Source organism: Quercus lobata, chromosome 2 (genome assembly GCF_001633185.2).
Source record: "Quercus lobata isolate SW786 chromosome 2, ValleyOak3.0 Primary Assembly, whole genome shotgun sequence".
NCBI lineage: Eukaryota > Viridiplantae > Streptophyta > Magnoliopsida > Fagales > Fagaceae > Quercus > Quercus lobata.
Window position 1 is genome coordinate 56,944,442 of NC_044905.1, and position 72,089 is coordinate 57,016,530.

Here is a 72,089-nt window from a genome sequence, read left to right on the forward strand (position 1 = left end):
AGATCATGGGAGTTCTTCTGCCTCAACTTCTAGCTCGACTCCTCACCATCAATTGAGCTTTGATGAAGCTCAACTCCTAGCTAGACACTTCTCGACCAATTGAGCTGCAGGATTTCTGAGCTAAATTTATTTTTTCAGCCTATGATGAGTTGGCCCACTTAGGATTTGTGCACTAGGGTTTCCAAAGGTATAAAATCATATTTTTAGAGTCGTCATCACATGGAGAATACATGCATACTAGGAGACTTTACAACCTTGTACACCTTGGGTTTTAGTATTGAGCTAATTCTGATTCACTGTTGGAGCGTGCTTTCTCCAAAGACATCTACATAAACATCTTCTACAATTAAAAAAATTGATTGTGAAGTCAATCACTAATTGGATGGACATCAAAGAAGTTCACTTGGAAAAGTAGTCCAAATGCTAGATTTGAGACAAATGAGATAGAAATCTAGATCCAAAGATGGCAATGGCAACTAGAAGTGGTCAAGATTAAGTTTAGATCAGTAGAACAAAGATCAGTCTGGATCAAGATATTCAATTGTGGAGGTGTTTGATCACATACAAGACTCTAGGGAATTGATGATGGGCTTTGTTGCCGATGGATTTCCCCCGTTTTTGATTTCTTGTGATTTAGAATGTAAAAATAAAATGGAGTTATCGACCAAGTCTTGTAGGACTATTTTTATCGGTTTTGTCATAGACAGAGATGGCAATCATGGCAAGGTTTCCCATGGAATGATTTGACAATGGTGGCACCGTACACCTTCTCATGTCCATTGCATGGTTTGTTAGAGCACTAGCATTAGGGGTTTTAAAAACTACCCAGTTGCTATTTTAGAAACTAGACCCTTAAAGGCAAGCTCCATTCGAGTATGTAAACCCAAACAATTATCCATCCTGGCTATAGTAAGGTTGCAAATATGCAACCTTACTATTCATGAGGTTGTAAAGAAAAAACTACTTTTTTAATCTCTCACACACTCTTTCTTCCTCTCTCTCTCTCTCTCTCTCTCTCTCTCTCTCTCTCTCTCTCTCTACTTACTTTTTATTTTTTTTATTAGGTGGTTTATATTATTTTATTGGGTTGTATGTAAAAATAAAAACTAGGATATTGGGTGTATTGTCGAATGAGTTGGTAAAATAGATAAAGTAGTGTTTGAGGATGTAAAATAGGTGTTTTTTTACATCCCCCATTGCTAGTGCTCTTATATAGAGGGTTTTTTGGAAGCCATCAGTATCTCCCTTATGGAAGCAATCAGGCATTTCCAAAAACGTGCAATTAATGCTTCATAGCCTGTAGGGCTAGGCACACTTTTGCCCCTTGCTTTGTCCTTATGGGTGGCTATTATATTGGCATCAAACATAAATGATGCGAACCTCAATCGACACGCTTTAAGACCCAACAAATAATATTAGAATAATTGCCCAAGAAAGCTAAAATTTAGATTTTAATAGAACCCTGACCCAACGTTTATAAATGAAACGCGAACCAAAAGTATAAGTAACAGACCTTGACCCAATGATTATAATTGAATCACAAACTGAAGGTATAAAGTTTGAACGCCATAAGGAAGAATCCTTGATAAGTTCACAGTTCTTGAAGAACCAAAAGAAGAGCAAAGCCTCACCCTTTTTTTGATTTTTATTCAATAATCCTCTATTACAATGAGTGTATGCTATTTATAAGACATGACTGAAAATAGAAAATATAAAAAACGTACTAAATAATAAAACCCTTTATAAAAGTTGATTTAGTTTGAAATTAGCAGATCCAAAATAGGAAAATAGCTAAAAAAACGTTCTAAATAATAAAAGCCTAAAATTGAGGTAGATTTGGTCTGAAATTAGAAGCTCCAGAATAGGAAAAATGTCTATTAACTGATATGGAGCTAGAAAGCCAATCAGCCATTAATCCATGCCATAAATCATGCCTAGTTAAGCCAAATCAGTCCTCAATAACTTGGATTAAATTTATTACGCCTTCATCTTCCTTTGGGCCAAGCTTGGAATGTCCTGCGTTAGAATCAGCCCAAATCTCTTGAATCAGCCCACTAAGCGCTTCTTTGATCTTCTTGGATCTTGCTCTAGTAATAGGTCCAACTGGAACACACAATGGATCCTTGAATGCTTGTTGATTCTCATCAACAAATCACCTTGGGTGGAATATGGACTTTTTCAATAGAAACATTGCTCATAATGGATTTGAAAGATTCCATGAGTCTAATTCTCTTGTAGGAAAGAGCATAAATGTAGTGGTTAAGTTAGAGCAAAACAATTGTTCATTAACCCCAAGTGCAATGGCGACCCAAGTGTTAAGGAACACGCTTATTGTGATTGGATCAACGAGGGTGTGAATGGTGCTAACTTGTTGATACCCCATTTTGCAATCCACATTTAACTTCACATGGAGAATAAAAGAGTAATTTCACCTTGGAAATAGGAATCTTAATTTTGGCCACTAGATCCTTAATTTCATTTCATCAAAATGGTCTTGATGTTGTAATGATCAAATTGACTGGTTATAAGCCTTAATCGAACCATCAAATTGAAAGTTATCATCAAATTAAGTTTTAATGGCCGAGATGCACTATCATAAATTGAGTCTGACTATATATGATTATGAACAATTAATTCCAATTGGTTATAATTATAATCAATTTGAAATTATTGACCTGTCATAATTTGATTGGCTAGGACTGCATCTTATGATAAGGTTGCACAAACATTAATTATTCAATGAGTAATTTGTGTAATTATCTTTCTAGTTGGTGCAAATTTGGAATTAATTAATTCTGAAATGGAAGTAATTGGAGCCTATTCATGTTAATTAGGAACTAATTTAGGGCATATTAATGTTAATTATGCTGAAACTATCCTCCAACAAATGACCTTTGCTCACCATCTGGGGCTTCAATTTGAGCAAAGGAATGAGGCAATTCCAATTAAAATTGAGAAAGATATGATTTTTCAAAGTTAGCTCTGAAAACTGTTACAGGAGCTAAGGGAAAAACCATGGTTTTAGATATTTTGCTTGCTCATCACTCCTACCAACCTCCAAATTTAATGCACCAGCTTTCTCTAAATACTGAAATAGGGTCTAGGTTCATGATTCTTTTTGTTCATTTGTCAGCCCTCATTAAATGTCATTTCATTCATATTTTCTCCACCACTACTATATAAACCCCCCCCCCCCCTTCTCCATTTCAAGGACACATAAACATCATCACTTCTCCTTTCTTGAGTTTTAGGGAAGTAGAGTAGTCTTGTCATATCTTGGTCTTCTGAGACTTAAGATATTGATTGAGACTCACTCTCCCCCTCCTAGTTCTTCTTCTTTACTCCACTCTTAGGACCTCCACCAAGAGCCTTCTCATCTAATGTGTGGATCTTGCATGCAGGTATAATCCCTTTCCCTAACTTGTTTTTATTTTTTATTTTTTATGTTGCTATGATGAGAATTTAAGATTAAAGCATGCTAGTAATTATTTAATTTCCTTAAATATGTTTGAATGTTCTTGACATTTTTAAATGTTCATATGCGTTATTCACATGTTCTTGGTTGTTCATCACATTTTCATGCAAGACACTAGCTTTGATCTTAAATCCACATCCTATATATATATATAAACATGTTAGTTTCATAATTCTCTCAAATCCTTGAATCTAGGATATCACCATTCACATACATTGACTAGAATTTATTTTTCAATCAAAATGCCATGATAAATAAATGGAATTAATGTTTATCACATGCACACACATTAAATTCAAACATGCAAATTGATCGATAACATATTGGATGATATGATATAAATATTGTCCACCATAGTCTAGAAAACCAGTTTCACCAAGTAAAGTGGGTGCCTAACACCTTCCCATTTTGTAACATAGCCTCCGAGCTTAGATCAAGGGTTAGTAGATCAAGTACTTATTCATGTAATTTTCAATCTCAAGATTGTAACAAGGAAATAAAACCATGTACTTTATCTTAAGGCATCCACATTGGCGGTGCTAAATAGCTATATTGCTATTTTTAGCACCACCAAATACCAAAAATGTGCACTACTTTTGATTATTTTACTCAATTTTTATTCTTTTTTTAATTCTCATTTCTCTTCTTCTTTGTTTCAATCAGCCATCGCCGTCAACCCACACTCCACCGTCAACCACGTTCATCACATTTTATTTTTCTTTCTTCCTCCACTCCTCACCGGCCCAACTCCCCTACCCCATGCCGCCAACCCATGCTGACCCATCTAGCCCTTGCCGTTGACCCAAGCCCAAAGCCCTAAGTCCCAAGTCTCAAGCTTACCCATGCTAACCCATCTTGGCCTCTCTTCTCTGTTTGGGTAACCAAAAATTTTTAAAGCTTTCTTTCTAATTTATAGGTGAGTTATCTCTGTCTTCTTCATCATGTAATGCTTAGGTTTTTTATTTGAGGTTTTTGCTTCCAGTCTACTAGAATTGGAAAGATAAATTTTTGGTTCTGTTTGTTTATGATAAATGTAATGTTGGAAATTGTTTTAGGAATTTTCTGATTTCAGGGAAGTTTATGTTTTTGTTTCTAATGTATTGGTGTAAATGTTAGTTTGGGAATTTTCTGTGTGCAGGGAATGCTACATTTTTTTTGGTTTCTATTTTATTGTAGTATAAATTTGCAGGGAATTGGAATGATAAATTTTCTATTTTTGCTTCTTGCTAATTTTCTGTATGTTGGTGATGGTGGTGGCGGCGGCGGTAGCGGTTGCGGTGGTTGTGATTGTTGTTTATTGTAGTAGATATATTATTTTATTGTAGTAGATATATTATTTTATTGTGATGTTTATATTTTTTTATTGTGTTGAAAGCTAAAATAGATCCACTGATACTGGATGTTTTGTAAAGTAAGTAGGTAAAATAGATAAAATAACTTTTTGTAGTGCCAAATAGTTAAAAAATTAGTTCCACCAATGTGGATGCTCTTAGATTGTATCTAGAACCAAAGGTGTGTAATTTCCTATGATCAATGTACATTTATTTGCAAATCAATAAAATAAAGAATTTTTTAATTTTGGTTTTCTTATTTATTCTAATAATTAAGTGGCAACTCCATTGTAAAACCTTTAATCTAAAGTGAATAATATAATTAGTCGAACCATCATTTTGAGAGGCAATAACACAACTCCATCCATTCATGTGAGTTTGGCCCAATTCCAAAACAGGCCAGGGGGTAGTCTCTCACACAACTCAAATGGCAATTCCACCGCAACTGAAAATGCTAACTTGGATAGATAGCAAAACCGTTGAAGCATTGTCTTTGCAACACAACGAAGGTTTGAAAGGAAGTAGTTGGTCTTGTAAATCTATTTTGGATGGGTCAAGAAACTCAAACATATCATAGTTCACATGGGCTTCTGAATATGATGCTACCTTGTTGTTACAATCAATTGAAAATTGATCCTTTTCCTTTCCTGCCCAAGGGTAAAAAATACTTAAGATTTCAGGAGTGATTTCTTTAACAAAGTTGAGATTTGAGCATGCTTGAGATGGCCATCTTTATTATTGTAGAACAAGATGATTGGAACATATTTATTTATTTATTTTTCTCTTAGATAGAATTCACCTCTAACCTAATCTAAGCGTATATATGTGAAGCTCCCTCTTGGAGATTTAAACCTCGGCCTTTGCCCCCCACCTTACAAGCGCTTATACTTGTGGAGTGACCATCTAGCCAAGGGTGTGCGGTGATGATTGGTACTTGGATAAACATCTACCAATCAAAGAGGCTGAATTTGTGGGTTTTAGGTGAGATTGTGTTGGTAAATATGGCTTGATGGTTTCTTTTGAAACGATACGAATTTCCATGTTTATTTTTGTGGAAAAAGAAAGATATGTATTGTTTTCTTATGGCTTTATTTTTCTAATTTCTAAAGATAACTAGATTTTATAGGAATTTGAATGTAGTGATATTTGTGGAAGAAGGGACGGAGCCAAAAAATACTTCTTGCAAGGGGCCAACCCTTAGGACTTGGATGAAATTGTATAAAACCCAATTTACACATGCTTGTATACATAGTTATGTATGTATTTGCTTAAAAATGTATGTAATTTTTTCATATTTTGGAGAGAGAACTAAACTAAAATTAGAGAAAAATTCATAATCTAATTCCCTTTCTTAGATTTTTTAAATATCATTGTAGACACTCAATTTTTCACCCATGATTTAATCAAGGAGAATGACCACCTATGTACTCCAAAAATCATAATTTCATCACATGCATCATTTTGTCTTTGCATTACATGCATTAATTCATTCATTGCATATCATAAAAATTATCTTGAGATTCTAATGATCACAACGATGTTTTCGGTTTTCAAATCAGACCATCGAATTAAAAGATATCACATGATCAAGTTTGTATGGTCAACATGCATTGTGTCTAGGTAGGATCAACCACACATGATCAATTTAAATTAATTCTGATTGGTTAAACAATTAAAATTAATTAAATAATTCTGTGATTGGTTGATAATTAGTGTTTAAAATAGGGAAGCATGCATAGGAATAAAAGGGATGATTGGATAACATTAAAATTGTGGATAATCTGAACTTTATCAAGATTTATTTTAGGGTATTTATCTACAAGATAATTGTTCTTAAAAATCTTGAATTATCTAGAAAAGAGACAAAAAAATCATAAAAGGAGGTTGAAAACACGTCAAGGTACAAGGACCGGCTAAAAAACCTTAGAAGAGGAGTCCAAACAGCACTTGAACACGAAAGTGCATTCGGAGCCATAGGGCCAATTCGGCACATTTGGAGTGTCGAATTCCCATGTTTTGGGTTTTGGCCCAATGGCCTTTGGGTGACGAATATGCATACCCTTTTCAATATTTTCGCAAAAGGATGCGTCTGGATTCAAACCCTAATCATTCGTACCTATTTTTTAGGATCCTCAGGCCTCTATAAATAGAGACTGAACTTCATAATTCAGCACTTTTTTTGCACGCTCTGAGAGACATACGTTTTGGAGACTCACAAATTGTTGAGATTAATTGATCTTCTCTGAGCTTTTCTACAAGAATTAGGGGTTTTAGGTTTCAAAGATAGTTGAAAAAGTTTCTTTGAACCCTAAAATATCCTCTAAAGATAAATGATTGCTCCATACAAGAGGTTGTTTTCTGATTACCCTTTTTCTTTTCCTTATGCTTCTCTTATTGTGATGATATGTGTTTGTCTATATTTTTAGTTTAGTTGTTTTTCATATCATGAGTTGTTGATTTATTATGTCAAAACATGTTCTTGATTTCTCTCCTTATTGTTATGATCTCTTTCTTAGTTCCAATAATTTGCATATGATCAATGCTTTTTCTTGAAATTAAAAATAAAAAAAGAAAAAAAAAAAAGAAAAAAGATCTACATCTTTCTTAGATGTAGATCTGAATTTTTTTTAACCAAAAATTGGATCTACATCTCATTTAGATGCAGATTTGAAGTTTTCTTAAAAATGGATTTGCATCTCATTTAAATGCAGATCTGAATTTTTCTTGAAACAAAAACAGATCTACATCTTTCTTAGATGTAAGATCTAAATTTTTTTAATCAAAAATGGATCTACATCTTCATTAGATGCAGATCTGAATTTTTCTTAAGTAAAAAACTGATTTGTATCTTTCATTGATATAAATCTGATTTTTTTTAGCATATGCAAACTTTTGAAATAAAGAAAGAGATTATGTATTGTTGTCTTGTTGTTTGTTTTGTTTGAGTCATATAGCATGAAATTATTTTGTGAATGAGATCCTCTTCATAAAAAAATCTTTTTCAAATATAAAAACAGATCTAATTTTTTTTAAACCAATCAAAAGACTTTGTTTTATTAAATAAAAACAGATATGATTTTTCTCTTCAAAAAACCTTTCTTTTTACACATTCAAAAATATATTTGATTTTTTATGTCAAAATCAATTTTTTTTAATCATTAAAACAGATTTTATTTTTTTTAACGAGAAGAGGATACATTCATAAATGGTTTTATGAAAATAGTTTATTTCACATGTTCAACATATCATTCATGACATGCATAAAATGGTACATTGGTCACAAGAGTCTAGAAGACTAGACTCTGTCTAGGAGGAATGGGTGCCTAACACCTTCCCATTCCATAACCTAGCCTCCAGATTTAGGTCTTTGGTTAAGTAGATCTAGTCTTATCTTTGTTTATTTTGGGTAGATTGTAACTAGGACTCAAAACCATGTAATTTTCAACTTTTTTTCAAATATGTATTATTTTCATTCAATCAATGAAAAAGGAACAATTCAATCATGTATTTTTAATATTTAGTTTTTCTTATTTTTTTGGATAAAAAATAAGTGGCGACTCCATACCACTTACCCAAAAAGAGAGGTTCCCTGAAAGGTACCCAAATCTCTTTTTTTGAGCGATGTGTCTCCCACAGTCATAAGTTTTATGTAGATACACTCTTTCATATAAAATTGAATAAGTAATATTATATAGTACTTGAAATATTTATAAATTTTAGATAAAAAAAATTGAATTTAAATCAAGTTTTTATATGGTATATGTAATGTATTTTACTATTTTTAACTTGTTATGATATCTTTTTTTTTTTTTTTGGTTTAAAATTTTATTTCAAAAAAATAATTTTATTGACCACTCGTAATACTAACAAATTTGTGGAATACTCTAAACACTTAACATATAAAAAAAATTACTTGACCCACAAGTAACAAAGCAATACACCAAATGAAGAATTATTTGGGAAAAATATCATTATAACCAAAAATTAAAAAAAAAAAACCTTGATTTTCTTTTTGACTAAAATCTTATGTGACTTTGTACTCTTTCCAATCCCAAGAATCAACAAAATACTATAAGATAAGAAAAATAACAATAAATAGAAGAAAACAATATTTGAGTACTCAAGAAATTAAAAAAAAAAATACAAAAAAACTAAGCATAAACACATTTCAAAGTATATTGTTGGAACTACACTGATAAAACCTAAAACTCTTTAGACAATAATTCATTAGTATATAATTACATATTTTTATTATTTGATAGTTACAATGGAGAGGAAGGATTTGAACCCTAAATACTTCAATAGAAACACCAGGAAATGTTAACCAGTTGAGTTATAAGGTTCTTGGTTATATTTATCATATTAATGACATTATAAAATTGAATAAACTTATTTTACAATAAATAAATATAATTTTAAGAACCCCAAGATAATATTGCCTTAACTTTTCATAGTCTCACACACACAGTTAAAATATCGAGTTCTTATACTTTAAATTCTACATAAAACATATATTTATGGATATTCTAGTGAATGGTATCTTTTTTATTTTTTATTAGAATGGAATAGTATCATATCAATATAAAAGTTAGCATTTTTTTTTATAGAATCTTAATTTATGGCATTCACTTTTGATGATTGTGCTCATTATCATTAGACCAAAAAACCAATTGGTTTTTTTGTGTAGGTGAAGATTCAACACCAGATCTCTTATTCAACCATAAAAAAATTTACCAATTGAGTGAACTAAAACTCAAAAAAAAAAAAAAAAGGCAGCACTCTTGTTAGGAATAAAAAGTATTTTGTAATCTGATAAGATTTTCAGAATAGAGATTAAATTCGATAAAGATGTGGTGTAAAACCTAAGTTTTACCCCTCCAATTCCAACATGCCACATCATCATTTACATATTAAAGAATAGGGACAACCACACTCAATTTTAATACCCATTTGAAAATCTAATTTAATCGTGAGTTTATTAAGATGTTATTATATGTGGTCAGATTTATTAAGTTTTAAGTAAAAAGTTAATATGACATTTTTTAATTGGATAATGTAAAATATGGGTTTGCAGCCTGTCCTTATTGAATTCATACTCTTCAGAATATTAGTTCATTATATTATATTATATATTTTTTTGATGAAATTATATTCTATTATATTATAATGAAAGTGATCGAAAATATCTAAATGGAAATAAATCTTAGGACCAAGTTTAGTTACAAAATTGGTTGTAGCTTAAGGCTACAAACTCACTCAATAAAATAAATACTACAATATATTTTGAAAATCTAACCGTTGAATTGCATGTTCTTTACGCTTTTAATACACATGTTAAATTTTGTGTCAATCGAATATCATTTACTAGATGATCTATAAGTTTATATTTTGTGCATAATTTTAAATTACAAAAACTTTCAATTTAAAAAATTTATTGATGACATAGCTATTGATCTTTAATTTTCTTAAAATTTTGCAAGCATAGAGGATATAAGAAGAAGATGTAATCCAATGGTGGATTTGTCAAAATTCACATCTAATAAAAAGATATTGAGTAAGTTTGTAGCCTAAGGCTATAACTAATTTTGTAGCTAAACTTTGTCCTAAATCTTATGTATCAATCTATTTTCTTAATTATATTCTGATTTACTATTTTTATATTCCATATGATATTATAATTTTAGAAGGAAAGTGTATGATTGGCGATTTACCATTGTCCATCATTGGAGCATATCCATTAGAATCTAATCTTCATTTCAAATTAATTGTTAAAGTTCCAATTGTATCCATATCCACCCTATGGTTTTAACTCATTAGAGCATTAGCATCCAGGGATGTAAAATAATGTCTTTTTACATCGTCAAAACTTAATTTATCTATTTTACCATTTCATTTTACAACTCATCCCATATCCCAGTTTTTATTTTTTTCATACAACTCATTAAAATAATATAAAAGGTAAACTACATATTTAGTCTCTATCCCTTATAACATATTTCAATTTGGTCCTTAATCTTTTAATTGTGTCAATTTGGTCCTTAACCTTTTAGTGTCGTGTCAATTTAGTTCTTGTTGTTATATCTTGGATGAAAATTGATGACATGTCAAATGGCCAAAATAAAATTTTATTGTATTGTCACATCAATGGAAGCTGATTTTTTATTTTGGCCATTAGACGTGTCATCAATTTTCATCCAAAAATTAATAGTAAGGACTAAATTGACACGATACTAAAAGGTTATGGACCAAATTGACACAATTAAAGGGTTAGGGACCAAATACGTAATTTACTCTAATATAAACTATACCAACAACTAATATAAAAAATTCAGTTTCTATCTCTACTCTTTCATATCTCTTTCCTCTCTATCTTTCTGTCTTTCTCTCTAGCAAACCCACACAACACCTTCCACCAAAACTCAGCCACACTCAACAACCCAAACGCCACCAAATCTGATCCAAACCACCCAAATCCAACCCAAATGCCCACAAACCCCAAATCTGACCCAAACCATAGCCACATCCACCACAGTGAACCCATCCCACAATAAACCCACAATGAACCCATCCCCACCACCACCATCAAACCCACAACAAAAAATCAGCTACAAATCAAAAGCAACCACCATCAGCCACAATACTCATAACAAAAATCAAAGAAAAATCCATCAAACCCACACATCCCACAACCCACGCCCATCAAACCCATCAAACTCATTAAACCCATTAAAATCACACCACCATCAACACCACCATCACCGAAACACTACTTCACAACAAACCCACCCATCATTGCAACACCACAATCGACACCACCATCACCAACACAATCCTACCTAGTAAAACCAGCCACAAATCTAGCAACCACTGTGACCCACTACCTCCACGGTTCCCCACAAATGCCGATGTCCACTACTCCACTGTATTCCCTTCACCACCAGGCTAAAATAGAGAAAGGAGAGAACAAAACAAAGTGGAGAGAGAGGATGAGATGAGAGAAGAGAGAGAAAGGGAGGCTAAAATAGAGAAAAGAATATAGGAAAGAGAGAGTGGGCTCGAAGAAGAATAAAATATAATAAAATGATTTTGCAACCAGTTACAGTGAGGTTGGGAATGTACCAACCCACTGTATCTGGGTTGCAAATTTTTTTACATATGGCAACTCAGTTGTAGCATCTTTTTATGTGTTTGGTGGCCAAAATAGCAACTGGGGAGTTTTTACACCCCCAATGCTAGTGCTTTTACAATAGAAATCCTCATCTACTATTTATTAACTGAAAATAACAAAAGCAACCACTTAAGACCATATCTAAGCACTAAGAAATCTGACATGTGAAAGGCAGGTGCAGTTTACATAGGTCCCTGTTACTCCAAGTTAAAAAATACTTACCAGAGATATAGATTGAAATGATTGGTGGAAAATGGAAATTGATATGATCAAAATTTAATGCTTCAATTTGAAATTAAAAACAATATATGGCTCTGGCCTATTATGTAATTATTAAGGCCAAAAAGGGGTGGGGGTGGGGAGGTGGGGGGGGGGGGGGAAGGCATTGTAGATGATAAGGGTAATTCTGTGGTTTTGATGAAGTTGTCTATATTAGGCAAAAGTGACGGTCCTAATGAAATCGTCAGCCTCGCTTGCACGTTCACGGCCTAACAATGGTAGAATAAAAGTCGATAGTTCCACCTCAAAGCTGACGACTGCACCTTGAAGACAACAAACACCTAAACAAGATGACTATAATGTATTAACGGGATATGAAGTTAACAAAGGGAAGTTGAAGAGGATAAGTGAACCTTTGGCGAAGTTGACATGGCTTGGCCTCCACACATAAGTATATAAGGAAATATCTTGTGCTCCATGCTTAACTCTAATTAAGAGAGTCCTATAAGGAAAAGATCCCATAAGATACGCGAATTAAAGAATACCTCTCCCATAAGGAAGCATCTTCTAAGCCAAGGAATGAATATCAAGCCTATGCTACTATAAAAGCCCCAAGACCCTCAAAACCAAGGTACGCATAATTCCCCTTGCTCTAACACTCTAGAGTTGTGAAATTTCTTTAACCTAACCTTTGGAGGGTTTTTGGCCTGTACCACGCCAGTACTCTCCTAGGGTCTTCTTTGTTTTTGTTTCGCAGGTGTTGTCTCGAGCACGTGAGGACTGTATAACTTACTAACGATTTTCGACATCATCAGTTAGCACCATCTATGGGAAATTGCAACTTGTAAGCCATACTATCGCTTCCCGGACAAAGAGTTGCATGGTACTTACTCACTTAATGGTGACCACCAACAATGTTTAAGGAGACGAACCATGCACAACCACCCCCAAGAGACAAGTTCAAACTCTCACCACTGCCATGGAGTGCCTCACCAAGCAAAACCATGATTTGGAAGAGCAGCTGTGCCAAAAGAACGTAGGGCTTAACGCATAGGAGGGAGACCAAGAAGGCACCAATGCTAAAAGAAGAGACCAAGAAGGGCCGAAAGGTAGTAATACCCTAAGCTGACAAGAATGACAAGACATGAGTCGTCCATACGTCATAGATATGACCCCACCTCACAGTCACAAAATGCAGATGATGAAGGAATGGATGGACTTTATGATGAACACCCTCAAAGGACGGGTGTCTAGTGACCTCGATGACTTGTTCCATCGAATTGATTCGCCATTCACCGTGTTCGTCACTTCATTCCCCTTTCCACTGAAGTTTCGTATGCCACAAGTGGAAAGTTATGATGGATCTAAGGACCCCCTAGGTCACTTGGAGTCTTTCAAGACCCTGATGCACCTTCATAGGGTGGCGGACGAGATCATGTGCAGGGCCTTCCCTACTATGCTGAAGGGTCTTGCAAGGATTTGATTCAGTAGGTTGACGCCCAACTCCATTGGTACCTTTAAGGAGTTAAGCACCCAGTTTGCTTCACACTTTATCAAAGGGCACAGGTATAAGAAGTCCATTGTGTGCCTGATGAGCATTAAGCAACAGGAATGAGACGCTAAGGTCTTACATAGCCCTCTTTAACAAAGAGACACTCTCAATCGATGAAACTGACGACAAGATACTTGTGGCTGCATTCATGAATGGGCTATGGAAGGGTAAGTTCCTATTTTCTCTATATAAGAATGACCCAAAGACTAGAGAACGACGGGAGGACAGGCAATCCAAGCCCCCCTCAAGGAAGTTCATGAGCTTCTCCTCGTTGGCTACCCTAATTGACCAAGTCTTGATGCAAATCAAGGACGAAGGAGCCCTGACCTTTCCTGACAAGCTGAAGGGAGATCCTAATAAGAGGTTTAGAGACAAGTACTGCCGTTTCGACCATGGCCACGGTCATGACACAGCCAACTACTATGACTTGAAGCAACAAATCGAAGCTCTCATCAGGCAAGGAAAGTTACAAAGGTTCGTCAGTCGGGAGAAAGCAGAACCACCTCAAGAGCAGGTTCCCCGATGGGACAACAAGCGTCCAAGGCCACCTCTAGGAGATATAAGAATGATTGTAGGAGGCACGACAGCCTCCGGTTCGTCCAAAAAGGCTCGAAAAACTTACCCAAAGATGGTGCGGATCGATAACCCTATCATCAAGTTCTCAGAAGAAGATACCCAACGTCTCCACCACCCGCATGATGATGTACATGTTGTTAGCATACGGATAAGAGACTACAACACACATCGGGTCCTAGTCGACAATGGAAGCTCTACTGATATCCTCTATTGCCCGGCATTCTAGCAAATGAGGATTGACAGAGAACAGCTGGTCCCGACCAATGCCCCATTCTTTAGGTTCAGAGGGACTAAAGTATACCCCCTCGGTGTGGTCCTGCTGCCCATTATGGTTGTTGATTATCCTCAACAAATCCCTAAAGATGTTACAATCCTTGTTGATGACCGACCCTCAACTCATGAAAGGCCATGACTTCGACCTACCATTTGATGATCAAATTCCCTACCGAATACGGAATAGGAGAAATACATGGAGATCAAGTGGCTACACGCGAGTGTTACATATCAATGTTGGAGATGGATGATCACCTACAGACAATGAATATAGAAGAGCAGTGGATAGTGGTAGAATCCATTGAAAGGCTTGAAGAGGTACTTCTTAATGACTCCAAGCCAGATCGAATAACTAGGATTGGCACCCTCGCCAGCCTGATGGTCCACCAAGCAATCATAACTTTTCTTAAAAATAACCAAGATGTATTTGCCTAAAGCCATGAAGACATGCTAGGAATCGACCCTTCGGTCATGGTACACAGGTTGAATGTGTCGCCCTCATTTTCGCCCATCTGTCAAAAGAAGCGGGTGTTCGCACAAGAACGAGACCAGGCTATAGCAGAAGAAGTCCATAAGTTACAAGAGGTAGGTTTCATTAGGGAAGTTTACTACCTCAACTGGCTAGCAAACGTCATGATGGTCAAGAAAGCCAATGGGAAATGGAGAATGTGCGTGGACTTCACAGACCTGAACAAAGCATGCCCTAAAGATAGCTACCCCCTCTTGCAGGTCGATGTCCTAGTTGACTCTACAGCTCAACACTAGTTGCTGAGCTTCGTGGATGCTTTTTCAAGTTATAACCAGATCAAAATGGACGAAGCAAATCAGGAGAAGACTTGGTTTGTAACCAGCCAGGGCCTCTTTTGCTACAAAGTAATGCCATTCGGCCTAAAAAACGTGGGTGCAACATATCAAAGGCTCGTGAACAAGATGATCGCATAGCAGATTAGGAGAAATGTTCAAGTCTACATTGACTACTTGCTAGTAAAAAGCCGAAGAGAGGGTGATCATTTAGAGGATCTTAGGGAAACCTTCAACACCCTTCGCTCTTATAACATGAAGCTCAATCCAGGTAAATGTACATTCGAGGTAACGGCAGGAAAGTTCCTAGGATTCATGGTGTCGCAGAGAGGTATCGAGGCCAATTTAGATAAGATCCAGGCCATAATAGAAATGGCACCTCCTAAGAATGTGAAAGAAGTACAAAGCCTTAACGACAAGGTAGCCGCCCTAAACAAGTTTGTGTCCAAAGCAATGGATAAGTGTCTACCTTTCTTCCGCACATTGAAGAAATCTTTTGAGTGGACAGACGAATGTCAACAAGCGTTCGAGGACTTGAAGGCCTACCTCTCTTCCCCACCATTACTAAGTCCCTTAAAACCAGGGGAAGAATTGTTCCTCTACTTGGTTGTATCCCCGGCCGCCATCAGCATGGCTATGATCAATGAATAAGACAAGGGCCAAAAACCCATGTACTATGCCAAAAACCCATGTACAGCGTGGCCATGATCAATGAATAAGACAAGGGCCAAAAACCCATGTACTATGCCAAAAACCCATGTACTACGCCAGCCGAGCACTTCGTGGTGCAGAGGAGAGGTACCCACCAATGGAGAAGCTCACCTTCGCTTTGGTTATAGTAGCTCGCAAGCTCAAATCGTACTTCCAAGCCCACACAATGATCGTCCTCACTGATAAGCCCTTACGATCGGCAATGAGCAATCCTAAAGCCGTTGAACGAATGGCACTATAGGCAATAGAGTTAAGTGAGTTTGACATGATACAGTATCAACCGCATAGTGCCATTAAGGGTTAGGTAGTCACTGACTTCATTGTGGAGTTCACTAATGAAGAGAGCCAGGAGGCTAAATAGTATCCTCAGTAGAGTGTACATATTGATGGATTGTCCAACCAACAAGCGGGAGGAGCGGGTATTGTGCTTCATTCTCCGAAAGGGGACAAGATTGAATGCATGGTTCATCTCGACTTCCTTACTACCAACAATGAAGCAGAGTACGAAGCTCTGGTGGCAGGACTAGATATCGCTAAAGTGGCAGGGGCTGCGAGCATGGTTATTCATTGCGACTCCTAAGTTGTCACCAACTAAGTAAACGGGGATTACGAATGTAAGAGTGAAAGGATGAAGAAGTACTTGGAGTAAGTAAAGAGAAGGGTATGTTAGGAAATATGTGATTCATTTGTTAGGAACATATGTCACTATTTTATGTAATTGGCTAATCTTTTGACAAAACGCACTTTACTTGTATTTGGGTAGATCTAGGATGTGTTTAATACTTCAAGAAACTGTGTTTCAAGATCAAGTGTTAAAGACATGCAAATCTGTCCAAGATTCAAGTTGAAGAAGTGTTGTTCATTAAAGCTCGACAGCTAGCTATCCATCGAGCTTAAGAAGCTGTTCCAGCCCCGTGGCTCGATAGCATCTCGACAGACAGGTATCTGTCAAGCTTTATGAAAAACAGATTTCCAGTTCTGTTTTGACTCTAATCCATGATTATGTGTTCGGGCTTTCTTTTCTTCTAACCCTAGACATATAAAAGGATTATTTTAAGGGCCGTTAAAGTGTACACAAGTTGCACAAGTGTTAAGCAAAGTTTGTTCAAGCGATTTGTAACCAAAGACAAAGTTTTGCCCTAGTTCATCATTCTTGTGAAGAAGTTGCTGTGTATGTGCACCGTAGGGTTTTGTGACTAAGCATTTTCTTGGTCTTCATCGTGTGGATGAACTAAAGAACTTTGTAACCAATAACCTTCTTTAGTTGGTGATTGAAGTCACGTACTGGGATCCGCGCATTGGTTAGTCACGTACTTGGGAGCCGTGCATCAAAAGGGGAAATTGTCACTATAGAATAAGTCCAATTGGGTATTGGGGTAAGGGTTCAACTGTAGGTTGGTATAAGGTACTGGGATTCCTTTACTTATAACCGCTTGTTATGATAATAATGGAATTTTGGGAATAGTGACCTGAAAATCACCCGGTGGGGTTTTTGCCATTAGGTTTTCCCCATTCGTAAACAAATCACCATGTCAAATTTATTTTTCACTGCATAATTAGTTTATTGGTGATTTGTTTATGCTACCATGTGTTTGCATGTTAATTTGATTAATTAATAAACTTGACTAATTAATCAATTAATTTATCACAAGGGATCAATTCGTTTTTGGCCTATCACAGTAGACGACTTACAGGCCAAGATTGTTCAAATCCCCAAAGGAGAGAATGAGTGAGCTGACCGTCTTGCCAAGGCTACATCAGCAAAACACATGATCATTTCCGACAAGATACTTTCTTTTGTTCATTTTTCACCATTAATAGATCTCGTCAATGTACAGGAGCTTAGCTCTAAAAGCAATTGGACCATGTCATTAGTTTCCTACTTGAAAAGCGGTGCATTACTAGATGGTAAGAAAGCCACAAGGAAGCTAAAGGTCTAAACATCATGATTCGTTTTGATAAGAGACGTCTTGTACAAGAGAGGCTTCTCCCGCCTATACCTAAGGTGTTTAAGCCCCGAAGAAGCAGATTATGTCATGAGAGAAGTACACGAAAGGATCTGCGGGAACCACTCAGGGTTGCGGTCATTGGTACATAAACTGATTCGAGCTAGATATTATTGGCCTATTATGCAGAGGGACGCCTAGACTTATGTCAAAGCCTGTGACAAATGTCAAAGGTTTAGCAATGTCATCAGACAGCCAACGGAAGAACTAACCCCGATGACAACCCCGTGGCCATTCGCTCAATGGGGACTTGACATTATGGGTCCACTCCTAATAGCAATGTGATAGCTGAAGTTCCTTATAGTCGGCATAGACTATTTTACTAAATGGGTAGAAGCAGAAGCCTTGGCTACCATTACAAAGAAGAATGTGAGAAGCTTCATCTGGAAAAATATCGTCTGCAGGTATAGGATTGCCAGAGTCTTGGTCTCAGATAACGAGAAACAGTTCGACAACGACTTCTTTAGGGATTTTTGCTCACAATTGTGAATTAAGAATCACTACTCCTCCCTCGCCACCCTCAAGCCAACGGGCAAGTTGAGGTCACAAACTGATCCTTGCTTAAAATCATCAAGACTCGGCTTGAAGGGGGCAAAGGGTGTATGGCCAGAAGAGCTGCCAAGTGTACTATGGGCGTATAGAACAATAGCCAAAACACCTATAGGAGAGACACCGTTTCGACTAGTATATGGAAGCGAGGCAGTCATCCAAGCAGTGGTCGGACTCACCAGCTACAGGGTAGGTAATCATGATGAAAGAAAGAACGATGAGGCTATATGTCTACAGCACGATCTACAAGACGAAGTCAGGGCGACAGCTGAACAAAGACTCACACATTACCAAGACCTCATGGCCAAGCACTACAACTCCCAAGTCAGACACAGAGACTTCAAGGTTGGAGACCTTGTCTTGAGGAAGGTATGGGTGCCACTAGAGACCCTGCCCAAGGAAAGCTCGGCCCTAATTAGGAGGGACCCTACAGAATCACGTCATGGTAGAGAAAAGGCACCTATCACCTAGAGACGCTATTCGGACAGAAGTTGTACCATCCATGGAACACCGAGCATCTCCGAAAGTACTACCAGTAGATAGCATGAAGAGAGACATTCCTTATTTTCCAATTTATTTTAGTTAATTTTTACTACAATACTTTTTAAGCCCCAAGGGCAAGTCTTTTTCTTTAAAGAACAATTTTTCTACGTATACATGCATTTACCATAATAAGAGGAGTTTATTTAGATACGACTGGAATATTTATCTGTTTCTAAGTGTTTATTCATGATTAAGTCCATAAGTGGATGAGTTCATCCCACGAGGATGAGTTAATATTAGTAAGTCCACAAGTGGACGGATTCATGATTAAGTCTATAAGTGGATGAGTTCATCCCATGAGGATGAGTTAATATTATCAAGTCCACAAGTGGACAAATTCATTATTAAGTCCATAAGTGGACGAGTTCATCCCACGAGGACTAGTTAATATTATTGAGTCCACAAGTGGACGGATTCATGATCAAGTCCATAAGTGGACGAGTTCATCCCATGAGGATGAGTTAATATTAAAGTCCACTAGTTGACGAATTCATTATCAAGTCCACAAGTGTAGTTCACCCCATGAGGATGAGTTGATATTATAAAGCCCACAAGTGGACGAGTTCACCCCATAAGGATGAGTTGATATTATAAAGTCCACAAGTGGACGAATTCATGATTAAGTCCACAAGTGGACGAGTTCATCCCATGAGGATGAGTTAATATTATTAACTCCACAAGTGGCCGGATTCATGATTAAGTCCATAAGTGAACGAGTTCATCCCATGAGGATGAGTTAATATTATCAAGTCCACAAGTGGAAAAATTCATTATTAAGTCCACAAATGGACGAGTTCCTCCAATGAGGATGAATTAATATTACCAAGGCCATAAGGTGGATGCATTAAAACTACGCAGTCCATAGGTTGACAAGTTCGTGATTAAGTCCACAAGTGGACGAGTTCAAGATACCTTAAGGGTTTGTTAAAACTATTAGGCCTCCAAGTGGACGAGTTCAAGATCCCTTAAGGGTTTGTTAAAATTATTAGGCCTCCAAGTGGATGGGTTTATTGCAAGAACCCACTAATAGACGAGTTCATTGTTAAGACTATTAAGTTTGATGCCTCAATTTATTAAAGACAAGTAGACAAGTTTCTTATTTTGTCCTCAAACAGGACGAGGTCTTTGTCATGGCTAATGGATTCATCCTAAGTCCTCTTGCATACAGGCACAAAGAATGAGCAAACATATATCAATACATAAAGATCAACATATGCTAAAAAGCGACGGATGTAAAAAGTATACCATACATAAAATAAGGTCTTTACAAAAAGGGCCCAAAAAACAAAGGGGCATTTAACATTTTCTAAAAGTTAGACTAAATATACAATAAGATTATCATTCAAAAAAAAAAAAAAAAAACTAAGTCAAAGAGGTCGAGGCATCCTGAGGGTTCTCGTCATTTTTGTCTTGAACGTCTTGAGTAGGAGGGTTCTCAACATTCAGAGGCTTAGTGGACGGGACGGAAGGGGTAACAGGAGGATCCACGGCAGGCTGAGTGAGGACGACACTATCATCTTTTGGATCAGGCTCCGATTCTATGGAGTCATCGGTTTCATCAAGGATAGTGTCGCCGACAGGAGTTGACGGCAAGGGATCGTCCATGGTGACCTTGGATAAATCCAAGTAAGGGTAGATGGACTTGACCTGTTTAAGGCAATCCTTAAACCCGACACCATAGTAGACAGTGCAGGAATCAATGAATGGCTATGAAGCCTTGAATTCCTTTACGGCATCAGCCATGGCTATCTCCACCTACCCTAGAAAGGCCGTAAGCTCTTTCTCTACCGTTGCCTTAGCTTCTTGCTCCTTCTTCTTCTGACGACCCTCCTCCTCTAGCTTCTCCCTTAGCTCCTTCACCTCTTTCATCTCCTTATTAAGAGTACGAAGGGCCTCCTTGTATTGCTTCTGCTCCTCAGTCAAAGTCCCGTTGCACTAGTGCAAACGGGCAATCACCCCTTCTTAGGTGACGCTTCTATCCTATAGCGCCTTCATGCAGACCAACGCCTACAAACAGAATAACTATCAGCTATTGAGTAGTGAATAAATAAAAAAAGAAAGGAAAAAGGAAGAGACATATCCGAGCAAGGTAAAAAAGGCTTGATAACCCCAGCTCCTCCGTCATTTGCTCAGCACAAGAGTCCACATCCTTATCCTTGATGATTGACTCAATCACCTCAACGACATAGTCCTTGTGAAAAGGCTTGATAACCCCAGCTCCTCCGTCATTTGCTCACACAAGAGTCCACATCCTTATCCTTGATGATTGACTCAATCACCTCAACGACATAGGTGAGTAAGGAGACAATGATCGGGTCCTTGAGTGATGAGGCTTAATGTTGTCATCAATCCCTTGACTGCCCTATGGCTCGGCTTGGGAGAAGATAGCTTCTTAGGGAGCTTATCCGCAGGGGGGACAAACACTTTCTTAGGAGGACGGTCGTCCTTCCTGCCAGCCTTCCTCTTGGGCGCCCCCTTTCCGACGACCTTAGGGGCTGACGATGACACCCCCTCCTTCCCCTTCGCCTTCTTTTCCTTTTCTTTCCTGTGCGCAGTAGCTGCCCTCACCTACACCCTCTACCTAGCTGCCTCCATTTCTACAAAGGACAAGTGACGAGCGTTAGACTAAGTGACGACAAAAAGAAAAATGATGGGAGAAAATTAAATAATACTTACGCTGATGGGAATAGGTATTTAATCTACAAGCTGCAAGCGTCGGCTCCAGACCACCATAGTATGCGTGCAACATATCGAGGGTGATCAAATCCCTACACTTCTACTGCCCAACTGGAATTTCAAGGACCCGGCGAATGAAGGTCTCCTGCTCGTTAGTTATGTTCAGACGAACACTGGGTGAAAAAGGAAAATGACGACATTAAAACACTTAACAAGTGAATGGAAAAGTTAAAGCAAAAACTGATGGTTCTAAACCTGAATCCTTGACAAAAACCCAAGTATTGTCAAAACCATGGGGCATTGTAGCCCACTCTTCTGGATGGCATACCCAATCTGTCCCCTAAACGAAGAAGTATCTACCCTTCCAATTCTTGTTAGGGTCGGGTATGTCTAACACAAGCCTTAACACTTTCTTCCATGTAGTGAAGTGGTATTTTCCTTGGAACGAGATGATGTGCTGAGGTCTATAGCAATAAAAGAACTCGTCCAACGAAAGCTGACGGTGCCCACCACTCAGACAACCCCACAAAATCTTAGCTTTTATAAAGATCCTCCAAGCATTTGGAGCAATTTAGTTGATGGATAAACCAAGAAAAATTAGCCAACTGATGGTGCAATGCCGTCAGTGGCAACCTTAGTCCCATTGAAACATAGCGTCGTACATGCCGACGTCCGCAGTCTTCCCTGAGTATCACTTCTCGAATTTCCCAGGGAGATGAATTGGGATATAGTTAGGGATTTGGTAATGATCCCTCAGATTCTTAAAAATGTTAGCCATCATCGTCAGCAAGAAGTCATTGACGGTCCACATTTTAGGAAGGATAAACGGACAGGTATGCCTATCCTTAGGGATTCTTGAACTTCCAACTTCGAGGGTTCTCCCATCAGCATCACCCTCATCCCCGTCATTCTCTTCTCCCTCATCACCTTCATCCTCACCCTCATCTATATCTTCCACACCTCCCTCTCCAACACAACTTTCCACTTCCTCGTCAGGAGAATAGGTTGATGTTTCCCTCTCTGACGACTAGGAAAGGCCCTCCTCGGGCTCATGACTTGTCTGGAAGACCTCGTCGTAGCTCGCTCCCTCACAGACTGACGACTACCCACTAGTCGCTTCTTTAGACATCTATTTACCTATAAGCGACGGAGGTATTCTAAGAACCTAAGTTGACGACCTCTCTAAAAGAGGTAAACGATCAACTAGAAAAACGAAGATGAAAGATAGGATGAAATAAAGGAAAAGGTGACTTACCAAGTAAAGTAGACGGTTTCTTGAAAGGTGATAGTCTTAGCAAAAGAACAAAAGGCAACAAAGTCAACAAGATGACATGAGTGAAGTTCTTGGAAAAATGAGCTCTCTCTTTGAAGATCGATGATGATGAAATAGGAGAAAATGAGTAAGAAAGTGAGATATATATAGGATGAAAAGTGCATGGAAGACGAAGTGACACCCTCGTCGAGAAATGGGGCCAATTCACTTAAGCCACATGTCCAAGCAATTAATAAAGGCTGCTCGAGGAATCACCCATAAATGCCCTCTCTCTTTTTGATAAATAAAATAATAAATAGTAAAAAGAGAGAGAGCTACGAATTGAACTCCATAACCCGTTGGCTAAAGCCGACAGGGCTATGAAGTAGGGGGCAGATTATAAGGGTAATTCTATGGTTTTAATGAAGTTGTCCATATTAGGCAAAAGCGATGGTTCTAATGAACTCGTTAGCCTCGCTTGCACTTTCACAGCCTAACAACAATAGAATAAAGGGGAAATTGCACTTTACCCACCTGTGGTTTGGCCCATTTTAACAGTGCCCACCCATGGTTTAAAAGTTATCACTTAACCCACCTGAGGTGACCTCCGTTAGACCACAGTTACCCACCACTCCCTTTTCACCGTTAAAAATAGGGGTAAATGTATCTTTTCATTATATTTTATGTCTCTCTCCTCTTTTCTCTCCTTCTTCTTCTTCTTCACATAAAACATAAAAGAAAACCAATACACCTACAATCATAAACAAAGCCACAAATCCATGTGAAGATACACCCATAGATTCGCTAGCCTTCCACTGCTAAATCCAAAAATTGACTACTTAATTTTTCATAGAACAATCACAAAATAAAACTCTAACCCTCTTTCTTTTGTTGGGTTCTCTAAAAAGAACCCGAATTTACAAGTAAAAAAAAAAAAAAAAAAAAAAAAAAACCCCAGAAATCTGTTCAAATTTGACTACTTAATTCTTCATAGAACAATCACAAAATAAAACTCTAACCCTCTTTCTTTTGTTGGGTTCTCTAAACAAAACCCAAATTTGCAAGTAAAAAAAAATCTGCAAAAAAAAACCCAAAAATCTGTTCAAATTAACTACTTAATTCTTCATAGAACAATCACAAAATAAAACTCTAACCCTTTTTCTTTTGCTGGGTTCTCTAAAAAAACTCAGATTTGCAAGTAAAATATATATATGCAAAAAAAAAAAAAAAAAAAAAAAAAAAAAAAAAAAAAATCTGTTCAAATTGCTAGGTTCAAATTTTTAGGGTTTAATGGATTTGTGGGTTAATCAGTCAATACTACTACAGCCACAGATCCAGCAGCGAACCCAACTCTATTCAAAATGGTGCCACTCTGAGTCGATCTAAGAGCTTCAATAGGTGGAGTACTAATCGAAGATGGAGGACTCACCGAAGCCTCAAAATAAGCTGGAGGAGAAGATGGTGGAGAGTTCACCACTACTGGAGACGAAGCAGGCACTAGAGTCTTTCTAACTGTAGGCAACGACGCTAAAGCTTTAGGAGCAAGTGCTTGTGTTGGCGACTTTGATGGAGAGTGTGAAGGAGACTGGGCTAAAGTTGATATAGACGAAAACCCAAGCTTCAATACACCTTCTTGCTTGCAAGTGTTAGATTTCACTTTGGCAATCTAAGTGAAGAGAGAAAGGGATTATGGGTTTGGGGATTTTTAGGGATTCTAAGGTAGAGAGAGGGAGAGAGCTTGTTCTTCCTTTTACGGTTCTATTTGGGTTCTAATTTTGGCTTATATAGTAAAGGGGATTTTCTAACGGGAAGGGCAGAGATGGGTAACGAGGGTCTAACGGAGGCCACCTCAGGTGGGTTAAATGATAACTTTTAAACCATAGGTGGGTACTATTAAAATGGGCTAAACCACAGGTGGATAAAGTGCAATTTCTCCTAGAATAAAATTCGTTAATTCCACCAAAAAGCTAACGACTGCACCTTGAAGACAACAAACACCTGAACAAGATGACTATAATATATTGATGGGATATGAAGTTGATGGAGGGAAGTTGAAGGGGATAAGCAAACCTTTAACGAAGTTGATATGGCTTGGCCTCCATGCATAAGTATATAAGGAAATATCTTATACCCCACGCTTAACCCTAATCAAGAGAGTCCTATAAGGAAAAGATCCCATAAGATACGCGAATTAAAGAAGACCTCTCCCACAAGGAAAGATCTTCTAAGCCAAGGAACGAATATCAATCCCATGCTACTATAAAAACCCCAAGACCCTCACAAACCAAGGTACATATAATTCCCCTAGCTTTGGCACTCTAGAGCTGTGAAAATTTTCTAACTTAACCTTCGAAGGGTCTTTGGCCAGTACCACACTGGTACTCTCCTCGGGTCTTCATTGTTTTTGTTTCACAGGTGTTTTCTTGAGCACATGAGGACTGTGTAACTTACTGATGATTTTTAGCATCATCAGTAGAGAAGTAGGTGAAGCATAGAGTTTAATATTGTTGGGATAAAGAAAAATAATAGAATATTGCCATTATTTAATCAAAATTAATCTTTGGAGGTTGCTTTGATGAGCACATTTAACATTTCTTTTCTCTAGTTTATTGTTTTCATTTTCCCATTTTCTAATATGCATCAATTGAGCTCCTTTTTTAATTTTAACAATATATATATATATATATATATATATATATATATATTTGAGTGAGTTCATTATCACCTCAATCAAAAGGACTGAGATAATTATAAAATGACAATTTGAAGATAATGATGAAAGCAAACTCATTTGGGTTCAATATGAATTTCTAGCAAACTCTTATATATATATATATATATATATATATATATATATATATATAGACACACAGATACATACAAGTGCTCATACATAGTACATTTTTTCTATTTGCCTAAAAATGTGAGTAATTTTTTCATACTTTGTGAGAGATAACTAAACTAAAATTATAGAAAAATTCATAAGCTAATTTCAATTTTTTTTTTTTTTTTAAATATCATAAGTTTTATGTAGATACTTCTTTCAAATAAAATGGAATGATCAAGTCATATACTATTATTTAGTAATTGAAATATTTATGAGTTTTATATACAAAAATGAATTTAAATAAAGTATTTATATGGTATCTATAATATATTTTTAACTTATTATGAGATAATTTTTTGTTTTGTTTAAACTTTTGAAATTTTATTTAAAAAAATAATAATTTTATTCACCCCTTATAATTCTAACAAACTTGTGGAATAAACTTAATGGTTAACATATAAAATAAATAAATAAATAAATAAAAACTTGATCTACAAGTAACAAAACAATAAACCAAATGAAGAATTATTTGGGAAATTATCATTCTAATTTGTTAGGTTCTAAAGACTTAGGTATTTATGTATTTAGAACTCTAATGTGTATTGTTGGCAAACCATGACCAAAACAATGTGTTTAGAAGTGTTTTAGTCTTGCTCAAAGTTGTATATTTTATGTAAAGTTGGAATCGAGCTAATGCAAAAGTTATTGTGCATTTCGGCCTGGCTCGATCGATCGAAGCTTAGGCTCGATCGATCAAATCTCGGGCAGAATGCGTTTTTCTGCAGATTTCCAACTCAGCCCTAGTTGTTTAAAATGTTTAGGGTTTTCTAATTTGTCCTAAGTATAAAAGGCAAACTTTAGCCACGTTTTAATGTTGCTCATATTGCTGTTTGTATAAATCTCTTGTGAGATCTAGAGGATCTTTCCTTTACACAAACTTAGGGTTTTCAAGGAGGAGATTTTAACTACACCTTGATGATCAACTCGGTTACTGCCATTGAAGCTTAAAGAAAACACAAGCGGGTGTGCTTGTGTCTGGTGGTGAATCCAAGAAAGAAGGAGTCCGTGGATTCGGAACTTGTACGTGGTCATGTCAGTAAGTTCTACTGGTGGGTAGTAATAAGAAGTCGAGTGTGGGGGCTTGTAAGTCTTATTGTATGAACTTCGATCCTTTCAAGATAGTGGATTCAAGTTTACCTTGAGGATAGCTAGGTCAAATCCTCTCTAGGTTTTTACTGGTTTGGTTTCCTAGGTGATCATATCTGTGTGTTATTTATCTTTCCACTGCTTTGCATGATATGATTGTTTTGATTGTGATAACCTAGTTTTGTTAAATTGGACTAAGTAACAACTTGGCTAATTACCTAAGTTAATTCAATTGTGTTTTAAGGGGTCTAAAATCTACCATAATCAATCTCTCAAAAAAAACTCTATTTTATTTTCAATTGATATCTCATGTGACTTTTCACTCTTTCCAATCCCAAGAATCAACAAAAAATTATAAGATAAGAAAAATAACAATAAATAGAAGAAACAATATTTGAGTACTCAAGAAATATATAAATATATATATATATATATATATATATATATATATATATATATATATAACACACTAAGCATATTAAAAACATATTTTGAAGTGTATTGTTGGAACTGGGCTGACAAAACCTAAAATTGTTTAGACAATACTTAGGCTTGTAATAACTTAGATTTTGTAACTTAGGCATTGTAATTGTAGGCCTTGTAATCTTGTTAGTTGTTACTATTATAAATAAAGTATCCTTAATTTTCTTATTCTCATTATTAACTTGTACATTTCACAAAAAAATTATGTTAAGTTAGATTGTATCAAACTCATTCCTCTTTGTGAAAAATGAATTTTTTGTCTCGAGTAGTGTTTAATTACTTCGAGCAACATAAAATTGGTGTGAACTCAAACAATACATCCTCAAGCTGTGTCCCAGATCTGGAACTAGTTGATTATATTGGACATTCCAAGCTTATCTTCCTCTGGAAGAGTTTACAGACCTGATAGATAGTATGCTCTTGGCAATACTGGATCCTACCCCTCTCTCCAAAGGATAGTCGGTAGAAAGCTGTACTTTTTTGTTTTTGCATGAATGCATGTCTAGGTTTTCTTCACACCCACTTCTGCCTACCAGATGGCAACATATGATTGTCAAATTGACCTTATCAAAGGTAATCACAATGACCGTAGACGGTTTATGTACACGGTTTGAGGGGCCATGCCCATGCATAGTCCCCAAAATTTTGAAATTTTCCTTTATATATATATATATATATATATATATATATATAATTATTTTAATATTTTTAAAATTTAGCCTACAAAAATAAAAGTTGTCCCCCCCAAATATTTTAATTATTTGAATTAGTCCAATGATACTCTTAAAAAAATTAATTGGTCTAATAGTTATAGAAACATAACTTTATTTTTTTCAATTTTTTTTTTATTGTAAAATATATTCTTATATCTGTTAAATATTTGATAAAGTTTGGCACCAAACATATTTGGATTTATTTTTTTCAACCTGTTATGTGGCTATTGACAAGTCATTCACTCCTTAAAAAAATCTTGATACTGTCGATACCCATTTTCACGACACATTTTTTTTACAAGCCCAATTCATGTATTATGTTTTATTTTATTCTTTTAAGCATGGCCCAAGTCCATGCAACTTATGGGGGAAATTGAGGAAGTGTAGTTTGGAGGGTATGGGTCGGTTCCTTTCGGAACTTTTGCATGAGCCCAACCCATGCGTGCCACCAAGTGGGTAAGGGACATTGGTAGCACCTTAGGCTCATGGAGGAGGTCTTATATCCAGAATTGCCACCTTAAAAGAGCTTTCATGCTCTAGTTGACTATGCCCCTAATTTTCAGCCCAGCTCCATATTCCACACCAAAACACAGCTAACTCTAAGAAAAAGCCTGAATAGCCTAGCCCACTCAGCCACCCAAATGCATTTTTTCAAGACCTGCAAAGACTAGAGAAGGCAAAATCAAATTCACAACATATCCAATCAAGCATAAGTCATTCTCAAGAGACTAAGTGTGTACAATCTATCAAAGCTATGCTACTCAACTACAAGGTATGCAAGGTTTTTTCAAGCAAGTTTTCCTCAACACATCAAAGCATTCATAACCGCATAAGGGCTATTTTTGCAACCTGTCAAAAAAAGGTACAAATTCATATGCATCCTTGAGGTACAAATCATTTTTTCATTCCAAAATACAAAATTTACATCCAAATGTCATACATGTTTGTTTTGTACAAAATGCAAATTGTGTCTACTAACCATAACAATACAAACTCAAAGTGGCACCAATACAACTAGATGGGAGCTGCTCTATACATAAGTGGGTTGTCCACAAGGGTGAAATGCAAGAGAAATTGCCTCCAAGGCAGCAACCCATATTACACAATTCAACTAGTACGAAATTTCAAAGCTTGGGGCTCAATACAAGACAATCGGATAAAAAAATAAATAAAAATAAATAAATAAAGAAAGCAAGAAAGGAGGTGAAGGAAAAAGTTGAAGCAATTTCGTAGTCCCCATCCAACGTCACCATCTTTGGGATCTTGACCTGTAGTCACTCTCTTCTTTACTTCGAAGTCGCAAGTGAGAGATGAACTAAAATGGTTCAAAGTTACTAACGTCTGCCATGGTACCATCTATTATAGCTCTACGTTGCTATCCGCAATAGCTTAAATCTTAGAAAATGATACAATGGCAATGGGATTGGCCTCGAGAATGAAAGTGCCAACAACGGCATCATGATTGTCTATGCCAAAGTCATCTTACAAGAAATTATGCTATAACACACTTAACAATCCCTATTGGCATGAAAAGGGGTTGGCAGTGAGTTTTGACTTGCCACAACAAATTTTAACTTGCTAGAGAAATTGCGGCTTCATTCTCAAACAAATGGGAAAGCATCTAGACTGTTGACAATTACATTGAAGGAATAGTGGCTGCAACATGGAATCAACAACTTCGACTCCACCAATTCATGCTAATAATCAAGCTATGCAACACATGGCTTACTCTTAATGGCATCAACTCTTAGTATTTCACAATGATTAAGCGGTTATGCAAACAACCCAATAATTCATTCATTAGCATTGCTGGGGGCTAAAGGCTTACTCAACCGCTATGCACCCCTGCACTAGAAATTCAAGTTTCATTCCTACACTTTCATTTCAAGCTTGTTGAATCAAGAAGCGACTACCACTCGGTGACTATCACTCTTACTTGTGTTCATCGCAAGAATACGATACAGGGGGCTGCCAACCAATGTAGTAGCTATGTCACACCCCTATACTACATCGCCAAGTGATATCTTCGCTCCATTCTATCTTAAATAAGCTGTCCCAAGACAGCCAGTAGTATCGCTCATGGCTATGACTTCATCGAAATTAATCTTGGCAAACACGATCTCACCAACTTGCCCAACAATAAAGCTACTGAAAAATTGAATCATCCTCAATGTGCAGTTTCATCATCATCTCATCATATGGACCCAATTCGCTCATTCAAATTTACAACAAACAATGGGGACAATTTACCTCCAACATGAAGTCAAGCATAGCTGCATCACAAACTAATTTCCATGACTATCGAAATCAATGGGAATCGGCTTCAACATGAGCTTCGGCTTCAATGAGAACAATGGCTCAACCTCATGAATCGATGCAATGAGGCTATCATTTTTCCAAGGAAAAGCCACCCAAAATTGAACAACACATTCAACATATCAACAAGCACAACCAAGGCATAGCCAAAAAAAGAAAAAATCCAGCTCACCAAGGTGGGCATCATGCATTTGCATTTATTATGTTTGTTCAAAGAATGATGGTGCTCAGCTCTTCAAATTTATGCTCTACACCCACACAAAAAAAAAAAAAAAAAAAAAAAAAAAAAAAACTCCATTTCACTACCATCATCTCACTGCCAAATGGGGGTTAAGACAAATATTCACAGCTCTTAAAGAAAATAACAAAGAATAGATGAAAATATGAAAGTTGTATTGCTAGGGAAGCAAAGTGGCGTGAATCAAGGAAAAACAAAGGCCTATTGAAGCAAAGTGGCGTGAAGGCCACTAAAAATGAGAAGAAAAGAGAAAAGGAAGAAGCAAATGATGTGTTAGCTAAATCCTAAATGAAAGAAAAGTTACCTGATGCAAAACTAAAGCAATTAAGAGCAATTACATCAGCTGGTGGATAGTTTTGCAAAATAGAAAAAGGTAGTATTTTTACACATTTTGGCCCAAAAAACACCCACATCAGTGGGTGTGGAATTGTGCATTTATACACAATTGCTACATTAATCGTGCATATATGCACAGTTACTGTAGTGCTTCCATTTATTTTTTTATTAGTTTTTTCTCTCTTCTTCTCTCTGTGTCTCTGGTTGCTCTCGCTCTTAGTCTCACCTCACTCTCACTGCCGCCGATCAACAGAGAACGCCACACATTCATCAACAAAGAACACCACATCAAAAAATTTCTTCCAAAATCAAGTAAAACAAGAAATTAGTATTACACAAGATTTGTTTGGTTGCCGAGAAAAACACAAAGAAAACAAGAAATAAAGAAAATTAACCAAACACAGAGAAAATCAACAGACCTTTGGTTGCTGGTCGTCTTTCCTTCTATTTCTACTCTTTTCCACCACTTTCTCATCAACCAAACAAGAAATAAAGAAAATTAACAACAAAAAAGGCTGGGTCTAAGTCGACAAACCAAACAAGAAGACCAATCTTTGCGTGTTGGGTCTAGGTTTGTGAGGGAGTGTTGGGTTTGGGTCTGTGAGGGAGTGTTGGTCTGTGAGAGAGAGGGACGATGATGGAGAGTAATAAAAAATTGTAAAAAAATGAATATTTTATTGAATAAATGTGTAGAATAGATAAATTGATGTGGGTGTTTGGTAAAAATTGGTGTGTAAAATAGGAAAAGTAGGTTTTAAGTCTAAAATAGACGGAATCTTATGCACATGCTGATGTAATTGCTCTAAGTGGCATGAAAGTCCAAGGTTTTAATAGAAGAAATGCTAAACCCACCTATGTAGTATGAAAGTCAAAGAATACAAAGGAGGAAAGCCAAAGTCACCAAGATGTCAAGGAAGTGAAAGTTCCTAAGGTAAATGCTAAAGTTACCATTGCAAGTATGAAAAGAAAGACTAATTAAAAAAAAAAAATTCTAAAGCTACATGTGGACATAAAAATCAAGGAGCATTTCATGTTGGACCTACCTAATATCATTAGGTTACAACTCGACTTTCTTGGACTCGTGATCAAGACATCTCTACAAATGGGCTTCATCGACAAGTATCATCTCCAAAAAAAAAAAAAAAAAAAAAAAAAAAAAAGAAGAAAAAAAAGAAAGAAGGAGTAGTTGGGAAAAATTAATTCCCAAATCCATGACATCTACAAGCAATGGAAAACATCAACTACTCACACACATGCCTCAAGCGCCACGTGTGCTCGGGGGGTTAATGTTGATACCCATTTTCGTGATACATTTTTTTTACAAGCCCAATTCATGTATTATGTTTTATTTTATTCTTTTAAGCATGGCCCAAGCCCATGTGACTTATGGGGGAAATTGAGGAAGTGTGGTTTGGAGGGTATGAGTCGGTTCCTTTCGAAACTTTTGCATGAGCCCAACCCATGTGTGCCACCAAGTGGGCAAGGGACACTAGTAACACCTCAGACTCATGGAGGAGGTCTTGTACCCAGAATTTCCACCTCAAAAGAGCTTTCATGCTCTAGATGACTGTGCCCCTAATTTTTAGCCTAGCTCCATTTTCCACACCAAAACACAACTTACTCTACGAAAAAGGCTGAATAGCCTATCCCACTCAGTCACCCAAATGTAGTTTTCCAAAACCTGCAAAGACTAGAGACAGTAGCCATGAAGAGGAAACAACTTTGTTTCCAAACTCATGCTAAAGCATGTCAAACTCTTCCCTAAACAAGAGCAACCCAAGCCAGAAGACCAAATTAGTATCATGGGGAATAAAAGCTTCTTCCACTACTCAAAAATCAGTTATTAGCAACACCCTAAACTCTATATAAACCTCTCTTATCAATTCAAAACAAAATCAACCACGTTCTACCCACATACCTGAAACTTCAAAGTAAAAGCCCATTCAGCCAGTCAACAATCTCACAATTCCGAAGTTTGGGGGTGGAAATATGGGTATAGGAGAACCTTCCCTCTCTTCCTCTTTTCGGTGACTGTGGGTTGAAGTTTCAGACTTATTGAACCACGTTTTCCCCATAGAGCTGAAACTTGAGAGAAAAAACCCACTGAGTCAGGAAACATCTCACAATTCTAAACCTTAGGGGTGGAAATATGAGTATAGGGGAACCTTCGCTCTCTTTCTCACAACCTCTCTCAAATTCCTCTTATCGATGACTGTGGGTCAAAATTTCAGACCTGTTATGTTTTTATACTTTTTCTGTACTTTTGTTATTAGCATTTTGATTCTCTCTTGTCAAAGAACCATTAGCCTTTTGTTCATTATAAATTTGGAAATTTTGCCTTGATTCTCCACAATAAACACTTCTAAGGAACCCAAAGGGAGATTTGGGCTAATATCACATTTTTGGCCCTTGTCAGAAAAACGTCCCCGACAGATACTAAAACTACATATGAAATGTCTTTTTAGTTACCACATAATGGATTAGAACAAAATAACTTCAAATATGTTTGGAGTCTAACTTATTCCTCCAAGTTTTGGATCATTCATGTTATGTTTTTAAAAATTTCATTAGTTTAATTGAAATATTTTTAATCACTTTAGTATAAAATTTGATAATTTGTATTGAAAATGAAACTTTTTAAGACTTTCACTATGAAAATGGTAAAAATGAATTTTATTTTATGAAAGATCATCATCAAACATAATTTTGATTGAAAATACTTTTTATTTTTTTGGGTGTATGTATATATATAACTTATCAAACAAAAAAGTGTGTATATATATGTGTGGAGGGGAGTTGTCTTGATAAATATATCAGTATCACAACTTAGCCCCTAAACAAAAATTTTTGACTTCGCCCCTAATTGGCAATGAAAATAAGCCATGAGTATGAGTTTGAACTGGGGAAAAGAAACTGATTCAAGCCAAAACAAATCATGATTGTATATGTGCAATTATTTAATAAAAATGATTTGTCACGTTAGTAAAATTGTCACCTCATTTTTCTCCGTCAGACAATAAAACTAATGAAAAAAGATAGAGGGAAACAATGTATTTTAACCATTTTTATCCTTATAAGATTGGAAGGGATGTTAATGCGACTTTGTTTTTTAAATACTATCATAGATTTGGCTATGAAATGCCACGTATAAACTCAAAATGATGGTGTAAATTCAATAAAACTTTTGGAGCATTCCTCAGGGTAGAAAAATTGTGTGGAGCAATGTAAGCAAAGGTTCTATGCAAAAGTTTATATGTAGAAGTTGGTCCATATTCTCATCTCAACAGCTATGGTCATTCCCATAGACGACAATAAATAACAAGAGTAGAGTGTAGAAAAATTATAATCACAAACGAATTCAGTACAGGAACTGTCTGTACATTGGAAACTTAAAGATAGGAGCAAACATTCAGTCAGACTGTGCCGTAAAACCAGTGTTTTATGCCAGCCAATAAAAAGCTGCCACGTCATCACAGGTCTCTCTTGTCTTTTCCGTATCACAGGTCTCTCTCTTCTCTCTCTTTTTTTTTTTTTTTTTTTCTCACTTCCACACACACCCCACAGCAACCACCAAAAAAAAAAAAAAAAAACCCAAAAACCCACAGTCCCCACCATCGATACACACACCACCACCTCTAACACCCACCCACCACCCCACGACCACACACACCCCCCAACAACCACCAAAAAAAAAAACCAGCAACCCCAATCCCCACCACCGATACACACACACCACCACCACCACCTCTAACACACAAAAACCCATGGTTACCGATCTACCCAAAGCATACTCAGCCACCGATCAACACAAAGCAAGGTTAGACCACCACGCCGATTTACCATGCCCTCCACTACACTGATCTAGAAACTCAGGCCTCCACCACGCCGATCCACAAACCCAGACTTCCACCACGCCAATCCACAAACCCACACCCTCCACCTCACCCCCACAACCACGGTAAAAACCCAACTCACCACCACAGCAACACCCCACCACCATGGTAACACCATAGGCACAGAAACCCACAAAAAAAAAAAAAAAAAATCAAAGAAAATCCACACAAAACCCACAAGCACCGAGCAAGCGAAGAGTTAAAAGAGGCGAGTTTTAGAGAGAAGAGAGTTTCAGAGAGTTGAGAAGGGGACGGGCTGATGGCCTTGAAGCTTTTAATTGGATTTGATTTTAGATGGAGAAGAAAGGTATGGGTGAGAGGGCTAGAGAGAGGAAGAGAACAAGTGAGAAAGAAAGAAAAAAGAGAGAAGAGAGAGACCTGTGAAATGGAGAAGACAAGAGAGAGAGTAAGAGAGAAAGAGAAAAGATATTTTAATTGATGACGTGGCAGCCTCTTATTGGCTGGCGTTTTACGCCCAGCCTAACCGAACGCTTACTCTAAAGATAGACTTTAAACTATCATAAACACCACCTCTAGTCCTTTTATTTCATATATCTCCCCACATCCAATTAATTTGGACAATAATAACAAGGAAAAACACTGGATCAATAATAATAAGAAAAACTATATAAAGACTATTATACTAGGGGCGGTGTTTGTTTTACACAGTACTATGTTTTATACACACGTAACAAGGAAAAACACCGGATCAATAATAATAAGAAAAACTATATAAAGACTATTTTACTAGATGTTTGTTTTACACAGTAGTATGTTTTATACACACGTACATTGTAAAACGAGTGTTTTTTTTTTTTTTTTTTTTTTGCCTTATACGATTATTCCTATTCTGCATTGAGAAACTCCCAAAGGTCCATATCAAGAGATGAGTCACCCCAATAATTCAGGACATCCTCCTCTAGAGTGTCTCCCACAACTTTTGCCTCTGGTACTATTTCCTCCGCCCAAAAGGTTTCTTTGGGCGCTTCATTCAACCTGCCACATTGCGTACATGTGGCTCTCTCATCAAGTTCCCCGCAATTTGACAAGCTTTTCCACCAGTTAATCCTACTCTCCGATTGCATTGGTGTTTGCGATATGTCTCTGACATCTTCCTTTTTTTGAAAGCTTCCTACAATTGCAGATTTCCCACTTAACCTAGTTAAGTTTTTGGAGAAAGTCCTAGGTTTTGGTTTTATTACGTTCACTTTCACCATATCTTGGGGCTTTTCTTTCAGCTTGGTGATGTGTGAACTTCCCTTTCTGAGGAGGTGTGTATTCCAATAGTTTTTCACATCATTAGCTGTTCTTCCCGGAAGTCTACCTGCAATAAGTGACCATCTATACAAAAAAAGAAAAAAAGAAAAAAAAAAGTTCAAATAATTATTGATTAACTTGTAATCTGTTTATTAAAGAAGACCATGTTATCATGCATAAACAATAAGGGAAAAAAATTAGTGGCAAATGACTTTTGGTTTTTAGCGAGGGAGGTGCTGTATTTAAACTAGAATCTCTATACCATTTTTTTTTTTTTTTTTTTTTTTTTGAGAATCATATTCTTCAGTATTCTTAGACAATTTTAATGAATTTCTACTAATAATTACCACAATTATCAAATTTTATATTTAAACTAAAAATAAAAGAGAGTGAAAAAATCATATTTTATTAAACAGGACTCCTAATGGGTTGGCTGTGAAGTGCGGCATCAAAAAACGACTAACCACCTTGTGGGGTGAAACAAGTGTTGGACTTTATTGGAGTGTTAGCAATTTTGCTGTTAGTGAGTCTAGTACGAGATAGAAGATACAATGCATATTTGATGTTTTTTAGATAGTAGCAAGCTAAAGAAAAAGAGATCTCAACTCCAAGAAAATAACTAAGCATACCAAGATCCTGTCTTAAAATTGCAGACTAAGAAATTGCCTGAGTTTCAAGATACTGTCCAACTGTCTAAGAGCATCCACACCAGCTTGTGTATACTCATCTAAAATACAAAAAGGGCTCCAATTTACACATTTTACCCCAAAATTCTTCCACATCAGTTCATGTAAAAATGTCTATATATACACGACGTCTTGCAAAATGAACAGTAACCATGCATATATACACGGTTACTGTTCACCGTGTAAACAATTTTTTAACATTATTTTCTCTCCCCTGTCAAACGTCTTCTCTTCCCCAACCATTACAACAATCGAGCGCGCCAGAATAACCACCCAACCACCAAACCCAGCGCCACCACCAAACACCGAAATCTAACACAGAGTATTAACCAAACTCAACTGAAAATTAACCCAAAATCAACTGAAAATTAACCCAAACACATCCACAGACAAATCAACATAGAGATACACTTGCTCAAAAGTGAAAAAAAAAAAAAAAAAAAAAAAAAAAAAAACACAGAGATACACTTGACTGGAACGATCGGAGCTCGTGGGTATGGGCCTTGCCTGATCGGAGCTAAGAAGATACAATAACTGATCGGTGCTTGTGGATCGGAGCTAGGGAGATCGGTGCTTGCCTGATCGGAGCTGTGGATCGAAGCTAGGGAGATCGGTGCTTGCCTGATCGGAGCTATGGATCGGAGCTAGGGAGATCGGGAGCTGTGGAACGGAGCTGTTGATCGGTATAGACCGAGAGGGAGAGTTGATTCCGATTTGGGTAAGAGATGGGTTATGGGTGTAGAGAGCTGTATCAGAGAGAGAGAGAGAGAGAGAGAGAGCTTCATCAGAAAAAATGAGAACCAAAAATGGGTTTCGGTTCTCCCAGAGAGAGAGAGAGAGCTTCATCAAAAAAGAAAAAATGAGAACCGAAATTGGGTTCCCAGAGAGAGAGAGAGCTTTATCAGAGAGAGAGAAAGTGAGAACGAAAATGGGTTCCCAGAGAGAGAAAGTGAGAGCTTTATCAGAGAGAGAGAAAGTGAGAACGAAAATGGGTTCCCACAAAAATGGGTTCCCAGAGAGCGAAAGTGAGAGCTTTATCAGAGAGAGAGAAGGTGAGAACGAAAATGGGTTCCCAGAGAGAGAAAGTGAGAGCTTTATCAGAAAAGAAAGAGAGCTGTATAAAAAATGAGAACGCGCGTATAATAATGTGATCGGTTGAGGAAATAATAAAAAAATTGAAAAAATTGATTATTTAAATAAAGGGGGTGATAAAATAGATGAACTGATGTGGGTGTTTTGTAAAAGTGAATGTGTAAAATAGAAAAAGTAAGTTTTTAGTGTAAAAATGGATGTGTAAAATACATGGACTGATGTGGTTGCTCTAAGGCATCTTCAATAATAATCATGTCGTCAACATAGTGTCATGGTTAGTGCAAAGAATGAAAAGAAAAAAATAATAGGAACTCGTAGAATACCAAGGCAAGAATTTGTGGAGTTGAACTTAGCAAACCAAGTCCAAGAAGTCTACTTGAGGCCGTATAAGCTCAACAAAGATGATAGATCTCATGGTGTAGATGTAAAAGTTTAGGAAGAGGCTATTTGTATGTTAAGACATATGTGTTTCACTTGTTAGGAACATATGTCACTACTTTATGTAATTGGCTTATCATTTGACAAAATGCACTTTACTTGTATTTGAATAGATTTAGGATGTGTTTAAATACTTCAAGAAACCATGTTTCAAGATCAAGTATTGAAGCCTTCAAGTCTATCCAAGAAAACAAGTTGATAGTGCAAATTCATTAAAGCTCGACAGCTGGCTCGACAGCTGCATCTATCGAGTTTAAGAAAGCTGTTCAAAGACTGGTGTGCTCGACAGCTGCTCGACACCTCCTATCTGTCGAGGTCTAAGAATTTTAGAATTCAAATATGATTTTCTTGGGATCCATAAATATGTCTTTGGGCTTTCTTTTCTTCTAACCCTAGATATATAAAATGATTGTTTTAAGGGTCGTCAAACAGTTCACAAGTTGCACAAGTATTGAGCAAACTCTGTTCAAGTAAATTGTGACCGAAGATGAAGTTCTTACCCTAGTTCATCTCTTTCTCTTGAAGAAATTGCTATGTATGTGCACCGTAGGGTTTGTGACCAAGCATCTTCTTGATCTGCATCGTGTGCATAAACTAAAGAACTTTACAACCAACAATCTTCTTAGTTGGTGATTAAATTCACGTACTGGGATCCGCGCAATTGGTTAGTCACGTACTTGGGAGTCGTGCATTAGAAAGGGGAATTGTCACTATAGAATAAGTCCAATTGGGTATTGGGATAAGGGTTCAACTGTAGGTTGGTAAGATATTTGAGATTCTTTTACTTGTAACTGCTTATTGTGATAATGGTGGAGTTTCGGGAGTGGTGACCTGAAAATCACCTTGTGGGATTTTTGTCATTAGGTTTTCCCCATTCGTAAACAAATCACTGTGTTATTTATTATCCGCCACATAATTAGTTTATTGGTAATTTGTTTGTCCTACCACACGTTTGCATGATAAATTGATTAATTAATAACTTGACTAATTAATTAATTAAATTCTATCACTAGGGGTCATTCAGTTTGTGGCCTATCAAGTGGTATCAAAGTAGGCACATTCTGATTAGGGTTTAATTTTTGCTGTGTTGATTTGTTGACCCTTGTTGTCATGGTTGTAACCGGCTTGAAGTGATCTTTGTTTTCAAATACATCTTATTTTTCTAATCTCTTTTTGGCTGAGTGTTTCAGAAAATACAAGTCTAAAAGTTATTTGAATTCTCTTATGATAACTATTGAAAAAGATCTCAATTTGGCTAAGAAGAAACTAGACTGTCTCAAAATAAAAATGTGCAAAAGAGTTCGTCTGAGAAGAATGAAAGTTAAAGGATTAGCTCGAAAAAGGAAGATGAGAGAAAGCACCATTCCCACTGATCTGTCATCTAAACATGGAGTGTGTTTTATGATGAAATCCGCATTTAAAGTCATGGACACATGTTTGTGGTACCTCGATAATAGTTGCTCAAGACACATGACTGGAGACCGATCTCTCTTCAAGACTTTCGAGTCTAAAAAGGATGGCAATGTCACTTTTGGTGATGGGAGAAAATCTCAAATTAAAGGAAAGGGAATTATTTCTCTACCTAAACTGCCAGACATTGCAAATGTCCTCTATGTAGAAGGTCTAAAGGTGAACCTATTAAGCATAAGTCAGATATGTGATCAAGACTTCATGGTACTATTCTCAAAGGGTAAATGTCTTGTTATGGATGAGTCTAGAAAGAACCTCATAAGTGGTGTTCGCACTTTAGACAACTATTATGGATTGGTTCCTGATGATGATATTGTGTGCAACAGCATTCGTTTGCCAAATGAAGATTTATGGCATCAACGGATGGGACATGCTAGTTACAAACATCTTTCTATTGTATCTAGGCATGAATTAGTCTTGGGAATACCAAAGCTGAGTAGATTGAGCAATGTGGTGTGTGGACTATGTCAGCTTGGGAAACAGATAAAAGCTAAGCATCCAAGCACTCAGACATCAGCTACATCTAGGCCATTACAGCTTCTACATTTGAATCTTATGGGTCCAACTAGAACCGAGCCTCTTGGTGATAAGAGATACATCATGGTTGTTGTAGACGACTTCACTAGGTACACTTGGGTCATTCTCTTACGATCCAAATCTAATGCTCCTGAGCACATTAAAGCTTTATGCACAAGATTGCAGAATGAGAAGAACCTGAAGATTGATCAAATTTGAAGTGACCATGGTAAAGAATTCGAGAACTCATATATGGAGTCCTTTTGCCAAAGATTATGCATATCTCAAGAATTCTCTACTCCTATTCCTCCTCAACAGAATGGTGTGCTAGAAAGAAAGAACAGAGTTATTCAGGAGATGGCCAGAGCCATGTTATACAACAAGGATTTGGCCAGAAACTTGTGGGGAGAAGCTGTTAACATTGCTTGTCATACAGTTAATAGGGTGTACTTCAGACCCGGTACCAAGAAGACTCCCTATGAGTTATGGAAAGGAAGGAAGCCGGATGTGAAGTACTTCAGGATCTTTGGAAGTACCTGTTTCATCCTCAAGGATAGAGAGAATGTTGGAAAGTTTGACTCTAGGAGTGATGAAGGTATATTTTTGGACTACTCCTCCACAAGCAAGGCTTATCGGGTATACAACAAGAGAATTATGAAGGTAATGGAGAAAGTGAATGTTGTTATTAATGAGTCTTCATATTCTAGTTCTCAAAAAGGTATTGAGGAGTTACCCAAAGAAATTCTTCCTCCTAAGCCTAATGAAGTTCAAGAACTTATTGAACAAGTACCTGCATCTCCAAGTGCTCCTAGTACTCCTAGTGTTCTAGAAGATTCTGTAGACATACCCACTTCACCAGATTCTGAGTCTCATAAAGAGAAAAGACCTTCATCTAGGGTTAAATTAAATCATCCTCCAGAAGTTATTGTGGGAAATATGAATGAACTCACATTAAGGAAACGAACTGTTGATAAATGCGTTGCTAACTTTGTGTCTTATTCTTGTTATCTATCATAGGTTAAACCCACAAAAGTTAAGGAAGCTCTTCAGGATGAAAGTTAGGTCGAAGCAATGCATGATGAATTTCTTCAGTTTCAGAGGAATGATGTTTGGACCTTGGTACCTAGACCGGAGGGTGAACACATCATTGGTACAAAGTGGATATTCCGAAATAAGACTGATGATGAGGGCAATGTGATCCGCAACAACGCTCGGCTTGTAGCTCAAGGATACTCGCAAATGGAAGGAGTAGACTATGATGAAACATTTGCTCCGGTTGCCCGTATGGAGTCCATCAAAATTCTCCTTGCACTGGCTTGTCAATTAAAGTTCAAGCTTTATCAGATGGATGTAAAGACTGCCTTCTTAAATGGATTGCTCAAAGAAGACATTTATGTGGCTCAACTGAAAGGATTTATTGATCCACACTTTCCAGATCATGTATTGTACCTCAAGTAGGCACTTTATGGGTTAAAGCAAGCGCCCAGAGCTTAGTCTGATCGGCTTACACAATATTTGGTGTCACATGGGTTCACAAGAGGAAAGGCTGATCAGACTCTCTTCATCAAAAGAGAAGATGGCAAGTTGATAGTTACTCAAGTCTATGTTGATGACATCATCTTTGGATCGACTAAGGATGAACTCGCTCATGGTTTCTCAAAACTCATGCAGGCTGAGTTCGAGATGAGCATGTTTGGAGAGCTGACTCACTTCCTTGGGTTGCAGATTCGTCAACAAGATTCAGGTATATTCCTATCTCTATCTAAATATGCTAAGAATCTTGTGAAAAAGTTTGGTTTAGAATCTGCTAGTTCTGTCAGAACTCCTATGAGCCCAAATGTTAAACTCACTGTTGACTTGTTAGGTAAAAGTGTTGATCCATCTCTATATAGAAGCATGATAGGTAGTCTTCTTTACCTTATTGCTAGTAGACCTGACATTAGTTACAATGTTGGAATGTGTGCTAGATATCAGGCTAATCCCAAAGAATCCCATATGACTACTTTAAAGAGAATCATAAAGTATGTCAAAACCACTACTGAGTTGGGTGTGTGTTACAGCAAGGACACAAATGATGTCTTAGCTGGGTACTTTGATGTTGATTGGGCTGGGAATGCTGATGATAGAAAGAGTACTTCAAGGCTTGTTTCTATGTGGGAAATAATCTTGTTTCTTGGATGAGTAAAAAGTAGAACTCCATCTCTTTATCCAGTGCAGAAGCTGAGTACATTGCTGCTGGTAGCTGTTGCACCCAACTCCTATGGATGCAAAAACTCCTCCATGATTATGGTATTTGTCAAGAACATCTCACTATCTATTGTGACAATACCAGTGCCATTAACATCTCTAAGAATCCGGTTCAACATTCTAGAACCAAACACATAGAGATTCGACATCACTTCATTAGGGAGCTTGTCGAAGATGGTACTCTCACACTTGAGTTTGTTCACAGCAATGATCAGAAGGCTGACCTGTTTACCAAACCTCTTGACAGTAAACGCTTCGAATTCCTTCGTCAAAACATTGGTGTTATCTCCATGGGATGATCTTCTTCTCTTTTTCTTTCTTCCTCATGCATTTGCATCTAGTTTTTATGCTTTGGTTGTTTAACATGTTTTTGTTTAGTTATTTTTCAGTTTTGCTTTGTTTTTTTTTTCATATAAAAATAAAAAATAAAAAAAAAATTGAAAAATCAGAAAAATACAAAAACAATGTGTGTTTTGTGTACATTGATACTTGTGTACCTTGAATGGCCATTGAAATAAAGTCTTTTAAACTTTGTATCATTTGTAACTTAGATGAGCATCTCTATGCACAACTAAGCAAATGAGCTTTATGGCTTTTGTTAGTGATGAGTAAGATTAAGTTATCTCTTGTACTTAACACTCGTATCACTCTTTTTGATGGAAATGACTAAAAAATCCTGAGAGAAAGGCATTAATAACCATCTCACCACTGTTGCACGCCATCATAATATGACACCTGTATACTTTGGCATAACAAAAGTGCAGTGTCAATGACATTTGTGTGCTTAGGCATAGCAAAATTGGAATGTCAAATATCATTGGGTATTTCTTTTCTCTCTCTAATATGCCCATGCATGATATGCTTAAAAGAAAAATATGCAAAAGAAAAATCAAAAGCAAAAAGATCAAAAATGATTTAAAAATGATTGCAAGCATGTATTCTAGAAGATGCGAGAGTTATAGGATGTACATCGAAGGTGATAGTCTCCATCAAGCAGTTATGATTATGTGTGAGTTAAAGTGATTTTCTTATATATCAAATCTTCATAACTTGTATACACATACGCAATCTTGCGATGTTTTTCACACACAACACGCAATATTCTTTACTATTCTTGATACATGTGCAGGTACAATGTGATTTGGCCATCACAAGGTTTTACATGTGTTAATGTATGCTGACTAAACTGTCTTGACTTGTTTTTGAAATATAAAATTGGTTAGATTTGTTGTGTGTGTGTGTGTGTGTGTGTGTTTTTAAGGATCCATGTGCTTAAAATTTTTATTAAGAGATGATTTTGAAAGCTTAATATGTTAATTGGATCATTGGTTGAGTTGCATGTTGGATTGCATTCATGTCTATGTTTTTCACATCTCGAAAAACTAGTTTTAAAAGCTTTCTCGACACCTCCTCGATACCTCCTCGATACCTTGTTGTCTGTCGAGCTTTTTCAGCTTTTTCTTATCGCAATCCCGACAGCTTCTCGACACTTGGTGGATCGATTGAGAATGCTTCTACCTCCTCGACACTTGGTGGATCGATTGAGATTCTGATCTGGTATCTGATGATTTGTTCCTCGATACCTGTATCTGTCAATGACCATTTTCTCAACACCTCCCTCGACAGATGTCTCGACACCTCCTAACACCTTCATCTGTCGAGATTTACTAGTACACTACTTAAGCTCCCTATGCGATCCAGAACTCATTTCGCCCAATCTCTCTCTTGATACTTCTCTGATCTCTCTCCCAAACTTTCTCATCTCACTCCAATAAATGTTCCTCAAGGTTTCTTCAAGCTTTTTCAAGTTTTTTTTCACTTGGTAAGCTTCTAATCCTTTCACATTCATGCATTTCATGTTTTGAAACCTAGGTTTTGGGGTTTTTGAAATTTTTTTGGGGGTTTTCAAAATTGATTAGTTTTTATTGAAATTTTGGGATGAGTTTTCACTTAAATGAGTTTAAAACCTCATACATTGCATCACATTAGCATTATAATGGTATTGTCATGCATTTAGATGTGTGCTTTTGTTTGTGTGCTGATAGGTTTGGATTGGGTTGAGCCCATGATGAAATTTCTTTTGCATTTCCCATGCATATGTACTCTATTTTCAATATATGTGTTATATTTGAAATTTCTTGGAACTTTTCTGATTGTCTTTCTTTTTCTCCCTCTCTTTCTGTTTACATTAGTCGTGTCTATGACACATAAGTGTAAATCCATTCCAGCCCGGAACCCTCTTCATTCTAGAGTTTCTTCATCCTCTGATCTTACTCTATCTCATATTCGGTTCCGTGATGATGATGCCTTCAAGGCATTTTCAAGGAACTTTTCTAGACGAGGCATTCATTCGGAACGCCAAGTCATTCGGTCGGACGTTACCGACACCGACCTTCCTTCTGTCATTCACAGTAGGGGATGGGAGTCACTATGTGATGTCTCGGCCACCTGTCTTCTCGTGCTTATCCAGGAGTTTTACTCCAACATGCACGGGATTAATCGTTCAGTACCTCTTTTCTTCACTCGCGTTTGAGGTACGCACATTCCTATCACACCGCAACTTGTTGCAGATATGCTTCGGGTCCCTAGGATAGAGTTTCCTGACTATCCTAGTTGTGAGTGTTTAAGGACTGTGTCCAGGGATGAGCTTATGTCTGCTTTCTGTGAGCACCCTTCTGTTTGGGGTGAGCATCCGTTTACACCATGTTGACTTTTTACTAAAAGTCCTAGATTCATGAACATGGTGATGACCTTTGTTTTGCATCCACTCTTTCACAATAACTCCATTATAGAGCCTCGTGCTCGATTTTTGTTATCTCTTCTTAAGCATCTTACTATAGATTTCCCTTCTCATTTCATTCTTTCTATTATAGATATTCATCTAGATTCGACATCCTGTGATAAGCTCATCTTTCCTTCCGCTATCACAAGGATCTTATGCCATTTTTCTATTCCTTTTCCCTCTTCCAACTATTTCACCATCATTTGTGCCATAGATTACGCTACCGTTAAACGTAGCGAGGCCCAGTTTCGGTCACGGTAGTCAGATTCAGCAGCTCCTCCCTCCCGTTCTACTCCATCCACATCTGCTCCTCCCTCTTCTTCAGGCGATGTGACTTTAGGAGACATCATGGCGCAACTGTAGCACATGGATGCTCGCCTAGATACACTCTCTACGGAGTTGTATCGGGTGAACGTTCGTGTCGGTTGTATTGTACGGCGATAGGCGTCCATGGGTGGTTTTGCTTCTAAGGCTACTCCTTCACCACCTTCTCCCGTGGCTTCTGATTTTGAGGATGAGGATGATGATGATGGTGATGACGATGATGCTTCGGATGATGCTATTGGAGATGCTAGCTCTACCAATAAGATGTCTACTTGACACTCTTACCCTTTATCCCTCATGACAAAAAGGGGGAGTAGTTTTAATATGAGAGTAATCATTCTTAGGGGGAGAGTTAGTATAGGACCATTTTGTTAGGGGGAGTGCTAATATGTTTTGAGGGATGTAGTGAGGATAGTATGTATCTTTTCTTTTCTTTCTTTTTAGACACTTTATTCTTGTACATGAGGTGTTGTGACAATTTATAAACATACATTGTATTTTACTCCTATTTATATTGATGTATGTTTTTCTTTCACCTACTCCTTCATGTGTTGTTTCTTTTCTCCCTTTATGCACATGCTTCTTATTACTTGTATGCAATCTATTGTTTCTGTTTCACACAAAGATGCCATGATGAATTTTGTTTAAAGTGTTTCAAAAATACAGGTTGTCAAAGTTTACTTGCCATAAACTCTCTTCTTGCAAAGTTTCTCAAGAGTTTGTATTAGGATAGATTTTATTGTATTCAACAAGTGAATATGAGTTAAGTAATTTATGACTTCTCTCATATGTTCATTTGTTTGTTATGGTTTTATCACGGTTTGTCAAAGGGAGAGATTGTTAGAACATATGTGTTTCACTAGTTAGGAACATATGTCACTACTTTATGTAATTGGCTTATCCTTTGACAAAACGCACTTTACTTGTATTTGGGTAGATTTAGGATATGTTTAAATACTTCAAAAAACCATGTTTCAAGATCAAGTGTTGAAGCCTTCAAGTTTGTCCAAGAAAACAAGTTGATAGTGCAAATTCATTAAAACTCAACAACTGGCTCGACAGCTGCATCTATCGAGCTTAAGAAAGCTGTTCAAACACTGGTGTGCTCGACACTTGCTCGACAGCTGCTCGACACCTCCCATCTGTCGAGGTTTAAGAATTTCATAATTCAAATATGATTTTCTTGGGATCCGTGAATATGTATTTGGGCTTTCTTTTCTCCTAACCCTAGACATATAAAAAAATTGTTTTAAGGGCCGTCAAACAGTTCACAAGTTGCACAAGCATTGAGTAAACTCTATTCAAGCAAATTGTGACCGAAGATGAAGTTCTTACCCTAGTTTATCTCTTTCTCTTGAAGAAGTTGTTGTGTACGTGCACCGTAGGATTTTGTGTCCAAGCATCTTCTTGATCTTCATCATGTGGATGAACTGAAGAACTTTGCAACTAACAATTTTCTTAGTTGGTGATTGAAGTCGCGTACTGGGATCCGTGCAATTGGTTAGTCACGTACTTAGGAGTCGTGCATCAGAAAGGGGAATTGTCACTACAGAACAAGTCCAATTGGATATTGGGGTAAGGGTTCAACTGTAGGTTGGTAAGATACTTGAGATTCCTTTACTTGTAATCGCTTGTTGTGATAATAGTGGAATTTCAGAAATGGTGACCTAAAAATCACCCGGTGGGGTTTTTGCCATTAGGTTTTCCCCATTCGTAAACAAATCACCGTGTTATTTATTTTCTGCTGCATAATTAGTTTATTGGTGATATTTTTGTACTACCACGCATTTGCATGATAAATTGATTAATTAATAACTTGACTAATTAATTAATTAAATTCTATCACTAGGGGTCATTCAATTTGTGGCCTATCAATATAGACCTATTTACTTAAATAACCATTGAGGAAGTCATTCTTTATATCCATTTGAAAGAATAGCCGATGTCGAAAGGTAACCATTTCGATTAGTGTGAGCACACAGAGGAGATGAGAAACAAGAGCAAATGTCTATTCATAATCCCATTTTTCTATATGAACCATTTAACTGGAATGTATAGCTAAAAAAACCATCAAAATGAGTCTTGATTTTTTTTTTCTTTTATGCCTATTGACGTCCAATAGCAGATTTCCCTAGAGCTACATCAACCAAACATTATGTATGAGTCTTTCCAAGTGCATTGAACTCCTTTTTCATTGCTCGTGGTTATGATTAATTTGGAAAAGGTAATCTATTTATTTTGTGAACATCAATGTGTATCAACCCGCCTTCAAAAAGTTGTAGGAAGTGACGTAGAAAGGATGAGAGTTGTAACGATATCTAAAATGTGTTCTTGACTTGACTATTCTGTCCTAATGTTTTAGGACATGAGGATTAAGAAGGATACCAGACTGTTCGAGGCATCTTTCTTAAATTATATTAACCGTTTTAGCTATATAATGATAAATGTCAAGGAACTCATAGGACTATTAATTAAAAAAAATATTCATGTATGGAGAGAGAATTTTATTTATTTATTTTCTAGCAAGGGAATTCGTCAAGATCAAATGGCAAAATAACATGATCCCTACGGTAGTTTTGTTGTTCTTCGGCCTATTTTAATATTGTTTGAGTTAACTTTTGTTGTTATTTGGAATATTTCATAGTTCAAGGGGCCAAGTTTAATTTTTTTAAGGCTCAAATTCTAAATCAACCTTAAATATATATATATATATATATATATATATATTTTTTTTTTTTCTAAACCTTAGTATGCGTTTAATCCTGCTTATTTTGCTAAAAACAAAAAATAATAAAAAAAAATAATTTTCGATTACTGTTCACACTCATAAAATACTGTTCATTTGGTTTAATGCACTGTTCATATCTCATGAACAATGCAAGAGACCCTGGTAAAAAATTAAATAAATAAATAAAAAGAGAAAAGAAAATAAGCCAAATGCAGACGCGTGAATCCAAAACGCAAAACAAACAGACACTTAGGAGTTCCAAGGCCCCCTTGGACCAATACTTGGCTCTATCCCCTGTCTCTAAGGTAAGAAAAAACATTACAGTTAAATGTAACAGACATTATCACGAACTAGAGAAATCCAAAATTTAAATCCTCCTCTTCTAGTGTAACTTTTCTTTTTTTAGCATCACCATTAATAATTATAGTTGTTGTCTGCATGGTTATGATGACATCTTTTCACTTCCTTCTCCTCCCACAAAGAGCTCTAAAGAAAACTTGAAAGACAGAGAGAGCTTGGAATTAGTTGTCCTAGTTTTCACCCAACATTTAAATTAATTAATCTTTGGTTCTTTAATGGTTTTTCATATCTTCGGTAAGCTGGAGTAGTCTTAACTAATGACATTCTGTGTTTGGAGTTATTATTATTTGCTAGCGAGACTTGCCTGTTACCTAGCAGCTTATGGAGCCTAAGCATAAGATCAACTTCGTCTGCGGCGAAGTTTCCTCTCTTGATATTTGGCTTCAGGTAGTTCAACCACCTCAGTCTGCAGCTTTTCCTACATCTATTTAAGCCTGCAAATTGCATGAAACATATTTATTGAAAATATAAAGAAGCTCCGCCAATATTGCATTATTTATTTAAAACATAGCTTAGTTTTTCTTTAAATTAGTCGAGAAGAGATCTTTTATAATCATGATTTTCGCAACAACTCTGATATAGCATATTGTGAGTTGCTGCTTCTATCATTTTTATATAGAACACTACAATAAACCACATTAAGATGGTAACAAAAGTTGTGTCACAAACTAGAAAAAAAAAGGACACAGGAGACATAAACAAAAGGAACTTGGTTTGCCAAAGAAAAAAGAGAAATCAATCTCACTCACTCTAGATTCTAGAATAATACCTGCACTGACAGGAACCAGGTGCCATTTTCCTTCACCGTACTTCTGAATGCACTGCTTAAGTAGAATATCTTCCTCCTCAGACCATGCACCTTTTCTCACACCAAAAGAGCCCTCCATGTTAAACGTTTCCTCCCAACTGGAGGTATAAAAGGCACGTTTGTAAAGTGGCACTCTTATTTTAGTAAAAAGCGTAATTAAGTTCACGTGGGGGTTGCACTTACTTTTCTTTTTCTGGTATACGCTTTACTCTGGTCAGTTATGTATCCCTTTATATCTGTACGGTATACACTGAAAACTGAAGACAAACACAGAAAATAAGAGAAATTACCTGTGAAGATCAAGGCGAAGAAGTGCGTGGGTGTGGGTTGTGTGGCTGAATGTGTGGAGGAACGTAGATAGAGAAAAAAGAAATAGTATGTTCTAGAATGAGAGTGGACGAAATCGTAGTAGTCTGGTGAAGAAGAAAATATAAAGAAAAGTCAAAAGCAAAGACAAGGAGAAGGTAAAGAATACATGTGTGGAGGAAAAAAAAAAAGGAAAAGAAATATAAATAACTTGGGGATGAAAGAAAAAGAGATAAAGAGAAAAATAAAATAAAGAATAAAAAATTAAAACTAAGAAATATTACTATAATATTTTTATAATATTTTCACAATAAATCTTAAGTGGTGGGTTGTTACCAGTGGTGGAGCTAGAAATTTAGGTCAGGAGGGGCAAAATTAAAAGACAAGATTGAAAGTAAAAAAATTAATCTAAAAAATTTAATCAATATTAATAACAAAATAAATGAACTACTATATGATAATGTAATTGTCATACAGAATCCAACATAAAATGTAAACTTTAATTTATTTTTTTACACCTAGCTTATTTTACTCAATCACGTTTGACGATTTTTCATATTTTGAAACCGATGCATGATTTCTTCATACTCAATAGTCTTGAATATATCTTTCTCAATATATGTGACTAAACAATCATTCATCCACTGATCTCCTATTCAATTACGTAATTGATTTTTAATTATGTTCACTACCAAAAAAGCTCTTTCAACAGTAGTTATTGTAACTAGTAAGATCAATGCCAAAGTCACTAATAGATATGAAACATCTTTTTTTTTTTTTTTTTTTAATCACTACCAAGTGAGACCCATGGTTTTATATTATAGTTGTACGTTTTTTTTTTTTTTTTTTTTTTTTAAGTCCATCAAGCTACCGTGTAGTATGTTCAGACTCCTTGAGATTTTTTTTTTTTAATCATTACCAAGTGGGACCTATTGGTTTTATATATTAGAATTGTAGTAGGAAGAGAAGTCTACTGAGCAAAGGTACGGTGAATTGATAATTTTTTTTTTTTTTTTGTCTTTTGTGTCAAGGGGGGACAAATAAGGCATTTTAGGTCATTATAATATTATTAGTAAAAAAAATTCAAAGTTCAGAGGGGGCACATGCCCCCCTTCCCTCCGCCCCTGGTTGTTACTAGCTAATACTAGTGAAAAAATAATAACTTAAGTAGTGTGTTCAAATTAAAATCAGTAACAACTTTATCACGTATGATTTGTTGTGAAAATATTATAAAAATATGTTTACAACAAATTTTAGTTAACAATATTTTTATAACAAATTTTATTTAACAATAAATTATTATTATTATTATTAAGTAGTTTTCTTTTGAATAAATATTATTAAGTAGTTGATTTAAAAATGAAATAAACCTCCTTATGTATATATGGTCTTTTTTGGTAATTTATAACTTAAACCATCATTTTTATAAGTGTTAGCCAAACACTCAAATTTTTTAAAAAACATTTTTTAATAATTTTTACCAAAAACTCAATTTTTTTTAAAAAAAAAAACTTAATTTTATACTGCACTTTTTAAAAATCTCACTTTCTTAAAAAGTCCAATTAAAAAAAACTGAACCAAAAATATCTGTTATATCTGATGGTTCAGTAAGCCGTTGTTTGCAAGTTCAAAGATGTCTGCTACTTTATCTGATGGTGACTAGGAAGAGTTTGATATGAAAGTAGTGAGTACTATTCGTTTTAGTCCTTCTCCCGACTTAAAGTATAGTATCTTGAATGAGACTCTCCCCAGGAGTTATGGAAAATTGATTGTGCTTGAAGGTACCGACATAAGTGATCATCTGAATGTTTTAAGTAGATTGACCACTCAATTATTAATATTAAGTGTGTGTTTGTATTCAACTTAATTCACGTTGCGTTGCGTTTTGTTCTTTTTTTTTTTTTTTTTTTTTTTCACGCGCTTTCATTTGGAGTTTTGCGGTTACTGTTCAATAAACAGTAACCGCAATGGTTGACTTTGCGGTTACTTTCTGCAGTGAACAGTGCATATATGCACTGTTTACGGACCCACAAATTTCATTTTTTATCAATTTTTTCATTAAAAATGGGTCCCACAGCACTATTCACACATTTAAAAATTATTTTACTACAGTGTTTTCAGTTTTCAGTTTTCAGTTTCAGCAAAATAAGTTCTATCCAAACAGACCCTAAGTATGTGTTTGGATTCGCATCCACGTCTACTGCGTTTGCATTTTCAACTTTTTTTTTTTTTTTTTTTCTTTAGCTGTAAAGTACTTTTCCACTCATGCACTGTTTGTGCATTTCAGATTTTCTCCGACAAAGTACACTATTTAGTACTGTTTAAAACTGTTCATAAGATTCATAAGTATTTTATTAAAAAAATATTAAAAATAAGTTTTATGATATTATTTAAACACATTATTTTGTTACAGTATTTTCAATTTTCAATTTTTAGTAAAATAAGTTGTATCCAAACGGACTTTAAGTATGGAGATTAAGATTATGTTTGGATTGGGCTAAAAACCCACGTCTGCGTCTGCGTTTTTTCCTTCTTCTTTTTTTCACGCGTTTGTGAGACTTGCGGTTACTGTTCATGCACTGTTCAATGAACAGTAAACGCAAAGTTTGACTTTTCTCAGTTTTTTAGTCAATTAATGCACATCGTGTACTGTTCACGGACGTACAAATTTCACTTTTCAGTAACTTTTTCATTAAAAATGGGTTTCACGATACTATTTACACATTTAAAAATTATTTTGCTACAATGTTTTTTAATTTTTAGTTTGAGTTTTCAGTTTTCAACTGTATCCAAACAGACCCTAAATGAGAGTTTGGTAGAATAATTTGAATAATGTTATTTATAATTTTAAAATACATTTAAATAAAAATATATAAAAATATATGTAATATTATTTAAAATATGAAAATGTGAGTTTCAACTAGTGTACCTAGCAGACCCTAAGTTCAAGCGGGTTACACGTACTTTTCTTTTTTCTGCACAGTTAACAGAGTTCCTATATTTAAAAATTGATTGAGGTTGACGTGCGCCCTAATATTCACAACTTTCATATGTGTTCCAGGGTTCACGTTGACGTGCGTCCCTGATATTCACAACTTTCATATGTGTTCCAGGCTTCGCCACGAGGTGAATCGTGGGGGTAGTTGTGGTGCGACATGCGACGGGGTTGGAAACTCAGTTTAAACATTATATATATTATATATAATTTCTTCCTAATGGTTGGTTTTTATTTCTTATCTATATCTTCTTAATTTAAGGTTACTATTAATTCTGTACCTCAACTATTAAAACCTGTTATTTATGGTGTACTCTCAAATATGGAATCCGTTTAATTTATACTCTTAAAACTTGCTATAAGCCTGAAATTGTTATTTTAACTTCTGATGAAACCAAAATTGTTAGTTGGGTTACTTGTCCAATTCGGAGCTTTAGATGATCTTATAAGACTTGCAAGATAAAAGATAAAGACAGATAGATCGAAGAGACCATCCGGTTGTGCTCGATGAGGGAGCTTCCGATGCTTAAGTTAGTATCACCTTATATTTCTCGTATTTAGATAGTGTTTTGTTATAGCTTTTAACGTACCTTAGCAAATGAGACAAATTGTCCCTTTTATAGGTGACTTACGTAACTGTTGGACATAAATGATGGTGATTATTAGCCTAATTGTACCGTTCTTTGTCTTGATAAGAGGGTTTAAGGCATTTGATGATCGTTATTGAATGTGTTGGGCGGTTACTCATCTATCTTTGATGGCCTACTAATGACGCAATGACTATCCATTAAGATGGACGATCTTAATAATTTTTATGGACTCATCAACTTCTTCTTTTTTTAAGTACATATATTAATTAGTTCTTGTTTGTTAATCTATCAACTGTTTTTTTGAGAAGAAAAATCTATCAACTTATTATTTATAAATGATATTGAGTAAAGTTGTAGTTTTAGACTACAACCAATTTTATAACTAAATTTTGTTATTATTTATATATATAATTCAATAGTTAAGAGATATATGAGATTTTTTTTTTTTTTTTTTTATGCAAGATATATAGAATTTCTACTCTAACCTAATCTAAATGTATATGTGTGTGAAACTCCCTCCTAGAGACTTGAATCCTGGCCCTTGCCCCTCACACCCCACAAGCACTTATACTTGTGGAGTGACCATCGAACCAAGGGTGTGTGGTGGTGAAATATATGAGATTTGAACTGTGAATGCCAAGGTTAAAAATGCCAAAAAAAAAAATCATTTTTCTTGCCATTTAAAGCGTTACTGTAGACACGGAATAACACATCCACCCTCTTCAATATGTGAAATTATTGGTAACATTTAATGTAAGAGCATCCACATCAGTAGATGTAAACATTTGCAAAATACAAAAAGCAACAAATTTTACACATTTTACCCCAAAAATCTTCTACATCAGCATTTCTAAAACTGTGTATATTTACACATTTGCTATAGTAATCGTGCAATGCGTGCAAATATGCATGGTTACTATAGTTTGTGTGTACCATTATTTTATTAATTTCATGTTTTGCTTTTTTTTTTTTTTCTCTCTCTCTCTCTCTCTTCTTTGTGCAAAACAAACTAACTTCTCTCCTCATTGTCTTTTTCCTCAGATACACACAAACACAAACACACCCACACCCAAACACAAACACATAGACAAACCAACACAGAGATACACAAACACACCCACATAGACAAACCAACAAAGAGACAAATCAGTGCTAGTGTTGGTCGTTTGTGGATCAGTGGATCGGTGATGGTGGCGCTAGATCAAAGTTCGTGGGTCAACGGAAATGGGTCTAAATGCTTGTGAATCGGTGTTGGTGACGAAGATTGGTGCTTGTAGGTCAACGGGAATTTGTTTTGATGCTTATGGATCGGTGTTGGCGGCGGAGATCAGTGCTTGTGGGTCAACAGGAATCTGTTTTGATGCTTGTGGATCGGTGCTGGCGGCGGAGATCGATGCTTATGGGTTGACGGAGTCCGTGCTTAAGGGTTTTGATTCTTGTGGTGCTGGTGGGTTTTAATTCTTGTGGTTCTTGTGGTGGAGATTGGTGCTTGTGGTGGATAAATGATTTAACCATGAGAGGAAAAGGAAGAAGAAGATGCTTGTAGAGGGAGGTGATTTGACCGTGAGGAAAGGAGGAAGGAGGAGTTTACAGTGAAGGAAGAAGAAAGAAGTAGAAGAAGGACAAAGATTGGTCTGAGTCTCTGAGAAATGAGATAAGAACAAAGAAAAAAGGATAAGTACAAAATAAAAGATAAAAAGATAGGGACAAAATAAAAATATAAAATAATAATTAAAAATTAAAAAAAAAATTATTATTTAAATAGAGGAGATTGTAAAATAGATGAACTGATGTGAGTACTTTGGAAAAGTGTTGAGAAATTTAGACCCAAGCTGTTAATTAGATTTATTATGAATAAACCTTATTAAAACAAACTAACATCAATATTATGCATAGTGGAAATCTAAATAAGACGATATGATGACCCAGGAAAACCAATGAAATAATATAGTTTCACGGAATAAAATCTGGGGGGAAACCTTCCCAAAAAGCAATCCGCTATAATAAAGAGAAGTTTCAGATTTAGTACAAAACCTTTGTCCCTAGACTCTATAATTCTTGTAGATGAACTTACAGTAGAAACCTTCTACCGCTTCAGAACTTCTGAACTCTTCAAAATATGAATGCCACTCTTTTTGCACAAATCCCAGTACGTGACTAACTAATGATGTACAGCTCCCAGTACATGACTAACACACCAACTTAAAGAAGATTGTTAGCTGCAAAATTCTTCACTTCATCAACAATGAAGATCAAGAAACACTTGGTTACAAAACCCTAAAGCGCAAAGACGCAGTAGCTTCTTTCAAAGAGAATAAGGCACTCAGTTACCTTTTGCATGTGTTCTCCTTGTATTCTCTTCTGTGACGACCTTTAAAATAAGTTTTATATATGTCTAGAGTTGTGAGAAAAAAAAAATCCTATACATACATGTCATTATGGGCCGAAAATCATATCTGAAAATTCTGATTTCGTAATTCTCGATAGATAATATCTATCAAGCAGCTATTGAGACTTCGATAGATAGCTATCTGTCAGGAATCTGTCCAGCTCTAATGAATAACCCTTTTCATTTGTTTCTTGGATAGATTTGCAAGGTTTCAGTACTAGACTTGAACTCTTGTTCTTTGAAATATTAAACACATTCTAGATCTACCCAATTACAAGTAAAGTGCGTTTTGTCAAAGGATTAGCCAATTCTAAATTGACATATATTCCTAACATCAAATCACATATGTCGTAACAATCTCCCCCTTTGGAAATCCGTGACAAAACCACAATAAATAAATGATTATATGAGAGAAGTCATAAAACACTCGACTCATACTCACTTGTTGAATATAATAAAATCTATCCTAACACAAATCTTGAAAAAATTTGCAATCTAGAAGAGAAAAACACAAATATGAATGCAATCAAGCATGCTATACAACCAATGATCCAAACAACATTTTAAGCTCTCAAAATCATCTCTCAACAAGAAAAATGTTAAACACATAGATCCAAAACACACACACACACTAAACACGTCTAACTAGTTTTATATTTCAAAAACAAGTAAAGACAGTTTAGTGAGCATATATTTACACATGTATTCCTTGTGATGACCAAATCACTTGTACCTGCACATGTATCAAAAGTAGCAAAGAATATTGCGCGTTGTATGTGAAAAACATTGCAAGATTGCATAAGTGTCTACATGTTATGATGATTTGAGATATGAGAAAATCACTTTAACTCACACACAATCATAACTGTTTGATGGGGACTATCACCTTCAAGGTACATCTCTCACATCTCCTAGAATACACGCTTGCAATCATATATAAAGCATTTTGATTCTTTTTGCTTTTTATTTTTCTTTGCATATTTTTCTTTTAAGCAAATCATGCATAGGCATATAAGAGATAGAAAAGAAATACCCAATGATGTTAAGAATTTGACATTCCACTTTTACTATGCTGAAGCATACAAATGTCATTTCATAATTGGCGGGTAACAGTGATGAGATGGTTATTTATACCTTTCTTTTAGAATTTTCTAGTCCTTCCCGTCAAAAAGAGTGATACGAATGTTAAGCACAAGAGATTACTTAACCTTATTCATCACAAACATGAGTCATAAAGCTCACTTACTTAGTTATGCATAGAGATGTTCATCTAAGCTACAAATGATACAAAGTTTAAAAAACTTTGATACACATTGTTTTCATATTTTTTTTTTTTTGAAAACAAAACAAAATAAAAACTAAAAAACCAAACAAAAACAAACAAACAACATGAAAGCATGAAATAAAGATGCATATGCATGAAAGCTTGATTCCAAAGCAGATAAGAAATTAAGTAAAGAAAGTCCTACTATAGATAGAAAGAATTAAAGTAGAGGACAAACAAAAATGAAAATTAAGTCTTAGGCTCTTTTCTCACCCACACAGCATGAGTCTTTGGCCATGAAGATGAAAAGGCACGTGTCCTAGTATGTCTACTAAAGGACATAGAAGAATTAAAATTTTCCTGAAATTGAGTTTAAAAAAAAAAAAAAACTCAAATTTTTTAATAACTCTCTAAACAAAGGTGTAGGTCCATGAGAGGAAACTTGTGTCCGTTTGGACACTTGCTTTTGAGGATACAACTTAAACCAATTAGGACGAATGTATCTAGAAACACCACAATGGTAACGAACATGAGGTCTAATAAAGGATTTAGAATTAGACAAATCAGTTATGGATTTCATAACTTTATCACTTTTCTCAGATTGGGGCACAAAGACAGTCCTTGATCCAAAGCTGTGGAAGAAGAGGGGTCGGAGAAAAAAGCATATCCTAAGCCAGTTTTGTCAGAACTAGGCTTTTGAGTACTCAATATCTCATCAAGTTTTGCACTAGACATCCTTTCCATTTAAGTTCTAGCTTGATTAAGCTCAACCTCGAGATTCTTGATCTTCTCTTCTAATGAGGTGTTTTCCACAACAAAAGTCTCAACTAACCTTGTAGTCTCATCTAGTTTGACTAATAGGTCAGTTTTTTCAGTTTTTACCTCATTAAGCTCTTTTCTACAAAGATGAGAAGTCTTTTCAAATTTTATAAATTCAGTGCATAGCTTATTATAGGCTTTCTGAAGGGTCATCTTCTTGGGTACTTCATCATCAAAAGGATTCTCACTGTCACTAGCACTCTCCATAATCACCTTATCGGTTATGGCAGCAAAAGCCATAAAGTGACCACATTCATCCATATACTCATCAGAAGAGTCATTCTTAGTATCATTCTAGGTAGCAACCAACCCTTTATCTTTTGACTTCTTGGTCTTTTCTTTCATAAGGTAGTTTGGGCACTCTATCCTCATATAACCAAAACCTTTGCACTCATAGCACTGGATAAGGGGTTTTTCATTCTTGCCCTTCCTAGAAGATTTGGATTTCCTAGGAGGTCTGTCTTTATTTGATTTCCTAAATTGAAGAAGCTTAATAATCTCATTGGCTATGAAGGTTAGATCCTCATCCTCATCATCATCTTCATCTTCATCTTCACTTTCATATTCATCTTCAGAGTTGTCAATCTCTTCCTCTATACCCTAAAGAGCCAAGTTTCTACTCTTTTCACCTTTTTCCATTACACCTAATCTTATCTCATATGTTTGAAGGTTCCCTACAAGCTCAGTCAAAGGAATTTTATCAATGTCCTTCACTTCTTCAATGGCAGTAATCTTGGCATGGAATCTTTCAAGTAAGGACCTAAAGATTTTCCTAACAATTTTGGATTCTGTTATGGATTCTCTAAGGTTGAAGGTTGAATTCACAATATCCTTGAGTTTAGCATAGAACTCATCAAAGGTATCATCCTCCTCCATCCTTATTTCTTCAAAACTAATACTGAGTCTTTGAAGCTTCACAGTCTTTACTGCCTTGGTACCTTCATATGTGGTCTCAAGAGTGGTTCATGCTTCCTTGGCAACTTCCATGGATGATATTTTCTTGAATTCCTCATTGGTCACCCCACAAAACAAAGAATTCAAGGCCCTACTGTTGAAATTTGCCACTTTAATTGTTGCTTCATCCCAATCCATTGGCGCTTCCTTTAGCTTAATCCAACGAACTTCAAAAGCTTACCATACCTGTTCACCTAAAGCCTACAAAAAAACTTTCATATGAACTTTCCAGTACACATAATTAGTGCCATCAAATAAAAGAGGAATCAAAAGAGATTTTTCATGATCCATGACAACAAGGGTCAAGGATCACACTCAGAAAATTAATCCAATCAGAGTGTTCCCGCTCTGATACCACTTGTTGGGAAATTTAGACCCCGGTTGATAGAATTAACAAGTTTTAAACCCAAATTGTTAATTAGATTTATTATGAATAAACCTTATTAAAACAAACTAACATCAATATCACGTCAATATCATGCACAACGGAAAACTATATAAGACAAGATATGAAGACCTAGGAAAACAAATGAAACAAACTAGTTTCACAGTAACAAACATGGGGGGAAACCTTCTTAAAAAGCAATCCACTATAATAAAGAGAAGTTCCAGATCTAGTACAAAACCATTGTCCTTATACTCTACAATCATTGTAGATGAACTTACAGTAGAAACCTTTTACCGCTTCAGAACCTCTGAACTCTTCAATATATGAACACCACCCTTTTTGCATGGATCCCAATACGTGACTAACCAACGATGCACAGCTCCCAGTACGTGACTAACACACCAACTTGAAGAAGATTGTTGGCTGCAAAGTTATTCACTTCATCAACAATGCGCAAAGATGCAATAGTTTCTTTTAGAGAGAATAAGGCACTCAGTCACTTTTTGCATGTGTTCTCCTTGTATTTTCTTGTGTGAAGGCCTTTAAAATAAGCCTTATATATGTCTAAAGTTGTGAAAAAAGAAACCCTACACATACATATCAGCATAGGCTGAAAATAAGATCTAAAAATTCTAATTTCGTAATTCTCGATAGATAGTATTTGTCAAGCAGCCATTGAGACCTTGATAGATATCTATTGGGCAGCTATCAAGACCTCAATAAATAGCTATTTGTCAGGAATCTGTCCAATTTTAATGAACAGCCCTTCTTCACTTGTTTTTTGGATAGATTTGCATGGCTTCAATACTAGACTTGAACTCTTATTCTTTGAAGTATTAAACACATCCTAGATCTACCTAATTATAAGTAAAGTACATTTTGTCAAAGAATTAGCCAATTCTAAATTGACATATGTTCCTAACATCAAATCACATATGTCTTAACAAAAAGTAGTAGTGTAAAATAGACGGAAAAATTTGGCCGGACTGATGCAATTTCTCTAACTATTATCATATAGCATTGGAAAATCACTAGCATTATCTAAGGGTCAAACCCTTCCAGACATAAAACTGATAGACATCTATAGGAAAAAATAGAGAACCAAGGACCATCGGCTGCCTATATTGCAAGTTGCAACCACAACCATGTACTGCAAAGGACTGCGGTGACTTTGTTGCAGAGATTTGAGACCATACAAGCACCCATGAAATTTAATTCCTTTTAGCTTAAAGATATTTATGATACTCTCTCTCTCTCTCTTATAATCTTTTAAGTGACAAATATAATTCAACCATGTAATTTTTTTATTAAAAAAAAAAAATCGCATCTGATACATAAAAATTCTATTTTTGTAAGGTTTAGAAAGTTAGCCATATCACTAATTTTGTTTGGATACACTTATTCTTGAACGCCAACTCGCAACTATTGTTTATTTTGTAAAAAAATGCATTTTATCGTAACATGACCTAATCTCTATTTTTCAAAATTCATATTCAATTAAAAATATTAAATGGTATAATATATATATATATATATATATATATATATATATTACCTATTTCAGCTGTGATTCCCATTCTAAGAGAGAGAAAAAGAAGATGTGATTCTATATTGACTTCTCTAATAAGACAAAATTTGAAATAAATCACTTGTTATTTTTCACTTTGAATTCAGGGGTAGTATTTGTATCGACATTAAAACATCACAAAAATAAATAACTATATTAAAATAAATAAATAAAATATAAAGGAGAGAGGACAGAACGGAACAGAACAAAAAAAATTTGATGTTTTTAAACCAAAAAATAAAATAAAATAAAAAATTTGATGTTTGATGACATTGGTCCGTTAGAAGACAGACATGTCTACAGTGATATATGGCCCATTGGAAATTAGCAGTCCCATTTCATACGTTAGAAAGGAAAAATAAATATTTCTCTTTTTAGTATAAGTTAAAGGACACTGACACATAATAGTCTAATGTCTAACCGACTAAAGTATATATATAAATACAACACAAAAGTTAAAAAAAATTAAAATTTATGGGTTATTATTTAAGTCCATCACCAATATCACTTTATCATCTATTAGAGCATCTACAACAGTTAGTTATTTGACACCACAAAAAGTTACTTTATTTATTTTACCTACTTACTTTACAAAACATTCAGTAACAGTGAATCTATTTTAGCTTTTAACACAATAAAATAATATAAATATCACAATAAAATAATATATGTACTACAATAAATAACAATCACAACCGCTACTGCCGCCACTACCGTCGCTGCCACCGACTCTTCCACTACCGCCACTGCTATATGATAGTAAATAATCATCTAGTGTTAACAAGTGATTTTTTTTAACCCCAAATTATACTTGTACATTTTTTTTACTAAAACATATTCTCAATTATCATGATAGAAAATAATCATTTAGTGTAACAATAAAATAATATATCCACTAATTCTTAAAAAAAAAAAAAAAAAAAAAACTACAATAAACAACAACCACTCCGCCATTGCCACAAACATTGTAAAATGTAATTGCTACCTACTAGATGATAACTCAAAATAATAATAATAATAATAATCCAGCTAGGTTCACATTCCACACAAAGACAATCTAGACCCTTCCTTAAAAGATTCCATAGAATATTCCATCTACCATTTAAAATCATAACCGTCCATTATTCAATTAACCTCTCCACATTTTTAGTCCTTCTCTTCACTCAGTTAATTCAGTTGCATTCCCTTCCATCAACACCTTAATGTTCTTTTGATGTGGGTTTTGTGCCGGCAAAGAGTTTTGAAAGGTGAACAAGAAGAAATAGAGAATTATGGTCTAGATGGAGATTAAGAAGAAATGTTTGATGGTAGTGAAGGACAGTAACTCAGGTGAAAGTTTTTGTTTCTAGGTGAGAGTTTTTGTTTTCTTTTTTTGATTGAGAGAGAGGTGAGAGTTGAGAGTGTTTTTTTTTTTTTTTTTTTTTTTTTTTTTAGAATCAAAGAGAGGTGAGAGGTGAGAGGTGAGAATGGAGAATGAATGAAACGGAGGAAAAAAGAAAGAGAAAAGAATGAAAGAAAGAAATATTATTTTAAGGAGAAGTGGGAATAAAAAACATTACTTGATTTTAGCTCTAAGCTACAGTGCATAGTCATATACAACTGTGCACTGTACCAATGAAGGTAAAAAATTTACCTTTAGCTCCACTATTGCAACCCTCTTTTTTAGGTATAGTGGTGCTAAAAATAGCTTTTTAGTTCCATCATTGCTAGTGCTCTTATACACAATTTATCACTTTGACAATTATAAAATATTATTCAATAATTCATGCAATGTACGGACATATTTAACATATAATCTTTTTTTTTCCCAAATATAAAATGTGATCATTATAATAGTTGTTAATGTAAATTATTATTATAATTATATATAGAATTATATATATATATATATATATATATTTAGAGGAACTTTATATTTTGTTTTTTAAAAACAAAAATGATTTACTAAGATTCTGAAAGAATAGTTAGAATCTTACATAGATTTTGCTTATATCGATTTGAAATGAAATCCACTCCTAACAAATTTTTCCGAACAGAGCCTAGTTGTAGATTTGGCCAACAATACCCACTCTTTGCCTTAAATGAAACCCACTCCTTGTTAGAACATATGTGATTCACTTGTTAGGAACATATGTCATTATTTTATGCAATTGGCTAATCCTTTGACAAAACGCACTTTACTTGTATTTGGGTAGATCTTGGATGTGTTTAATACTTCAAGCAACTTTGTTTCAAGATCAAGTATTGAAGTCATGCAAGTTTATCCAAGATTCAAACTGAAAAGTGCCTATCATTAAAGCTCGATAGCTAGCTCGACAGCTAGCCATCCATCGAGCTTAAAAATGCTGTTCAGCCCCGTGGCTCGACAGTAGCTTGATAGATAGGGTATCTGTAGATATTTATGAAAAACAAATTTTCAGTTCTGTTTTGACTCCAATCCGTGTTTATGTGTTTGGGCTTTCTTTTCTCACAACCCTAGACATATAAAACGATTATTTTAAAGGCCGTCAAAGAGTTCACAAGTTGCACAAGTGTTGAGCAAAGTTTGTTCAAGCAAATTGTGACCGGCAACAGAGTTTTGCCCTAGTTCACTTTTCTTGTGAAGCAGTTGCTGTGTTTGGGCACCGTAGGGTTTTGTGACTAAGCATCTTCTTGATCTTCATCGTTGGGATGAACTGAAAAACTTTGTAGCCAACAAACTTCTATAGTTGGTGATTGAAGTCGCGTACTGAGATCCGCGCAATTGGTTAGTCATGTAGTGGGAGCCGTGCATCAAAAGGAGAAATTGTCACTACAGAACAAGTCCAATTAGGTATTGGGATAAGAGTTCAACTGTAAGTTGGTATAAGATGTTAGGATTCCTTTACTTGTAACTGCTTGTTGTGATAATGGTGAAATTTTGGGAGTGGTGAACTTAAAATCACCTAGTAGGGTTTTTGCTGAGTTGGTTTTCTCCATTCGAGAACAAATCACCGTGTCAATTTAATTTTCGCTGCACTTAGTTTAATTGGTGATTTGTTTGTACTACGACGCGTTTGCATGTTAATTAACTTGATAGCATTTAAATGAAAGGGAATGATGAAGTCTAAGCACTGTCATCTAAGCACGAAGTCTGTTTTATGATGAAGTCTGCATTTAAAGTTATGGACACGTGTTTGTGGTACCTTGACAGCAGTTGCTCAAGAAACATGATTGGAAACCGATCTCTCTTCAAGGTTTTCGAGTCTAAGAAAGGTGGCAATGTCACTTTCGGTGATGGGAGCAAGTCACGGATTAAAGGAAAGGGAATCATCTTTCTACTTGGACTGCCGAACATTGCAAATGTTCTATATGTGGAAGGTCTGAGGGTGAACCTGTTGAGCATAAGTCAAATATGTGATCAAAACTTTATGGTGCTATTCTCAAAAGGAAAGTGTCTTGTCATGGATGAGTCTGGAAAGAAACTCATAAGTGGTGTTCGCACTCTAGACAACTGTTATGGATTGGTTCCTGATACTGATATTGTGTGCAATAACATTCATTTGCCAAATGAAGATCTATGGCATCAACGGATGGGACATGCTAGTTACAAACATCTTTCTATTGTATCTAAGCATGAATCAATCTTAGGGATACCAAAACTTAGTAGAATGAGCAATGTAGTGTGTGGACCATGTCAACTTAGGAAGCAGACGAAAGCTAAGCATCCGAGCACTCAAACATCAGCTACATCTAGACCTTTGGAGCTTCTACATCTAGATCTTATGGGTTAAACTAGAACCGAGTCTCTTGGTGGTAAGAGATACATCATGGTTATGGTAGACGACTTCACTAGGTATACTTGGGTCATTCTCCTACAATCCAAGTCTGATGCTCCTGAGCACATTGAAGTTTTGTGCACAAGACTACAGAATGAGAAGAGCTTGAAGATTGATCGAATTCGAAGTGACCATATTAAAGAATTCGAGAACTCTTATATGGAGTCCTTTTGCACAAGTTCAGGTATATCTCAAGAATCTTCTGCTCTCATTACTCCTCAGTAGAATGGTGTAGTAGAAAGGAAGAACAGGGCTATTCAGGAGACGACCAGAGCCATGTTACACAACAAGGATGTGGCTAGAAACTTGTGGGGAGAAGCCGTTAACACTGCCTGTCATACGGTTAATAGGGTGTACTTCAGACCCAGTACCAAGAAGACTCCATATGAATTATGGGAAGGAAGCTGAATGTGAAGTATTTCAAAATCTTTGGAAGTACTTATTTCATTCTCAAGGATAGAGAGAATGTGGGAAAGTTTGACTCTTGAAGTAATGAAGGTATATTTCTGGGCTACTCCTCCACAAGCAAGGGTTATCAGGTATATAACAAAAGAACTATAAAGGTAATGGAGACATTGAATGTTGTTATTGATGAGTCTTCAAATTCCAGTTCTAAGAAAGGTATTGAGGAATTCCCCAAATAAATTCTTCCTCCTGAGCCTAAGAAAGGTCAAGAAACTGTTGAACATGAACCTGCATCGCCAAGTACTCCCAGCACTCCTAGTGTTGTGGAAGATTCTGCAGATATACCCACTTCACCAGATTCTGAATCTCATGAAGAGAAAGGACTTTCCTCCAGGATTAAATTAAATCATCCTCCAGAAATTGTTGTGGGAAATATGAATGAACTCACATTAAGGAAATGTACAGTTGATAAATGTGTTGCTAACTTTGTGTCTTATTCTTGTTATTTGTCACAGGTTGAACCCACGAAAGTTTAGGAAGCTTTTCAGGATGAAAGTTAGGTTAAAGCAATGCATGATGAACTGCTTCAATTTTAGAGGAATGACGTCTAGACCTTAGTACCTAGACTAGAGGGTGAGCACATCATCAGCACAAAGTGGATATTTCGCAATAAGACTGATGAGGAGGGCAATGTGATTCGCAACAAGGCTCGCTTGTAGCTCAAGGATACTCACAAATGGAGGGAGTATATGATGAAACATTTGCCCCAGTTGCCTGTATGGAGTCCATCAGAATTCTCCTTGCCCTAGCATGTCACTTGAAGTTCAAACTTTATCAGATAGATGTAAAGACTGATTTCTTGAATGGGCTACTTAAAGAAGATGTCTATGTGGCTCAACCAAAAGGATTCATTGATCCACACTTTCCAGACCATGTGTTGTATCTCAAGAAGGCACTTTATGGCTTAAAGTAAGCCCCTAGAGCTTGGTATGTTTGCCTCACACAATACTTGGTGTCACATAGGTTCACAAGAGGAAAAGCTGATCAGACTCTCTTCATCAAAAAGGAAGATAGCAAGTTGATAGTTGCTCAAGTCTATCTTTATGATATCATCTGTGGGTCGACTAAGGATGAGCTTGCTCATGGCTTCTCAAAACTCATGCAAGCCAAATTTGAGATGAGCATGATTGGAGAACTAACTCACTTCCTTGGATTGCAGATTCGTCAACAAGATTCAAGTATATTCCTATCTCAGTCTAAATATGCTAAGAATCTTGTGAAATGTTTGGTTTGGAATCTGCTAGTTCTATTAGAACCCCTATGAGCCCAAATGTTAAACTCACTATGGACTTGTTAGGAAAAAGTGTAGATTCATATCTATATAGAAGCATGATAGGTGGTCTTCTTTACTTTACTGCTAGTAGACCTGACATTAATTACAGTGTTAGAGTGTGTGCTAGATATCAGGCTAATCCCAAAGAATTTCATATGACTAATTTAAAAAGAATTATAAAGTATGTCAAAACCACTGCTGAGTTAGGTGTGTGGTACAATAAGGACACAAATGATGTCTTAGCTGGGCATTCTGATGCATATTGGGTTGGGAATGTTGATGGTAGAAAGAGTATATCGGGGGGTTGTTTTTATGTGGGTAACAATCTTGGCTTCTAGATGAGCAAAAAGCAGAACTCCATCTCGTTTTCCACTGCAGAAGCTGAGTACATCGCTGCCAGTAGCTGTTGCACCCAACTCCTATGGATGCAAAAACTCCTCCATGACTATGGTATTTGTCAAGAGCATCTCACCATCTATTGTGACAATACCTGTGTCATCAACATCTCTAAGAATCTGGTTCAACATTCTCGAACCAAACATATAGAGATTCGACATCACTTCATTAAGGAGCTTGTCGAAGATGGTATTCTCACTATTAAGTTTATTCACACCAATGATCAAAAGGCTGACTTGTTCACAAACCTCTTGACAGCAAACGTTTTGAATTCCTTCGTCAAAACATTGGTGTTATCTCAATGGATTGATCTCTTTCTCTCCTCCTTCCTCATGCATTTGCATCTAGTTTTATTCTTTGTTTTGTTTAACATGTTTTTGTTTGTTTTCAGTTTTGTTTATTTTGTTTTTCATATAAATAATAAATAAATTGAAAAATCAGAAAAATACAAAAACAGTGTGTGTTTTATGTACATTGGTACTTGTGTACTTTGGATGGCCATTGAAACAAAGTTTTCTAAACTTTGTATCTCTTGTAGTTTAGATGAGCATCTCTATGCACAACTAAGCAAGTGAGTCTTATGGCTCTTGTTTGTGATGAGTAATATTAAGTAATCTCTTGTACTTAACACTCGTATCACTCTTTTTGACGGGAATGACTAGAAAATCCTAAGAGAAAGGCATAAATAATCATCTCACCATTGTTGCCCGCCAATCATAATATGACATTTGTGTCTTCGACATAGCAAAATTGGAATGTCAAATGCTTAACATAATTGAGTATTTCTTTTCTCTCTCTTATATGCTCATGCATGATTTGCTTAAAAAGAAAAATATGTAAAGAAAAATAAAAAGTAAAAAGATCAAAATGCTTTAAATATGATTGCAAGAGTGTATTCTAGGAGATGTGGAAGTTATAGGATGTACCTCGAAGGTGATAGTCCCTATCAAACAATTATGATTGTGTGTGAGTTAAAGTGATTTTCTCATATCTCAAATCATCATAACATGTATACACTTTTGCAATCTTGCAATGTTTTACATACACAACACGCAATATTCTTTGCTACTTTTGATACATGTGCAGGTACAATGTGATTTGGCCATCACAAGGTTTACATGTGTTAATGTATACTTACTAAATTATCTTGACTTGTTTTTGAAATATAAAATTGGTTAGACTTGTTTAATGTGTGTGTGTGTGTGTTTTTGGGATCTATGTGCTTAAAATTGTTGTTGAAAGATTATTTTGAGAATTCAAAATGTTGTTTGGATCTTTGGCTGTGTTGCATGCTTGATTGCATTCATATTTATGTTTTTCCCTTCTTGAAAAATTGTTTTTAAGCAACCTCAACACCTCCTCAACACCTCTCGACACCTGGCCTTTCTGTCGAGATCTTAAGTTATTTCTTATCGCAATCTCGATAGCTGCCTTGACAGCTAGTGGATCGATCGAGAAATTTCTTGGACCCTAGATAGCTTCTTGACAGCTGGTGGATCGATCGAGCTTCTTTGATCGTGTTTGATGAATTCTTCCTCGACATCTCTCCACAGCTACATCTGTCAACATTCTGTTTTCTCAAAACCTGCCTCGACACTTGGCTCAATACCTCATGACACCTCTTTCTGTCGAGAATTACTGAGGATCTATATATAGGCTTTAACTCAATTCAATCCTCATTTTCTCGATCTCTCTCGATCTATCCGCACCTATTCACCTCCCAAACACCTTCTTCTCTCTCAAAACCTTCAACCCACATGATTTTTGACCTTCCCTTGCTTCAAATCACTTGGTATGATCTCTTTTTCTCTATTTTTTTTTATGCATTTAGACCTAAGTTTTGGGATTTTTGAAAAATTTTGGAGTTTTTCAAAATTGTTGAGTTATTGTTGAAATTTTGGGATGGGTTTTTAATTAATTGAGTTTAAAACCTCATGCATTGCATCACACATGCATTATAACTATATTTTCATGCATTTAGATGTGTGTTATATATGTTAAACTGATTATGTGCTGATAGGTTGGATTGGGTTGAGCCTATGATGTAATTTCTTTTGCATGTCACATGTTCATTTATTTTTGAAAGTTCAAAAACGTGTACAAAAACACCTTTGAACGTTTAGACCCCCAAATTACAACTTAATCAATTCAAGCAATATGTCAAACAACTAGTGTGCGGAAACTTAACATATGCTATCATACGAAATTGATTAAATACTATCTAAGCCATAACAGATTAAAATCCACAGCAGATAAATAAAAAGGCAAAGATAGAGAGGAAGGAAGATGCAAACACAAAGACAACACGCGATGTGTTATCGAAGAGGAAACCGAAGCCCTCGGCGAAAAACCTCTCCGCCGCCCTCCAAGCGGTAATCAATCCACTAGAAAATATAGTTGGGATACAAGGACAGCAATAGACCCTCCAAGCCTAATCTACCCAGTGCACCTAAGCCCTCCAAGCTTCTTGCTCCAACGAGGTTGCGCCGAACCTTTTTCTTTTCTAGCTTCCCGGATTCCGCTACTAGACCGTAGCATCAACCAATGAAGATTGGCTCCTTCCTAACTGCTTCCCAGAAATCCAAACAGCAGTCTCACAATGATGATGATGGTGAGAACCTGGTTTGGTATAATGCCTCTCAAGGATTTGACAATGGAGAGGAAGAGAGTTGAGGAATTTGAAGAGTCTCTAAGGTATAGATTGTGTGTGAATCAATCTGTTTTTCTTTAGGGTTTCTCTCTCAAAATTCTCTCTGGAAGCTCTCTTTCAATCGTGGGTAATAGGGGTATTTATACTGGAGTGGAGAGGAATGTGAAACGTCAGAATTCTACAAAACAGGGGTGGCTCGCGGCTTGACCTCGCGGCTTTGACTAAGTCGCGAGATCCAGTCGCGAGATAACCATATGGCCAGTTGTCCTGTTTTGTCCTGTAGTGCTCCAGCTAGCAGACTGTTCACCTTCCAGCATGCTTGGCACGTGAGGTTGCTTCTGGCGGCTTGAAGCCGCGAGTCACCCGCGAGACCCAGCCGCGACACTCTGTTTTCTTGCACACTCTTGAGCAAACTTCACTTTATCTCACTCACTACCCTTACATCAAACCCACCTAAATACAGGGTTACTAAATGCTGAATTACAAGCAAATTTAGCACGGAATAATTACAAGCCACGGAATAAAGCCAATGGTTGAATAAATTCAACCTTACAATCTCCCCCTTTGGCTATTCCGTGATAAAACCCTAAAACAGACTCTAGACTTAACATGTGAGTAGGGAACAGTTGAACAAAACTCACTCACGCCTAACTCTAGAAGCTGTGAAGCACTTGAATCATATGAACATAATACTCCTGAAACACAACAATACACCATGATCATTGTAAGCAGAGAATTATAAAATGCATATGAAACAGGCAATAAGTGATCAAGCAAAGATGGAGTTATGAAACAAACCATGGCTTGATCAACCAAGTGAACACCACAAGGTAGTGATCACAATGCTCATTCACACTTGGAATGAACACAAGGACATACAAGTTAACAAGCACAAGGCAAGACACTTGTATGCTCAACACTCAACCAATGCATATCACACAAGTCATATGCATCTAGGAACAATCCTACAAGGGCACAAGAGTGACAGTACATAAACCAAAATGCAGAACATTTAGATTAAAGTACTGATTTCAATCATAGCATAAAAGGCTGCATAAAGCATAGTACAAACCATAAAGCCTAAAAATATGCATAAAAACATAACCCTAAAAGCTTACAAAAGCACATGGGTACAAACACATTATATTGAATAAAAACTTAAACAATATAAACTAAAAGTGCTTAAAATTTCTCCCCTTCAAAGTGATGAGAAGCTGTGATGCACTTGGAACATATATATACTTGTACCCTGAAACACTTGCACAAAACACATTAGACCCTCAAGGTAAAGCAAGTAATAAATGACAAGTATAATATAACAAGTATAGAAATGATTACAATGATCACATAGCAAAGCAAATGATCATCTGAACATGCATTCAATGAAGCATAATAACATAGGGATATATGCATGTCCAAAGCACAAACATGATGCAATGAAAACACCAAAGCATAACACAAAGCACCATAAAGCCAACAAGAAAACAAACAGAACAAGTTTTTCTAGTTAACACAATGTCTTCTCCCTCTTGGTATATGCATCTCCCCTATGGAATATCTCTCCCCCTACAAATGTGCATGAGAAATAGAATTTCTCCCCCTAAGGATGTGCACAAGAGTCATATAGAAATGACAAAATACTCCGAAACATTCTCTAGAGTATACTCTCCCCCTTTTTGTCAGGAATAGACAAAGGGTCAAGAAGAAACGAGGGCAAGAGATGAAGGTATGAACAATGCTAATGATGCATGAGGGGTGCAAGATGAATAAGAAAATAAAGCTCAAACCTAAGATAAAGTAACATGCTACAAAGCATAAGGTAAGCATGACATGCTAGGATGAAGAAATAAGGTAAAGACCAATGCATGACAAGGGTAGCAAAGGTGTGTGCAAGAGGTGGCTAAGTGCAATGCATGACCAATGCATGAAAAATGCACATGTGGGGCAAGGTGTGTTAAATACACAACCAATGAACCAAACATGTTCCTAATGAGGAAACATGAGAAACCCCAAAGTTTGGTACTCATCGGAGTCCAAACAAGCGAGAAAATGTCTAAAAGGCATTTTATCAAATACCTAGCATGCACACTATGAACAAAAATGTGAAACAATGCATGAACATCATGAAATCCACCCTTAATACATGTTCTTTCTGCCGCAAGGGGCCAACATCCAATGCATATCAACAAAAGAAACCAATCCCATGAAGAAAATTGACAAAAAAAATAAGTTTTCCCAACCCCTATGATGAAAATCCCAACCAAGAGCACAAAACTCTCCAAAACATAATCTAAGGATCAAAATCAATGAAAAGAGTTTATAATTACCTTAGAGATGTTAATGGATTGAAAAACCATTCAAATTGGTTGGGTTTTGATGTAAAAATATTGAAAGAGGGGTTTTAGAGAGGATGGGAGAGGTTTAAAACAAGTTTCCCACGAAAA

General features: G+C 36.1%; 2 protein-coding genes across 2 annotated transcripts; one reads left to right on the plus strand and one right to left on the minus strand.

Moving 5' to 3' along the window:
- Positions 1–14,043: 14,043 nt before the first annotated feature.
- Positions 14,044–14,547, plus strand: LOC115966979. Its single transcript, XM_031086102.1, has one exon. It carries the CDS (start codon positions 14,044–14,046, stop codon positions 14,545–14,547), a length of 504 nt encoding a protein of 167 aa, XP_030941962.1.
- A 21,382-nt stretch (positions 14,548–35,929) lies between these two features.
- Positions 35,930–49,871, minus strand: LOC115966988 (transcription factor MYB114-like). The gene is made up of 3 exons (XM_031086112.1): positions 49,754–49,871; positions 49,289–49,418; positions 35,930–36,425 (listed from the first exon to the last, which is right to left on the minus strand). The coding sequence occupies exons 1-3, from the start codon at positions 49,869–49,871 to the stop codon at positions 35,930–35,932; spliced, it is 744 nt and encodes a 247-aa protein (XP_030941972.1).
- Positions 49,872–72,089: the final 22,218 nt, after the last annotated feature.

Excerpts from the sequence above, each read along its gene's own strand:
- LOC115966979 (XM_031086102.1), top strand. The coding sequence starts at position 14,044 with ATGCAAATCAAGGACGAAGGAGCCCTGACCTTTCCTGACAAGCTGAAG.
- LOC115966988 (XM_031086112.1), bottom strand. The coding sequence starts at position 49,871 with ATGGAGGGCTCTTTTGGTGTGAGAAAAGGTGCATGGTCTGAGGAGGAA. Across the intron at positions 49,419-49,753 it reads CCTGGTTCCTGTCAGTGCAG|GCTTAAATAGATGTAGGAAA; the intron begins GTATTATTCTAG and ends TGCAATTTGCAG. Across the intron at positions 36,426-49,288 it reads CATAAGCTGCTAGGTAACAG|ATGGTCACTTATTGCAGGTA; the intron begins GCAAGTCTCGCT and ends TTTTTTGTATAG.